This window comes from Diadema antillarum, unplaced genomic scaffold (assembly GCF_040938485.1).
Source record: "Diadema antillarum isolate AM-2024a unplaced genomic scaffold, OU_Dant_1.0 seq00000609_RagTag, whole genome shotgun sequence".
Lineage (NCBI taxonomy): Eukaryota > Metazoa > Echinodermata > Echinoidea > Diadematoida > Diadematidae > Diadema > Diadema antillarum.
This window is the reverse complement of record NW_027271534.1, coordinates 5,772-66,719: the sequence shown is the minus strand read 5'-3', so window position 1 is coordinate 66,719 and position 60,948 is coordinate 5,772. Positions and strand designations below refer to the sequence as shown.

The 60,948-nt window shown below is 37.5% G+C and overlaps 1 protein-coding gene across 1 annotated transcript; it reads right to left on the bottom strand.

The window, feature by feature from the left end:
• Positions 1 to 1,756: 1,756 nt before the first annotated feature.
• On the bottom strand, positions 1,757 to 54,483 carry LOC139735931 (putative sodium-coupled neutral amino acid transporter 11). The gene is made up of 12 exons (XM_071646684.1): positions 54,110 to 54,483; positions 26,246 to 26,414; positions 19,001 to 19,075; positions 17,955 to 18,089; positions 16,590 to 16,655; positions 14,295 to 14,395; positions 12,399 to 12,472; positions 8,115 to 8,185; positions 6,700 to 6,861; positions 5,651 to 5,763; positions 3,512 to 3,658; positions 1,757 to 2,656 (listed from the first exon to the last, which is right to left on the bottom strand). Exons 1-12 carry the CDS (start codon positions 54,167 to 54,169, stop codon positions 2,372 to 2,374), a joined length of 1,458 nt encoding a protein of 485 aa, XP_071502785.1. The 5' UTR covers positions 54,170 to 54,483; the 3' UTR covers positions 1,757 to 2,371.
• Between the last annotated feature and the right edge of the window lie 6,465 nt (positions 54,484 to 60,948).

Here is a 60,948-nt window from a genome sequence, read left to right as displayed (position 1 = left end):
GGGATGTTCGAGAATGCATGTTTACCAATGTGTTAAGATCTTACATTAGAGGCAAACACAATAGTCATTCTTGTATTGCATGCATGACTACAAAAATCAAACAAGTACATTGAATAACACTGCAGATGAAGGCCAAAACCTGCATTGTCTTTTGTCTACATAAGTACATGTGCCTTTAACATATGTGCAGTATTGTATTCCACACATGCTCTGTGTCCCTTTAGACTTCTTAATGAATTTACACATTCAGATATAAATCCATTTCGGGTTGTCACATCTCTATGAAAATAACAGAAATTTTGCAAATTATTATTGATGTTTAATAAGACAGCACAGAACTTTCAACTGAAAGCAGCACTCTTTCATTCTCAAGGGAATCACATTTGTCTCAAGCCTTTACCTTTGGTTTTCTTTGTGAACTCCCCGGCACATTTTACACTGGATATACTTCTATATATATGACTACCAATAAAGTGAATTGATTGGGGGAAAAAAAGTCCAATTGAAAGACACAAAAGAAAAGTTGTGGAAATAAAATTCCAGCTCTCTTGGACAATGTGTACTTAAAAAGTTTCTGCACTCACTAGCAAAATCCTCTCCTCTGATACTGTCAAGTCATTTCAAGATCATTACTACTGCAAAAAAACAACAAACAAACAAACAAACAAATAAAAATAAAAAACAGCAACAGCAGAGAAGCAGCAATTAAGAATGCTAGCTGGCACCATGGCAATTGCAGATACTATAAGTTACAATTGCAGTATGTATTATCTTAAAAGTGATAGGGGCTTGTAAGACAGTTAACACAATACTGTTTAGAAGTACTAAACTTCCTGTAGTATTTCTTGAAGTGATAGAGTGAACCTTTCATATACTGTATAACATTTATTTCAAACAATGATAAATGAATGAGGTAAATTGGTCATTACTTACAATCACACATGAAGAAAAAAAAATCTGCAATATTGTGTAGATTGATGTGGAATGATTGAAATATGATGCTTTCTTGACTTGTTCTCTACAGCATGGCAGAGAGAGGAAACATGTATTTGTAGAATACTCTGATACTGGCAATGGATTTATGAGGATTAATCAAACAGGAGAGCTTTTTTTTCATGCATTATTCTCTCTCAATGCAATAGATTGAATGAATTTCTGATTGCTTTTCTCCTGATGGCATGCCATGATTTCAAACTGTAAAATCTGTACTGATATCATCCTATCAAAATTAAAATGAAATAAAATAATCAGGACATGGGGCTACAAAAAAAGAAAGAAAAGAAGACAAGAATAAAAACTAGGACCACCACATCTAGTGAACACAAACATATAAGAGACATACCAGTTACAATCTCACATGCACTTGATTTTGTCACCAACAAACTGACATGTGAATTGGATGGATTTGGATTTGGATAATTAATGTCCATGCTTTACGTGGACTTTCGATCTATACGATACTTCAGCTTTTTCACATGATAACTGAGAAACATCATGACTTTTAAAAGCATCAATTTATCATTCATCATGTTCCTTGGCAAAAAAAAACAAACAAACAAACAAACACCCCAAAAAGCATGTAATTCATACCCTGGCTACATGCTGAATATTGAGAGTAATGCTACTTCAATAGTGCTGGTCGTGACTGCAAGCATAAAGTCATCATGTTCGAGATAATCTACCTCAAAAGGAAAGTGCATACAGGGTTTCACAAAAACACATGCACAACTTTGAATACAAAATTCTCAAATGCCATTCTATAAAACTAACTGGTGTATACTGCTCTACTGGTAAATCAAACACAGAGATCACTCACAGCCGACGGCTGCAGCTACAATCTTGAAAGACATTCACAACAGCTAGCCAGGTTCACACTCATAACTTTAGCACTCTGCCTAAAGATTAGGACAGTCATGCTGGTAATGAATATTTTGGTTGATGTAAACATGCTAAATGCAAGGGGACACAAGAAACAATAAACACACCAAATCACATGCATACAAAAAAACAATTTCCTGCTCATCCAAATATGCACATCAAATCACATCTACGTGTGAAAACTTCGATGATTATCAAAAACACCACTTCCCTCGGAGGGGATAAATGCTTGAATTATTAACTACGACATTCGTTCATCAAATTCATTGAAATCGACAATTAATGTATTTACGAACTGTTTCAGAGCATAATCATCGTTGGACAATGGGTTTTACCTATAATCTATAGGAAGTCTACAACTTGCATAACACATTCTCCATATGAGGACAGCTATCTCATACAAAGCACACTGGAAACAGAAACTGATGAGAATTATATAATAACAACATGAATTGATTGTATAAATAGATATATATACCCGGAAGTGGTATAATTATAAGTGCCCTGTTAGGAGAGCCTGCGTCAGCATGGACTGGGTCGTCGTTTGATTGACGACCGGGGCCGGCGCGGGTTGGCAGTATGCGAAGACCTCGCTCTGCGTGCACTTGGTGAAGTCGGGGTCGACGATCATGGTCACGACGCCGGAGATGATGACGATGATGCCCAAGAGGGTGATGAGGAGGGAGGGTAGCTTCTCCCGGCCGTAGATGGAGCCGTCTGCCAGGCGCAGGTAACAGGTGGTAGGCATGATGATGAGGGGCACAGCACAGACCACACCCTAGTCAGAGAAGGAAGACATATGGTGATGTGTATGTAAAAGTGTAAGACATACAACAAACATATAACATTTACACATACATAAACAAAACTTCTCCCCTAGGATTTTGCTAATTTAATTCAGTACATTTTTGTCTAAAAAATAGATAGATATTCTAATAGATACACAGATAGGAAAAGATGGATAGATACATACTTAGATAGATAGACAGATAGATAGATAAATGGATAGATAGATAGATAGATAGAAGAGAGAGAGAGAGAGGGAGAGAAAGAGATAGACACAGACAGGGACAGATACAGGTACCATACCGTCGCTGGGGTGACAAGACCTTGTATCTGCAATTTTGGTGAAAATGACTTTTTTTTAATTAATGATCAGATAATCAATTAAGTGATGTCCTATCCAAATCCATGATGTTTTACCCCAAAAATGAAGCCACCACAGCATGTCAAAGGAATGTCTATCCCATTGGATACAGTGCTTTGGCTGCCATGTTTTTTTGCTCTCCTGAACATTTGACATTTTGTAGATACGAGGTCTTGTTGCTCCAGCGACGCTATGTATTCATAAATGGGCTCTATTTTGAATATGAGTTGGCGTATCAATCAACACTTGCTGTAGAACCTCTTTGGACAATTACAGAATAACCCTCTCCAGGACCACATCTCAGAATGCTGTTAACATTGCACACAAGTAAGTTGCCTCTGATAATGCAAGGGTTAAAAAAGAAAAAACAGGGACAACCTGCCATGACCAGCCATATTTGGCCCCTATGGATTTGAGGTATGGGTGGGAGAGCTAGGGGAGTGGGTATGCCACACCCATATGCATAGCCTTGTGTTCAATACTCACATTGACGGAGAGAACGAGTCCCAGGCAGGATGTGCTCATGGAGACGCCGAGAGTGAGACCAACAATGATGAGTGTGAGAATGAGGTGCCTGGTGAGGGGCTGGGGGGACTCCACCCACCCCTGTCTCACCATGATGTTCTCAAGCACCTATGGAGGCAGAGACAAGATTATGTTGGTGCAGGGGAAGAGTTGATGTTAGTGAAATGATTCTATTCATTCCACACAGTCTTTTTCATTGTGTGAATGAATGAATGAATGAATGAATGAATGAATGAATGAATGAATGAATGAATGAATGAATGAATGAATGAATGAATAAATGAATGAATGAATGAGTGAATGAATGAATAAATGAATGAATGAATGAATGAATGAATGAATAAATGAATGAATGAATGAGTGAATGAATGAATGAACGAACGAATGAACGAATGAATGAATGAATGAATGAATGAATGAATGAATGAATGAATGAATGAATGAATGAATGAACGAATGAACGAATGAATGAATGAATGAATGAATGAATGAATGAGTGAGTGAATGAATGAGTGAATGAATGAATGAATGAATGAATGAATGAATAAATGAATGAATGAATGAATGAGTGAATGAATGAATAAATGAATGAATGAATGAATGAGTGAATGAATGAATGGATGGATGATGGATGAATGAATGAATGAAAGAATAAATGATTATGAATTGATTGACTGAGTAATCAATGGATGAATTAATGGATGAATGATTGAATGAATACATTTATGAATGAATGGATATATGAATGTATGATTCAATAAATGAATGAGAGAATGAATGGGTGAATAAATGGATGGATGAATGAATTTACAAACAAATGAATAAATGGACGAATGAATTGGTGAATGAATGAATAAATGGAAGAATGGATGGATAAATTAATGAATGAAAGACTGGATGAATGAATGTATTAAAGAACAAGTGAATGAATGAATGATTTCACTCATCACTGCCAGCAGGAACACACAAATGTACGTATGCACATCAAAAACATGAATTTCATTATTTGAAACATTCAAAGCACAGTATAAACACATGTTGAACTTACATACATTGAACTGGCAAATGGGAAACTAAAATATACCACAACTGCCAATCAAGGTTATTACTCTTTTCAACTATTTGTCACAAAAGAAAACAATTCATCATTCAACTATTTACATCGCAAACAAAGCTTCAACAGGTGCACCCAGTTGCCACTAATTATTACACCACCACCCCCAGCATGTACATACAGCTGTGCAATGTATGTACCCATAAGTACACCTACTGTAGTCAAGGGGACCAGGGGGCAGTCCCACGACATTAGCAAGAGGCAGGCTTAGCAACAGCTATAAGGATCTTGTTTTTATGAGTCTGAAAGTCTCATCCACTAGACTATCATAGTACTACCACTCCAACAAAGGTTTCAATTCAAATACCGATTTTTGTTTTTGCATAAAGTCTGCGGTGTCACATTCATAGTATAATGTGCCTAGTAATATTTGATGAGTTTGAATTCATTTTTTAAAGATACATAAATACAGAAAAAAAAAATTTCAATGATACTGCATATGTTATGTACATACAAAGTAACAAAAATATTCTTGAAGATATCATTAAAACTATCACATATATTTTGATAGTTTTCTTTGTTTTTCCAGCAACTTCAATCTTAAATATCTTAAGTTGATAAAATTTAATATATATTTTTTTTTTGCATCTAAACTCTTCATTCAGGTTTCAATATACCTAAAACAATTAATTTAAGTGGGGAAGTTGAGTGCTGATTGCTTACGGCTGATAATTGACAATCAATTTGCTTCTTGCACTTACCATATGCCAAATAGTAATTTTCAATCAAATTTGCCTCATAATCTTTACTCTTTCCAGCATTTTGACAATCAAATTATTCATTTTCTTGCTAAATATTCTAAAGCAGTACATGTAATGATTACATTTGCACAGTTTTATCTTATTTTTGGTTCACTGATATCATGCGCACACATACACATTCATAAACACTCTGTTCATCGATCTTAGAAAGAAAGAAAAAAAAATCTTTACATATCAGTCCCACATGCTTATTCTTCTGTAAGTGATAGTCTGCTCCACACTCACCTCTCTACACACAAAGCATTCCAGTGGGTAGGTGCACATGATTGTAATTGCAAAGAGCACACGCGCCACATTCACCAGTGCATCGTTGTAGCAATAGTTCTCCAGCAGATCACCTAGATTTGATGAAAAAAACAAATAGAGACAAATTAATATGGAATATATGTATATGCAGGCAAAGGATTAAGCAATGGGGAGAGGGAGTTGTCCTATCTGTTTGTAGGCCCTACAGGTGCATATGCCAGTGTGTGCTTATATATGCTTAACCCGTTGAGGACGAGTCCCGAGTATACTCGGGCAGGTGTCTATGGGAAATGCATGTTGTAGCAAAATCAAACCGTCCTCAACGGGTTAAATAGCCGGGACATCTACCTATTCTGGAAATTAAATCCAATTAATGTCAAAATCTATCTTATTTTGCAAACGAACACAAATTAGTAAGGTTTGTAAAAGAGATAACTGTACATCACTGAAATCATTCACCAAATATCAAGTACGTCTTACAATAAATATGCTAACCATGAATATTGAAAGATGAAGGCAAGTTGCAATAAAGGCACATTGTATGCTTGCCTGAACAGTAAAGGTTATTTTAGGTCATCTGATTTACAAACACAGTGTGATATTGAATACTTCCATTAATAGTGGGTTACCATTGCCAGGAATTTCCAGTAGCAGAAGGGTTAAATGGGGGGAGAAGGGGCATTGGTTGCATGCCCCCTTTAATTTTTCTGAAAATAAAAGAAATATGAAAAAAAATGAAAGCGGGTGCATGTGCAAAGTGGCACGAGAAATGGACAAAATTGCACAGGAGGCTTTTTTTTTCTTTTTCTTTTTTTGCTTGTCAGCTGATTAAACCTAGAAGTGGCACCAGAAATTTTTTTTTTGCCCCCCATCTCCCCCCCCCCACTTTACAGAATTCCTGGATCCACCCCTGTCACTCATGGTCTGTTTAAAAGGTGTTTGGATGCGAGTGGATGTCATATTTGTCTGACAGCGATCGAGACGTGATGGCATGGCTTTGTCAAAAGTGTGAACAAACGTGTCCTCACCCTGCGTGTAGCCAGTGAAAGTGACATAGCCACAGATCCCGATGACCAGGCACATGAGGGAAGAGACGAAGACGGAGACCTGAGTGACCGTGGTCCAGCGACCTTCTGACCTCCGCTCCAGCGACTCGTACAGCAGGAAGGAGTTATGCTGGCACAGGAAAGCTTGTGGGTAGGGTGGTTGGTAGAGAGAGAGATATGTTTTATCATCCCTGGGGTGCAAAAACCTCTTATCTCCAGAGTCATGAAATTTCAGACGAGCAAAAAAAAAAAAAAAAAAAAAAAAAACACTCTTCAATTTTTGCAACATATTTTCCAAATAACATCAATACTGACATCAAGTAGTGTCGAAACATTGTTTTGGTTTACACTGATGATTGTAAAGTTTCAACTCAAATCAGTATTTTTGATAGTTTAAAAATTGAGTCAAGAGGTTTTTGAATATATGCCAACTGAGATACCATGTCTTATCACTTTGAGGACAACAGACTGCACAGAAGCCAAAGTATGAGACATTATGTGATCATTGTGATTACATTGTGTTGAGACAACATAGGGATTTCATACATTTACAGAGCTAAAGTTTAACTGTAGGCCCTACAATAATTTGTGATGATGATGATAATGATGATGATGATGATTCACAGCATTTGTATAATGCCATTATCTGCTCTGAATTTGTCGAGGAAAAGAAAATTCTCAACTTAGAATTGTGTATGTGAGCAAGATAACATGAAATCATAACTGTCCTTAGGAACTGCCACAGAGTTTCATTCACTATTCTGATTTCCAGTCAATATATTACTCCTTTACTTTATAACAAAATGGATTTATTTCCCTCTCCCCAGCTGACCCTTCCCTCCCTCTCTCTCCTCATTACCTCCACTGATTGTGTCTGTCATAGTTTGAGTGATGGATCTATTCCAAGTGACAACTTGGGAGTGTAATGCTTACAAAAAAGCCCTTCCAAAGGACTAGGCAATAAAGATAAAGTGCCTTGCCCAAGAGCACAACAGCTAATGCTAAGGGAATTGAACCAGGGACCTTAGGATTAAGAGACAGTAGTCTAAGCCACTGAACCACAAAAAATCCTAAACTACTACTGGCTACCCCTTCCCCCACCTGATGATCGAGGGCTGGTATATACGGCACTAACACCTTTGAGGTCAATATAACACATGCCAAACATGGTTACGATGGAGGTCAATATAACACTAAATATCAAACATTATGATTTTGATGGAGGTCAATACATGTACAACGCTTACCAAACATTATGATCCCCGATGGAGGTGTTATTTGATCCCAATGGAGGTCAATATAACAAATATTGCCAAACAACATGATCCTAATGGAGGTCAATATAACACTAATACCAAACATTATGATCCTATAATGCAGGTCAATATAACACTTACCAAACATTATGATCCCGATAGTCTCAAAGAAGTGAGGTTTGCCAAATGCCCATGCACCAGGAGTATGGGGACTGTAGACACAGACAAGGATAATGTCATCAGAAGAAGACAATAAAAATAATGATCGACTGTAATTGTGCATCACAAAACAAATAAAAGTCATAAGTCCTGATTTTGCATGAGGACTCAAATAGGTAAAATGGGGGAACCTAGTCAATCTTTACTTTTTTATATTTTCTGAAAGAACAATTTTTCTCCTATGTTATTCTGAGGTTTGGTTTATAAAATAAACGGGAAAGTGTATTTTTAGCAGTTTTTAAAGAACACCATTTTTTAATAGTGTGATTAGGTGTGTCTTAGAGGCTCCATTTCATTTCATAAAACCCTAAACAAACTGCTTACTTTCAACTTTATTCAACAAGAACTTTTGAAAGGATAGTGCTACTGTATTTAAAGTTGGTGTTAGTCATGAAGCTTAATGTGATAATCCCTTCATTGTGGTTATTGTTAGTTTTTGTCCCATTCATCATATGGAGCATATAGCTTGGTGAGATATAAGCACCTGAATAGACTGTTTACTTCAAAGTCTCTTTTCTCTGGTAGCACCTTCCAAGAGTATGTACATTCTTTCCATTATTACCCACGCCGATGAAAATCGGCAGGGGGTTATGTAAAGGGTTCCGTATGTTTGTTTGTTTGTTTGTTTGTTTGTTTGTTTGTTTGTTTGTTTGTTTGTTTGTTTGTTTGTTTGTTTGTGTACAAGATAACAAGAGAACGGGTAAACGGATTTGCACGAAATGTTCAGGGGATGTTTGGATAATGGCAGGAAAGAATCGATTAGATTTTGGTGATAATTGGTTGACCCTTGCAAATTCTGTGTGACCTTGAAGTTTTGACCCTATGGTATAGTGACCACTCCGAAAATTTCCCGTTTCTCACTTTGCGATTTTCCGCTACCATACGAAGACATAAACTCCCAAACGATCCGACTTCGCTGCTCAAATGTTCGTAAGAATTCCGAAATTTACGTTTAGGCCTGTTTGAGGGACTATGTCCTTTTAGATTTATGAAAGTTCGTTCTCCGTCTTCACAAACTGGCCCGTATTTTGATGATTTTTCAAATTAACATTGATTGTTTTTTTCGTTGGAGGAGCATTTGCTCGGTCGCAGTCACACTGCACGATATGCGCGCTCAATGTCAATGCGTGTGCAAGGCCGCTGAAAATGCATCGCGTTCTACACTGTTGGTGCAAAATTGCATCGGGGACGTTGCGGCGCTCGTTGGTGACCGAATACTGGTGCAGTAGACATTTGCATTCAACCCTTGCATTGAATAATTTCCGTAGACACTAATCATAGGGGTAATTGCCTTGGGGGTACGTAAATTTTGTTTTTCTTTTGCGCTTTTGTGGATACCATCAATGATCGTACACTCATACGACCTTTGATATCATCACACTCTCGGCGTGCTATAATCAAAATATCCCGCAAGAAAACGGCGCATTTCTCGATTTTTAGCGTTTTTCGGCGACCCGTCGCGTAGACAATACTCTTAAAACTCGACTTAATTCGCGCCCGCTTGGAAAAGTTCCGATTCTGCACTTGACGGTGGAATTTGGGATTTTCGATGGATTTTGGGAGGAGACTAAAGGACTTTCCTGTTGTGAATGAGTGTTACCGTATGTGAAATGATGTGATTTGCGTGTGATGTGACTGTAGAACCAAAGATCGTACACTGAAGTGTACGATCTTTGGTAGAACTCACTGGCTGGTGATAAAGCACACTAGCAATTAAGTGACCGAATTCTGGTAGATGACCGAATGCACATTATGTTTACCCCGACTTTGTACTTAAGGCGTGGGTCTGCCGCCTTTGACGGCCCCTCTCTAGTTTAGATTAAGTTAGGGAGGTCCAGTTGTATTGAGTAACGCATCACTTTACAGCTTAAAGTCTGCTCTTTCAGAATTTGTCCTTCACTAAGCATCCAAGTCTGGCGGCTTTTGAAGCTTTTGTGATGCATGGTCACAGTTAACAATATGACTTCTTCAAGGTATGCTCTTACTGTACCTCTACCAAGTTTTTTTTTTTTTGGTGCTGCCATTTGTTTGTTTGTTGGTTGGTTTTTGTTTGTTTTGTTTTTTTACTTAGAGGAAACCAAAACCCAAAGAGAAATTCCACAATAATTCATTTTTCATGAAAATTACTCATTCCATCACCTTGATACTGACATCCAACTGGACCCCATGGAAGACCAGCATAACGTAGCTGAATATGGGCTATCCAGCCATCTTCTCAGATGGAAAATGTACAAACATATGTTAAGGGTATCAATTATTCCCCCTGCTTTCTGAAAGCGGTTAGTCAAGTGCTCTTTCATTCTTTCATTCTTTCATGGTAGAAAAGTGAATTTTTGTGGTACGATTGCTCTTTGGGTTTCGGTTTCCTTAACCCTAAAAAGGCCCCCCTCGACATTTTCCACAACTATTCCGCCGCGCAATATTTTTTTGACCGCGCCATTCACTGACTTTTTACTTTCAAGTCTTACATATCTTTTGACACGATTTTTGGGAAAAATCGGGCATACCAGTACGACGCTGCATGACCTTTTAAATATGCCTGTCAGACCAAAAGTCTATGCAGAATTTTCTCACCTTATTCATAAAGATATGATTATTTCCACTTTTATTGGCTGAAATCAATTAATTTTAGCATAATTTGGCTTGAAATGGGTTCTGTCACAAATTTTGCGAAAAAAATTCTAAAACAAAAGATCGAAAAACAAAAAATACATAAGAAATTCATAAAACAATAGAATATATAAGAAATTAATTTTGATACCAGATTTTTTTTTCAAGTAATTTGCTAGCAATGCTACAAAGAATGTTATCACAAAAAAAATTAGGATTCTAGGAGCTTTATTTTCTGATTTAGAGCAAAATGTGTGATTTTATGCACATATTAGCATGATTATTTATTATAATGAAAACTTCAATTTCTTTTTGTATAGTTTAGTAGGTTATGCCACAGGTAATGTATGTGCCAATTTTCATGGCAATTGCACAACCATTGCCCGAGATCTCGGGGGGTTAATCAACCCTCCCCAGCCAAGAGAACAGCCCAAAAAGCCCAGCCTGGTTAGGGTCTCAAAAAAAGAATGAAAGAAAAAAAAGGGGGGATGACAGTGTTTGATGATAGTTTTCAGGATATAAGGTCCTTTGTGGTATGAACAACAGGTGCTCAATTGTCTGAAGTTGTCAGAAGGAGGCAAGTACAGTTCTGTGCTTGGAAAGGGATTATCCTATTACATTGCCTGAGGTTTTGCACCTTCTTTTTTTCAGTATTTTGGGGGGATAAAAAAATAGCTGTGAAGTTTCATTTCATTTGTTTGGTAATTAGCCTTTAAAGGGGCATAGTCCCGGTAGTGTAGAGGGCACTGCTGATGATACTGCCGATCACCGTTAGCATTGATACGAAGATTACCAAAGTTGAGCTATCATCAGAGTAAAGTGCGTAGGTGTACATTGCTAAGTAACGTTGCCTTCGTTGTCTGGAATTCTCTGCGCATCGCGCAGTCTGTAGTAATGCCAGGGTGCGTGCATATGTGCTTGTTATGATGACATCACAAAAGAAGTTTGCTAAAGCTGTCATCCCCCTTAGCCGAATCATGAGCCGAACTGTGATCGGACCACTGACTACAGTGGATTGGACTTCTTCGGACTCGGGGAAGTGGGCCAAAGCTTAAGCGCTAAAGAGGAGTCGATAGCGTAGGTCTCTATAGGAAACTTGCACCGTGCACTTGCGTACGCATTTGACTAAAACACCGGGACTGTGCACCTTTAAATGCCAATGCAGATAGCTGTAACTTGCAATTAAGCTTATTAGTGTTTAATAGGTTAATATCCCCCTCCTTACAGTGTACCTGGTACCTTGAATTTGACCTGACTGTTAGTTTAGCATCCAACTCAGGGCTTTCCCCTAGCGCTTTCTGTACCAGGGACTTTGGATGGTGTGTACCGCACTATGGGGTCTTCTGTGCCAATTGTTATACAAAGCTGGTATACAACGGGCTAATCAAGTGGAGTATAAATAAGGGAATCAGATGATCTTCATTCATCAACAGCTGGTTTGCAATCACATATGTGATAGCATGCCAGCAGATGTGCCAAATGGTGAATCGAGCACAGAAAGGGTTCACACTCCTGGATCAATAGACACATTTAATCTAACAGAAACAGGTAAAATGGACATAATACAGATGATATGGGACATACAAGTTTACTTACATATCCATTGTTGCTGCACGGATGATAACAATTATTACAATGAATACCAGGAGAGCCAGAGATAGAATGGATACCTGGTAGGCATAAAGAAAGGGGAAGGAATAAAAATGCAATAATGATAATATATCAAAAGCTGGGCAATCATTCCTTGTCCTTATCAATTTGAAATGAACCTACAAACGTATAACTACATCTTTAACCCATAGAATCTGAGAAGCAGGTGTTGCATGTATCCAAACCAGTGAAAAGAGAATTTCCTTTATGGACAATAAAGCAATTCATTCATTCATTCATTCATGTATCAAATAAAGGACATTACAATCCTTCTTGGAAGGAAAGGGTTCATGACTAAATGCACATGGCTACATTTAACCTCTGAGAGTATCAATTGAACATGCAGCAGGATATTTAGGGCAATGAAATTTTCCAATCTTCTATCAAACCTGTGATGCATTAAAAAAAAAAATCACTTCATAATTCCAGTCTAAACAATAAAGGGGTTCCTACGATGGGTGATGGGTGTGGGAGGAAATTCCATTGTCTGGCCTTGTCTGGGCTGAAATTATTATAAAAAATCATTTCATGCCTGCAGCCATGCACAAAGGGCATTTAACAGTTTACCACCCGACTTATTGTGTTTAAAGTGTACATAGATCTGAACTGCAGAGCAATGACAATAAAGGCACTACTAGTTTGTATGCACAATCCGGGAACAACACAAAAAAGAAAAAAAAATGTCTCAATAATGCATGATTAGTCAGAAAATTTCCATTTCCTAGCTTCTATATGGCTACAAAGAATCATCAGAAGCAGAAGATTGTAGCATCTATTTACTGATTTTAACAGGAAGGCCCTCCACACATACACTGTATACATGATACAGTAAAACCTCCTGTGAGTAGCTGATCAGCTACTTACTGTACCTGCCTATATGGACCAAATTTCTGTTGATATAACTAAATTTGCTTCCCTTCAAACTTCTGACCTCCAAAAAAGAAATGAAGTTGTCTATGAGGACCACATGTTCATGACATGCTGCTATTTCTACGTGACTTTAGAAATGTGCAGAGCTGGAACAAACACAAATCTGCAGCTGAACAATATTACAATACATGCAATCATAACAATGATACAGCTAGCTGTCGCTGTATAGTTACTTTGTGAAACCAATTTTCTTCCTCATGATTCTTTCTCAGAGGGCCAAATACTACTACAAAATTAGAAACACTTGCAGCATGAAACTTTTGCAAATTGGAGCAGAAGGCCTTTTTCGCGACATGAAACTTTCGTGACTTGCTGCAATGATCATGAAAATATTATGAGTACTTATACCTCTAGATCTACATGTCTAGTACTAAGTATTTGGAGGCTTTCATAAAAATGAAATATCATGACACCAGAGAGTACCAGTACTGTATAAGATGTTATTTTCGCAAGGGTTTAATTTTTGTGAATTTTGCGAATCTCAGTTGGATCGCTAATTTAACAACACGCGAAAATGTCTCCATGACCCTAGCACATTTACGTTGGCATCGGCGTCAGTTCGCGAAAACAACATCTCGCGAAAATGTCTATAACCTCCTCATTCACGAAAATATCTGTACGCAAAAATAACAGCGTATACAGTATTCGTTTTCATGCCTACTGAACATAGTTGCGTTAAATTTGGATGTAAAATGGCAGTCGTATTTGAGTAACTGTTATGGCAGTGGTAGAAGTCAACTATACAATTGTACTTGCACGGTGTGCAGCATTGTACTGGCATTTAATGCACTGTGTAGACACAAACTTATGGGTGCATCCCTTCACTTTCGCGGATCTTGGCTACTCGCAAGATTCGCAAAAGTTTCATGCGCAAGAAAATTTCTGGTTCTGTCTGCAGAATCCCAGGCTCACCTTTACCAACTTGGACACATTTTTGTACAGCGACACCGGCAGCATAAAGAGCACTGTCACGAGACTAATGACGAAGTAGCGATTGGCAAGGACGTTTGTTTCTGAAAATAAACCACATAGAAATATTGGTTAATTATTAAAGGACAAGTTCACCTTCATAAACATAAGGATTGAGAGAATGTGGCAATATTAGTAAAACACATCATTGAAAGTTTGAGGAAAATCAGACAATCCGTTCAAAAGTTATGAATTTTTGAAGTTTTTGTGCAGTACCCGCTGGATGAGAAGACTACTGCAGTGTATGAATAACTTAGATGTCACATGCGTACAACAATATAAGGAAAATATAAAGAGAATTTCACAAAATTCCGTCTTTTGAAAAAAGTACACATTCCCCTGACTCGTTACCGATAAATGTTATGGGTAATATTATTCCCCCTGCCTTTAGAAAGAGGCAAGTCAATTGCTCTTTTATTATGTGAAGAAAGTGAAAATATGTTGAATTTTCTTTTATATTTTCTTTATACTGTTGTACGCATATGACTCACAAGCTGTAGTAGTCTCCTCATCCAGCGGTTCCAACACAAAAATTAAAAAAATTCATAACTTTTGCATCGATTGTCCAATTTTCCTCAAACTTGCACTGATGTGTTCTACTAATATTGTTGCATTTTCTCAATCCTTATGTTTATGAAGGTGAACTTGTCCTTTAAAGGACAAGTCCACCTTCATATACATAAGGATTGAGAGAATGCAGCAATATTAGTAAAACATATCAGTGAAAGTTTGAGGAAAATTAGACAATCCGTTCAAAAGTTACGAATATTTTAAGTATCTGCGCGTCACTTCTGGAAGAGAAGACTACTACAGTGTATGATGTCACATGCGTACAACTATATAAGGAAAATAAAAAGAGAATTTCACAAAACTTTACCTTTTGAATAAAGTGCACATTTTTTCGACTTGCTACTGACGTATGTTAAGGGTAATATTATTCCCCCTGCCTTCTGAAAGAGAAGTCGAGTGTTCTTTTGTTACGCGAGAAAAATGGAAATATGTTGAATTTTCTTTATTCTTTCTTTTTATATGGTTGTACTCATGTGACATCACAAGCTATAGTAGTCTTTTCATCCAGCCGTGACTGAGTAGAAACTTCAAAAATTCATAACTTTTTAACGGATGGTCCGATTTTGCTCAAACTCTCACTAATGTGTTCTACTAATATTGCTGCATTCACTCAACCCACATGTATATGAAGGTGAACTTGTCCTTTAAGAACTGTATGCCAGAGAAGCCCACTGTTTGCATACAGATGATACGATCCATTACATTAATTTAGTATACAAGACATTGTCCTCTTGTAGAAATGTTGCATTTGTGCGTTTCTTTGTTTGGGTGTGTGTGTGTGTGTGTGTATGTGTGTGTTGGTGTGAGTGTATAGAGAAGTAGGGATAGGAAGGAGGACTTACAGGGTACAGAGAGAAATTCATGATATATTATCTATTTAAAGGGAATGGAGAGATTTCTGTTTGCATTGTAATATCAATTCTTTAATATTGAACATTCAATTTAATTTAATGTTCCCAATAATCATTTGAAAAAGGAATTATGTATTCATCTGTTTATTACTATCAACTGAATTATGAAATAACGATCTTTGTGATAGCTAAACAATCAAAAAGATTGTTGAGTAATATACCAGGTATGTATATTTGGGAGAGGAAGGGGAGTCGTGGTTTTCATAAAATGCCTAAATCATTTTACATTTATTTATTGTATTCTTTGATATTAGATGTCATATTTTGCATATTTGTTGTGTACGTCATATAGAATGTATATCAATAAGTGAAATAAAAATAGAAAAAAAAATACTGGGAAAAAAAAATGTGTATGTGTCTGCGTGTATGTAACAACAATGACTACAGTATGTTACTTGCTAGTAAAAACACACTCCTCAGGGGCGGCACAGGTGTGGGGGCCGTGGGGCTCGGGCCCCCACACTTTTTGTGCACCATACAAAGGAATACATAGGGTGTCATCACTTTGGGCCCCCACACTTTTTTCAACCCGGAAGTACGTAAGTGGCACTAAAATGGGAGGGGAGAGAATGAGCTGAGGACCCCCCCCCCCCCCCCTTTTTTTTTTTTTTGCTTGTTAGCTGAAGAAACCTGAAGTGGACGGGGAGAAATGAGCTGAGGACCTTTTCTTTTTTTTTTTTGAAAATGAAACCCGGAAGTGGGCCCCCACACTTTTGAAAACACTGCGCCGGCCCTGCTCCTTGCCATAGAAACTCACCAGCTATAACTGCTGCAAAGACTTTGGTTATCGTGTCTCCAATGATAACATTGTATCCAATCATGGCTGCAGAGAAAAAACAAAAACAAAAACAAAAAATCAAACTATTTCCAGAGAAGAAAAAATCAACAATAGTATGTTGCTTTTATGATCATAATGACATCATGCTGCAATTCACATGGATTATATAAATATGTATATAACAGAGCATAAATGTGTTAATACAAATACATCACTCTCCTCAACTTTTCTTGTATTAAACATAGTGTACATGATTGTGCAGGTCAATTGTGAATTGTGATTACGAAAGCTGCAGGCAAACTCTTCCCTTGTTGGTTTCATGTCTACCAACTTCACGGGTACCCTTTCATTCAAAGCTATGTAGTGACAATGGTAAGCATATATCAGAGGAAACTAATTCATTCATTCGTTCATGTGAAACAATGTTCCTAGTTGAAGTTTTGCTGCATGATAAGGTATATGGTTAAACTACTAATCTTCAATTTGCATGTCAATCCCATAGAGAAAAGTGGATCTGTAACATATTTCTCTACAGAATGGAAAAGTTGCCAAGCATGACAACTTAAGAAAACTATAAAAGACTAGGACATTATTTTTTTTTCCAGGGGGGGGGGGGGGGGGGGGTAGCAAAATTCATAGAATAGTAAGTCTGACTTCAGCTAAACTTTCTCTTGGTTTGTAACCCCTGGCATGCAAGCCTATACACAGGTCAGTTTAAAAGAGAGCAACATGTGATGCCTGAAATCCCTACCAGAGACGTTTTTCATCACAGCACTAACCTTGCTACACAATGTATGCTTTTCATCTCAGTATGAGACTATGCATCAAAGCTTTGTATATGACCAAACCATGCAAACAGTCTTATCACAATTGCAGAGAGTTCGCGTACAGGGCACTCTTTTTTCCTGTTTCATTCTGCTCTCTCTCTTTTTCTTTTTTTTTTAAATGTTCAAAGGTTCAGAGCACAAAACTTATTTAACCTCCGACAAAAAGAAGGATGAAACGGAGAATGCGTTTGCTGATATGCATGGAAGCCTCTTTACAGTACCCGGGCCCAAAGGCGAAAGGTTTGTGACTGATAACAATTTAGCAAAGAAACTGATCGAGGACCAAAAAAAAAGAATATGACAAGTGCAATAAAACTTATTCTTGGCTGTCTGACTATTGGAAACACAGACCCAGAGGTGCAGGCTTCTAGCTTACGGGCCTTTTTTTAGATGAGACAGACTTTACTAGCATCCAATCTATTTTCCCATACATCATTTAGGATGTCTGCTAGGAAGAATTCTGCGCCCACGATGATTGGGGGGGGGGGGGGGGGAGGGGGAGGGGGAATGTGTTTACCTATAAAGGGATAAACGAACTGAATGACGGACAACATGTAATAGCCGGGCATTCCCAGTGCTGCTTCCACCATCTCGGGGTAGGTGTGCGTTCCCGTCAACTCAGCAATCCTGATCATGAGCACCATGGAATAATCTAGTCAGAAAAGACAGAGAGAGAGAAAAAAAAAGAAGAAATTATCAGTCCATTAAATACGCTATAGCAGTGCACAGAGTAATACGATGTAGTCTTGATAATGACTTGCCAAAGATTAGAAACAGGCAGAGAAAACTTTGCAATTTAATGCATGCCATTATTCCCAGAATATCATTTACACCATACCAACACTCAATTTGACAGTAGAGTTCAAGAGATAACAATTTTACCTTGAACAAAAAACAAACAAAAAACATAAATCAGAAATAATATAATGCCGAGCTTGAAATTTGGTCTGACTATATGGCATCATTGTAGCACTCATACACATATATATCGGTGTCTTGCAATAGGCTGGTAGGTACCACAACATGACATTTTGAACTTTGTGGCAGACTTTTAGGCAGAATTTTAGGCAGAATTTGATGCAGACTTTGTTCAAAGCACCTGAAAGATGCTCTAAACATTCAAAGATTCAATCACTAAATTTGATCGATTGAAAACAATGAAATGAAATATTCAGGTCTAACTTTGTGATGCCATTTTAGATGAAATATGGAAAAAAAAATCTAAAATGAGTTTGCAAGAGCAGAGCTTTATCCTAGTGCCACGACTGTGTCACACACACACACACACACATACAGACACACACAAACACACACATGCACAAGATAAACCATAATGCATAATCTCTCAGAATTCCTTTGTCAGCTGCCTTTATAGCCTTTATATGTTGTAGGTTGATAGGCAGACATACTTAAAAACTTTTTTTCTTCCTTACATTTATTTAGCGGCTTGCTAAACACTCTGTGTGACACAAAATGCAAGATTTGTACACACTGGGGCCCTCTATGCCCACATATCTTTCATAAAATACTTGTTGTTTGTTTGTTTGTGTATTTGTATTATACCTGTTACACCACTGATGAGGATGAGGAACAATATACCAAGTGGGAGACCGGATTGCTTGAATGCATAGGGAATACCTGCAAAGAACACAGAGTAAATCATGTTAATCTATATAGTGCTCCACCATTGTGGTATTCCACTGTCTATTTTCAAGGCTGCCAATGCGCAGAGAAATCTACAGGGAGAAGCGCATTATGATATAATATTCCGCTTTTCAAATGCACACATATGCATAGAGACAGATCAATTGAGAACGTTTATTGACGTCTGCGACAATATTGCATGGATTACATTTTGCAGGTATTATATCAACGCTGAAAAATAAAATTGAAGCTTCGAGAAGTCAACAATTCACATTGTGCTGGCACAGTAAATAATATTTCATGACAAAATTTATGAATAACTGAAAATAATCACAGAAATGCAGGTTATTGTCCTGTCATACGACAACTGTGCCAGCCTTAACATAAGTCAAAGTACATTCATGAAAAAAAAAATATTTATCTAGATTGTGGTTTTTTTTTTAAACAAGGAGCTTGTTGAACACAACATCATTGACATAATGCAAACACTAAAATAAGATCTATAAGGGAACACTAGTACGTTTTCAAAAGGGAAGTTTTTGCAAAGGAAACAAGATCTTGAGGTGGGGCTAGGGGTGAGACATGGGGGTGGAACAAATCGATAATGGGGAAATACAATGTATTTTGTAATGTTTGCCAACACTGATAGGTATATCAATTCATTGTCACCAGCAACACACTTTTTCTACATAAACTTTCAAATACAAATACAAGGGAAAGAACAAGTTGCATCTCACAGAAACAATCATTACTTTAAGACAAATTGATATTGCACAGATTCCTGGGGGAAAGTGAACACACAAGTAATTGAAGAGTTTGTTCGCAAAAACCGACAAGTCCATATTTGCCAAATGGAGATATTTGCGATTAAAGGTCAAGAAAAATAAAGAGAATAATAAGAAAATTTTTGCTTCTTTTGACCGTAACTTCAAAAATGTACCTTTATATGTAGTGACCAATTTTTGTATATCATTTAAAAGGTATTATTTTGTACTTTATGACAGAGACTGTACTTCAAAATCTTCAAAAATGGACTTATCGGTTTTTGCGAACAAACTCTTCAATTCATGCACTATACCACTGTTAATCAGCACATTGCAGTAACTTTGGAATGCCAACGATCAAAGTATAGGCTTACAAAATATAATATCAGAGATGTACTTAACAGCATCCCATACCACAAGGCATGAGCAGCTAGAGCTTTGCATTTGTGTGTGTGTGTGTGTGTGTGTGTGTGTGTGTGTGTTGTTGTTGTTGTTGTTGTTGTTGTTGTTTCTTCTTTCTAGAACTTCTTTTAAGCACAAAACTTGGCCTTCTATACCTAGATTACATGACTTCTACTCATCTGAATACAATGTAAGTCTGAAATCAAAATAATCTATGGAGTTAAAATGTACAGTTCATTAGATTAGCACTGCCCTTTTAATACAAAAAATACAGATATGCAAAGATGATATATACACAATTGATACTGTAGTTATCTTGTTTTCCCTACTGTTTATGTTTCAGGGAATAATCGGGCTTCTTGCTAATCATTACAGGTGACATATACGAATAGGCCTTTGTCTGTACTCTACATTTTAAAGCATATGGATTTTATTATACATTTATGAATGATCCCTCATATACTATGTGATACATATGTTCACACTTCACACTGTGTACATAACATTTAGGATTAGACCAACAAACACAAAGTATTAAGTCTTTTCCTTGTTAGTCAAGACATTTTCATACTATATGTGATATTTGACATCAACTTCAAAATTCTATGTACACTATAGCAAATTCATGGGGTGAACAGTTAATCATAGTACACAATAGTACAGTTGTTTTTGGTTTGTTTTTTGTTACAAACAAGAAGAGCAGTAAGTTATGTAGCTTCACTGATAAATGCAGCAAAGACCATGGGGGTAACAAAGGCACACAATATTTCAAAGTGAGTGGCACGTTCATCTGCTCACAACATACAAGAAATTTAGAGTAAGGCAAATGAGCCTATGAAACTACCAATGGATGTTGGAAGGTAGGGAGGGGGGAGGGGAACAGTAAATTCCACTCAACATTTATTGCATTTACCCATAACTACCACAGAAAAGCCTTGGTATGGATGGGTGAAGGAAAGAAGCAAAAAAACAAACAACAACCGAAAAAAGGTATCAGAAAGTGAATATTAATCCTGTTATATTGCATGATTGGCTTTAATCTATATAAAAGCATCAAACAAGACTATATTCAACAACAGATGCCCTAGCTGCCTTCCATGTATGAAATTAAGTGAACCATGAATGAAAGGCAAAAGATAAGGGGTCTACCCACTGAAAGCACCCAGGGCAAACTCATACATTAGTTACATTCAGACGACAAGCCCTAACCTTGAGGTTAAGCTCTTGCCCCTAACTTCGATGTGTGTGGTACGCACGACGAATCTTCAACTCGAGGTTACGAAACCTCAAGGTTAAATTCCTGTCCCTTTGAGTGCGTTGATTTTTGTGTCCACACGGTCTGAACGTAACTATTATCAACCCTGACAATCACCTCCACTGAGAATGCCCAAAACTGCATGCAAAAAAAAAAGATGGTGGACTGCAAATAAATGCGCACACCTTTCTGAAAGACTGGCATGCACTGACTGCATGAATGGCTAGCTGATACAGTACGCTGAAGGTCATTTCTTTGTTGTTGTTGTTGTTGTTGTTGTTGTTGTTGTTGTTGTTGTTGTTGTTGTGATATCAACATCTCTATCCTACAATGCTGTAGAGGCAGGATGGAAGCTATTCAATATTTGTAACTGATAATTAACTACGTTCCAAAGTCTTCTTACTTCAGTCGATAGCCAATGGAGTATATGACTGGTTTATATCATTGATGATATTAAAAATAATTTCTTCAACTTCATACCTTACATCAGGCTGGGGTGAACAATTTAGTGGGAAACCCTCTGAGAGCCACAAAATATCATGGAAGCAAAAATTAATTTATGTTAAGTGCCCCCCTAGGAAGTACATCAAAATCATTCAAACCAATCTCGAACCCCCTTGAATGGAATTCTGAGGTCAAACATTCAAGGGTATTGCACTCTGTAAGATTTCCAACCCCCTCCCAGTCAACATGGTGACACAACCCTAGGCCTATATGACAGTATTGGAGTGTATGATACACATTCACACATCATGTATGTTGACTTCCAACTGATCATTAGGTCATTTTAAAAGGAGGAGCTATGTCCAGCAACAGCAAGAAAAAATACAGAAAAAGTAAATGTTGTAGGCATAAGCATTGGAGAAATAATGGAAAGGTATGAATAAGAGTTTTGCGCAAATACATTCTTGATATCTCATGCCTGCAAACTACCAAGGTTGAATAACATACTATGTCCACTGCCTTGGAAGATTTTTCGACTACTGAAACCTGATTATGCCAAGCAGGAAACTTGTTAATCAGGGGATAGAGCAATCATATTCCAATCAAACTGGTACATATTTCCCCATTACAGCACTCACAGTGTCCTTAGAGAAATTAGCTATCAAAAATACACCATAATGCATATATAAATCAAGACGTAACATGCACATACAATGTATATATCTATGAAACGAGACAGAACCTTCATCCTTTCAACAACAACAAAGATCTATTCAAAACAAAAACAAACTCTGTTAAAAACCCCTTGTCTTTTTTTTTACGCTGTTACTATACATCCAATACATGTAAATGAATTCATCTATGATATCATGCATTCAGGGCTGATTGTTTCCTTTAAGATTCAAACCTTACTTTCACCCACATGGTAATTTCTCACAGAACTATGGCCACAAAGATCATGGATTTAAAGAATATTACATCTATTGATTCATGGCTGGCAGAACGGGGGGCTCGCCCCCCCCCCCCCCCCCCCACTTTTTTTGCACCAAACAAAGGAATACATAAGGTGTCACCACTTTGGCGCCCCCCCCCCCCCCACCCCACACTTTTTTTTACCCCGGAAGTGCGTAAGCAGCACTAGAAAGAATAGAGACCTTGAAGTGTGAGCGCGGTAAGGTTATGTTTTTGCGCTGAAGACCCTTATTTTTGTTTGTTTTGTTTTGCTTGTCAGCTGAAGAAACCCGGAAATGGAGGGAGAAAGATGAGCTGAAGACCTTTTTTTTTTTTTTTTTTGCTTGTCAGCTGAAGAAACCTGGAAGTGGCACCAGAAGTTGCGCAGAAGGCCTTTTTTTTTTTGCTTGTTACAAACATAGCTCACGAAACCCGGAAGTGCCCCCCCCCACTTTTGAAAACACTCCGCCGGCCCTGTGATTAACTGTCAAAATTACAATGTGTGCAATCACAAGTTGAGCACAGGTGAGGGTGTAGCTCTGAAACATCATATGAAATATTTCAGGGTGCTACATAACTTTATTTTACCCACTTGCCCAGTCGGGTAAGCAGATTTTCAAATTTGCTACAAAACACTTGCCCGAATAGAAAGTCCAAAATATAAGGAATAATATAGAAAATCATGTGTAAGTCAAGGGAGTAATAAAATGCAATCATTGGAATAAACAGCACACACTGATTTGCACGCTTCAACAAAATGGAGTTATAAACTTGGTCCAATCAAGTGTTGCCATTGCATTGCATTGGGGCTTCTTAATGTAAGTGTTGAAAAGTTTCTGAAATTAGATATAAATTGTGTTGCATCACTAAACGGCCATTATCTTTGGGCTCTGTATTGTTGACTTTGTGGGTTTGCTGGGGAATAAGTGAAAAAAAAGGTGGCTTCAAAACTTTTAGTTGGGCAAGCATTTATTCTCATTGTTCAAAAACACCTCCCCAAATTTGATTTTCACTTGCCCCGGGCAATCACGCAAGTGCTTATGTAGCACCCTGAATTAATATGCCTGTTTTAGTATGTTTCACTCTCTCCATGTTCCTTGGATGTTATCAGGAACTTTTATGAATTTTAGTTTCACAACTGTTTCAGTATGTTTTATTCTCTCTATGCTCCTTTTATATTGTTAGTTACTTTTATCATTTGGTATTTTAATGTTTAAAGTTCATCTTTAAGTTCATTTAAGAAACAGTTCAGAAGAAATATAAGTTGGTACCTAAAGATTTTACAGAAGATTTTCTGTTCAGACTTACAACAGTCGAATGTTAGTGTGTTAGTTAAATACAGTATATTCCCATTTCACAAAATTTTCCTTACAACAAGTTCAAATTCAAGTCCCAAAATCATCTTCTTTATATCTTTATGTACTTTACTGTTCAGATATATAAAAAAAAATCAATATAATGAAATATGACTGCCAGTGTCGAGGTCTTTGTTATTATATGGGAGTTGCCTATCATGGCTATGAGCGTGTGCATCCACACAGGAGCTGAGAGTAAAGTAGAAAATAACTTGATGCTCTTCCAAGCATTTGAAATATAGAGATATTCTCTTAATACTCCAGCCAATTCCACCCAGAGTACTATCCAAAACTTTTGCACAATTAATCTCTACCAAAATATACGAATGGATGTTCTCCAGTAAAGGCATAAACCAAATACTGTTATTTTGGCACAACTGTATTAGCAGTATTCCCTGCATTTTTATGATCTTCCTGTGACAAATCAAAATTTATCCAGCTCCCCAAAAAATTAAATGTATGTAGGACGTGATGTAAGATTTGTATTGGTACTCACAGTACTTTTTTTTCTTTTTTTTAACACAAAGACTACACGTACACCATACAACCCACCAAATTCATACACTACCACTCTACCGAAGATTTATATACAATATAATTATATACTGTATATATTTTTTTTCTGAGCTGAATCATTCAGAAGTGTATCCATGGCAGCACCCCGATACTCCATGAAAACTCAGAAGGAGATCAAGAAAAGTGCAGTACCCCTATGAAACGGTCACAAACAGCATGCTCAATTTCACTTGCAGCTATACGTGCTACTTGCAGTCTAGACACTTGCGTAAGAACATAAACTCGTTATACCAATCATGCGGTTCTGAGTGCACAATTCGAACAAGGAGCATAGAAAGGGCCTCAGACGAAGTCTGTCATGCACTCATATGTTGGAGAGCAAGAGAATGAAAAATTAACACGTCATTAATGCCTTTAATGCATCCTGCTTCTGAAGTACTACACTGTACATCATATTCTAGTGGCATTGCCATGGTTACCACGAATGGAACGATACCAGCATGCATGCATCATTCACTCCTAGCAAAATTTTTGGAGCCATCAGCACAGACAGAATGATAAATTGATGACTATTCAAATCTAGATCAATTTTATAGATAAACCTGCGGAATTATTCAGGTTGCTACAATTCTCATCCCACCAGGGAAAAGTATGAGCATGACAGATAATGAACAATATTCAAAGACAAGACCCTGACATATTGGGTAGATAACAATGATATCCTGTATGCACAGTTAACCCTTTGTTTGCTTTTAGTGCTAATTGATGCAGTACAGCCCACAGCAGTAAGTACTGTAAACATGGTCCAAAGTCCCAAGTGGCGGTGAAGGGGTTAAGCTAGCTCCTTATGCCATTAGATGTAAGTGATCTTGTGCACGGCAATAAAAAGCCACCGGAGGCAGAAGCAAAGTGCTCTTACAATCAACTGCAAGTTGATTGTAAATGTTAAAGGTCGTGACCTATCAAAAGAGAAACAAATCCCTGTATATTCCACTCCTCATATGTACGATGTTCTTGCAGGACTGACACAAGAAATAGCAAGTTTGCATCTGCAGACCAGTGGGTGAAGAATAATACCTTAAATAGAATAGGAAAAAGATATAGAGAGAGATGGGGTGAATAACAAAATGTGATAGAAATATAGGAAAAGAAAGCAGAGAAAAGTAGAAAATATAGAGAAGGGCAGAAAGAGCAAGAGGGAGAGAGATAAAGAATGGTATAGAGTAAGTTATTTCCATAGAGAGAGAGATTAAAAGGATAAAATAGGATATTGAATAATAGATCTCATCAGAATATAAGATAATAGAGAAGGTGAGAGATGGAGAGAAACAGAGGGAGAGAGAGAATACTAGAAAGACAACTTTGCATGAGAGACTGTGATATATTACTGGAGCTGATTATGAGACAGGTGGTGGTATGACTGATTATGGTGGGGTCCTCCCAGACCGAGTGGTAGAAGAATTGATAAGATACCTACCGATGATGCCTGAGCCAAGGATGCTGTTGGTGGTGTTGAGGCTGGCTCCTGGTATCCCACTCGTGGGCTTCTCCGCATCCTGCTCTTTCTCTGGGGCCCCTTCGGGCGTGGCCTCCGCCTGTACCAGCCCCGCCTTGTCATGGGTTGGAGGCTCGTATGGAGGTACTGGCTGTGGAGGGGGATGAAAGGAATATAAATGATATATAGCGCGATTCATATCCAATTCCACAGCTCAACGTTAGAGGTGGCCCAGTGGCCCGGGCCACTAAAAATTATTTTGGGGCCACCAAACTTCAAAAAAGGTTAGATTTTGGTGGCCAAGTCAGGCACCTAAGTTTCAATTACTCTATATTTTGTTTCATTTCAGGGCACTATATTTCTTCTTTGGGCTAACAAATTTTTACAAATACAAAGATTTTAGTTTCCCAAACAGGCCACCAGAGAAAAAAAAAGTTGGTGTTGAGCCTTGCACACCATCCTACAAATTGTCAGATTCGTCCCAAACATACATAAACATGGTTCACAAGACTGTCTATTGTGTAAACGTAACATGCAAAAGTTTTTGCTATGATAAAATAGATGCAATACACCAGACTGCTGACATCCCGCAAAACATCGATTTCAGTTCAATTCAATTCATTTCAATGACACAGTTGTTTTTTCATACATCCAACAAAAGGTAATGCATTCTACAAAGATGAAATGATAAGATTAAGAAACTTGCAAGTAAGTCAAATGTGTTCTCACACTTTCAAAAAAAAAAAATCTGTTAAACAATCTTTTATTTTTTTCCTTTTTGGATTACAGTTCAGTCGATCAGTGTGGTTATACATTCCAAAACAAGGAAAGTATACCACCCATAGCTTCCTGGGATATCTGAAGAGTACTGCAACTCTATTATAACAGATTTTGTGACTACGACACAAAATCTGAAATTTCCATATATGCTGCATGATGGAATTAAAATCAGAGTTCATACTTATACCCCAGTTTGCAATCAGTTTACTGAAAAGACAGCTAGCACAGCTCTGGGATGTGTGTATACTTCCTTGCACTTTAGAAATCTACACTGAGAGAAAATGGAACATCATGTGGCATCAGTTAAAGAAAAATCCTCAAGATTTGGATCGCCATAGTTACCCAAACATTGTTTTGTTTGTGTGAATGCGACCAATAGAAACTACTACATCCGCTGATTCATCTAGACATTAAAGGGATGGTGTAGTATACATGTAGGTGGAGATGAGGATTGGGCTTTTAACTTTCAGCGAGATACCAAGAAACCACTAAAATGAAATAAAACAGAGCATTCCATTCTAAGAGGAATTCAATTTCAAAGTTTATCAGATCTATGAAAATCGGTTTTGGAATTGCTGAGACATAAAAAAATAAAATAAAACAAAGCAATCATAATAAAAGGCGGGTCCCACCTTTTATTAGGTTTGCTCTGTTTCAGATACCTGAGCCATTTCAAAACCAAGTTTCATCAAGTAAACATTGAATCCCTCCTAGAATTACATGCTCTTTCATATTTCATAGGAGGTTTCTCATTTATCTCACCTAGTGCCATCACATAAAGCAAATGGAATCGAAATCGGGTTAGAAATGGCGAAGGAGTAGCATTTTGTAGCCATGCAATGTACAATATAGGTCAAAAATCAAGGTCAAAGGTCAAAGAAGTCAAAGGTCAAAATTCTGCGTAGAAGTTTTGAAGCCCTCACCTAGTGCCATCACATAAAGCAAATGGAATCGAAATCGGGTTAGAAATGGCGAAGGAGTAGCATTTTGTAGCCATGCAATGTACAATATAGGTCAAAAATCAAGGTCAAAGGTCAAAGAAGTCAAAGGTCAAAATTCTGCGTAGAAGTTTTGAAGCCCTCACCTAGTGCCATCACATAAAGCAAACGGAATCGAAATCGGGTTAGAAATGGCGAAGGAGTAGCATTTTGTAGCAAAATGTACAATACAGGTCAAAAAATCAAGGTCAAAGGTCAAAGAAGTCAAAGGTCAAAATTCTGAGTAGAAGTTTTGAAGCCCTCAACTAGTGCCATCACATAAAGCAAACGGAATCGAAATCAGGTTAGAAATGGCGAAGCGGTAGCATTTTGTAGCAAAATGTACAATATCTAGGTCAAAGGTCAAGGTCAAAGGTAACAACTGAAATTCTATGTAGCAGTTTCAAAGCTCCCATGTAGTGCTCTCATATAAAGCAAACAGAATCAAAATCAGCTAATAAATGACAGAGAAGTAGCAAATTGAACATTTTAATCACACACAGACGCACACATGGACACACGGACACACTGACACACGGACGGACACACACACGGACACACACACGTACGGAGCCCGTTTCATAGTCCCCTGCTCGAACTCGTTCGGCGGGGACAAAAAAGTTATAAACCTGAAGTTAGGTCTCAACCAATACTATACCATCCCTTTAAATCACCTTTCCCCACCTACACTCTTCTGTCATCAAAACCTACTATCTGCTTGCGTAAATGGTGAGAGTTTGTCGGTCCATTAAATCTGCCGCCAAGGGCAATTCTCTATCTTGTTTTTTACACAGGCCCACTGACTGGGAGAAACTACTCCTCTCATCCCGTTGCCATGGCGACAAATCATCCCATTAGTGATGCACCAGCAAATTTTCTGCCATCCCTAGTACATTTATAGAGGTATCTGCCCTCACTCTGAAATATCACGCCGGAGCAGATGGTGGCTCTGCATATAGGCTCAGAGTCTCACAGAACCGCCAAAAGTGGAGACACGCAATCAGAATATGTCATCCGAGATCTTTGAGAAATTGGATTGCTCCCATCTCTCCTCCCATGTGTCTCTTCTTCTCTATCTCTTTCTAGCTCTCCCTGATCCCTCCCTCTCCCTCTCTTTCTTTCTTACTGTCTGGTTTGGTATCATGCATCTTCATCAGGTGCATCAATCGATTGCGACACAGTGCAGAACACAGAGCATGCACATGGTACCATAGTATGGTGGATGATAGGGATACAGTATTATATGAAAGGCTTTCGAATCATTTCTGTAGACGAGTGTTTGTAAGTTGGCTGCTTTCATTATGCATGCATCTTTCATATGAAGATATTATCTTATGAATATAAAGATATGTGCATCATATATTTATAGGTATATGTATAAAAAGTATGTACATCCACAAAGATATTTAGTTATAAGTACACCAGTATATCATGGATGGATATAACTTGCTTTTTATGAATTATATGTTATGAATATAATAGGTACATATCATATATTTTCATGTCTTTTTCTAAATACATTTAAATGTACCAGTATGTTATGGACAGATATACACTTGTAATTTTTTCTAGTTCCATTTGTTTTATCCTCATACGTGTACTCATGAAGGTATTGTATGTGTGTTGAAGTAAATACCAGTAGTTGATTCAAGCAAACTGTACATGTTAAAATGTAAAACGTAAAACTTGGATGCTGGACAAACACTTATAATTTATGATGGAAGATGTCAAGTATGAAACACAATCAGTGAAGATCAAACAGCAAAGTCAAGGACTGTATGATGAATGCAAGGAAATATGCCTGTAGCACTGTGCCATGTGCTAGAATACCATGCATGGTACATTGTACAAATTATGCACCTGACAGTCTAAACTTTTGAACAGACAGGATTGCACAATATCAAAGGCAAATGGGAGTATATTTTGGATTGTTCAGAAGTTATGGAGGGAGGATAATCTTAATATTACCTGACCACACAATGAACATTGTTTGTTTCATGAATAGGCGACATCTCACATTCCACGGCCTGTCAGTTTTGCAAAAATTCCTACTCTAGGTCAGCAGCAGCTCCAAGTCTACTGAGGTGCACACAAAATCAAATTTTGCAATACACTTGTAATACATCTAGGTAATGTAAATGTAGCTGAATGCAGATAGAAGCAGGACCAGCCAGTAATGCCTGATGAAAAGTAAGGTTGGGACTTTCAGGCCAAATCCAAGACTGGTGGTCACTTAAAGCTCTAACCCAATCATATGATTAGGATCCAAAATATTTCATAATATAAGACAGGGGCAAGGTCCTCCTTTGGGGAAAACTAAACCCTTCCTGTGCCAGTGAGGCCAATGAGTCAAATGTGCATTAATTTCACACTCATATCCTATGGACAGGAAATTACTGTGATAAACAGAGGGTCGATGATAAATGTGTCACTATAGCCCTTTCCACCATCAAGATAAAATTCTACTGACTGTGTGCATAAACCTGTGACCAATAGAACTCAAAGAGTTACCATCTTAGATGAAACTAAGCTCTGGCAAGCAACAGTGCGGGCTCTGCACATGGATTGACTCTTTGAAAATCTGGAGCAGTTGAACCCTAACTGTGTTTCATTGATCGCCAATTGCATAGCCCTGTACTTTCTTTGCCTATCAGCACAGATGTCTTAAACTACTTGTAATCTCCAATAAATTAGATTAAACCTTTAAATCCCCCCAATGAGATTAAACCTATAAATCTCCCAAATCCCCATTGTTGTCACCATGGCCTTTCTACTGGATTGAGACACATTGTTACACTTGAAGGTAAGGCCCGGCTTCTCTACAACTAAGTCTAGTTTTATACCCATTTACTGAAATATAGGCTCTCTTCAACAATGATACCACTCTGCAAAAGTCTGGGCTGCATGCTTGTACTATCAAGGAGGTACTAAGTGAGCTATTACCTCCTCGGTACCTCCTTGCTATACCAGTATCTCTGCCATTTGGGTAAATTATATGAAGAGCAATGAAAAAACAACAACAATCAAACAAAGGGTTAAAAATGACCACTAATGCTTCCAAGAAGCAAGAGACTGGATTTTAATCAGAGACTCCAATTCTCCCCCTTGGGACAAAAGATAGAGATCCCGTTTTGATCTGACTTAATTTCAATTTTGCAAATCTCCCACTCTTCCTATGTGTTTTCTGCTTGGGATGGATTTTCCCACTTCAAATTCAGCTTTCCCCTCCTAACTTTACTTTGTCATTACAGTATATATATATATATATATATATATATATATATATATATATATATATAATATGAATATAATATAATGGTCAGCCATTACTACAAATAGTAGTATATAGTAGAAGAGCAGTTCATATATGATTAACAGTCTAGCTTTAAATGTTAACTACAAGGTAAATATTGCACCCAGATGAGAGCTATATAAATACAAGTTGCGCACATACACCATGATATTTGAAGAGCTTATAAATATTGACTACACTGAGTGGGTCTGGTAAAGGAAGACTACATGTACATTATCAAACATTATTGTGTGTGTGTTTGTGTGTGTGTGTTTTTGGGGGTGGTTACAATTTAAGAATAATAATGATAAAATGATCTTCTTTCTTCACTATTATATTACCTGAGCATTGCAAAATACCCATTTATATGCCTGGATGGGGGGGGGGGGGGGGGGGGGGGGCATTTGTTAGGTAAAAATATTTTTTGTCCAGGGAAGTAAACACTGGAACTCTGGTCATGTGGTCATGTGTTTGACAGTCAGAGGAATCTAATTCCACTGTGCCACAAAGCCCCCAACACAAATTATTTGTCAAGATTTTAATGGTACTACATGTAAGAGCCCCTCTCAATTTCATGACATTTTATACCTTTCAGGACACATGACTCCAGTAAACATTGTAATAGCCTTGAATTAAAGCCTACATTGACATACGCAGATCACTTGATGAATAGACGAGGTAGTGGCATATATGAAAAATGGAATCGCCAACCTGCGCATGCCTACTCAAGAGCCCAATTCATTTCCTGTCATTCAAGGATAAGGAGATAACACATTTAAATGGAACAGTAATACATGATTGAGCTGGGCAATCACATCTCCAACATTTCTCGTGTTTGTGTAGATCTATCATGCATGCTGCAAATATAATACTTAGAAATCTGACAAATTCCTACAGAGTGGATGTAATTATTTTAACCCTGGTCCTGTTATGTTTGGAAAAAGGGTGGGAATGATAGAAGACAATTTCCCCATGACATCGTTACATCAAGCAGTCGTCCCAACAAATTAGCCCCTTCGAGACATCAGCCGGTAATGTAACGACTCGTCGCAGCATCCGTGGGGATGTGTGATCTCAAGGCATGCGGTCGTGGGGCAGGTGGTTGACGGAGGCACTTTATTAACAGCAGCTAGGGCCCTACGAAGTCAATCAATATTCAACCGCCAATTTATTGATTGTGCACAGAAATAATGCACGGGTGGGGGAGGACCAGGCAGGCATTGAGGTTCAGGTAGCTTTGTAGTGTGCCCAGAAGCTAGCACACTGACAGCGGAGGCCAACACATTCAGCAGCTCTGTGCAGAGGTACAGACAGATTGCTTGTGGATAGATGAAGAGGGGAGAAAAGGAGGCAAAAGGGGGAGGGGGAGGAGAGAGAGAGAGACAGTGCTAGGGAGAATGAATGAGGGTAAGAGGGAGAGGGAAATGGAGAGAGTGCAAGAAAGACAAAAATTGGGGAGAAGAGGGAGAAATGGGTCCTATTAGATGGAGGGCAACAACAAGGATCATGGGCACATGAGGAAAGAGAAGAAAACTTAATTTGGAAAGAAGGGAGAGAACAGGAGATTGACTGAGAGAGAAAAAAATGACATATTAAAGGGAGAGTACAGTATTGCTGGAGATGAGAATTGGGCTTTTAACTTTTTGCGAGATACCAAGATAACACGTATGATATAGTACAGAGCATACCATTTTAAGATGAATTCAAAGTTTATTTGATGAAAATTGGGTTTGAAATGACTGAAACATCCAAAAACAAAGTAAAACAAAGCGATCGTAATATAAAGTGTGGGTCCCACACTTTATTAGAATCGCTCTTTTTTGGATATACCTCAGCCATTTCAAAACCAATTTTCATCAAATAAACGTTGAATTCCTCATAGAATTACATGCTCTTTCATATTTCATTATAAGAAGTTTCTCATTATCTCACTAAACAATGCTAGAAACTTGAAATTAGGTCTCAACCAAAACTATACGATCCCTTTAAATGAAAAGGACAGATTACATAGAATGAGAGACGAAAGCTGAGATTGAGAGAGAGGGAGTGAGATCCAGAAAGAAGGGGAAAGATGAAGAGAAAAAAATTAAACATGAAAAAAGATTTAAAAAGAGATCATTAAATATTGGAAAAGAAACAGCTAGGAAGAAAAAAAGTACAAAGACAGACAGACAGCATGATGATCGAGAGAAGGATTTAATGATGTGGGAAGATGATATCTAAAAGGAAAAGAGATGGACAGAAGACAAACAGATCAAGGTGCTGCGAGACAAAGAGCTGACATGACAAGCTATATTACAGTGCTACCTTCTGAGATAGACTTTGTAAATGGGCACATGAATTTGAAAATACTCAACACAAGCCGTGATGAAAGCACCGCATCCATAATTCGCTTTTTTTTTTCATGTATGGGTTATGTGTGCATATGTGTGTATGTGTGAGTGTGTGTGTGTGTGTGTGTGTGTGTGTGTGTGCTTGTGTTTGCGTGCATGTATGCATGTATGCATGGACCTGCTGACCAGATAGAGTGCTGATGAGTAATGCTTGCTCACATGACCTTTGACACCAGTTTGCTACTGTGATGCCATCAAGGCTCGTTAGTCTGGACTAATTATCACTGTCAGGCAGTTGATAGAAATGTAGAATAATGGTTACTGCACATGTACAAACCTTACCATGGTCCTGTAATCCTAATTCTTGCCTCATTATGCCTGGTGTGTGGCAATATTACAGCCAGTTCACAGTTCCACTTTGCGCATGAGTGACAAAATGTGGACACTTGTACAATCAGGCATGTTGGTATTCAAATTCAGCGAGATAAGTACAGTATCTGTGACGTATTGATTATTCATGTAATCCTTGTAAATGGTCCTTGCTACTTATTGTAGCACCCTCCATCTGACAGCAAGCTTGATATTTGGTAATATTAGTAGAAACAGGCTGTTAATGTATTCAGTTAATGCATTAATTGTTACAAAACAATGAAATGGACGCCTGCCAAAGTGCTACTGACTGACCATTCTGGTCACATGGTCTATACTCCTTGTTTGAACATGGAATTCCATAAATTGTTACATCTGGCAAGTTTAAGCATTAATGCCCCTTTGCAAATTAGTGCAGTGCCTATCTAAATGAGAGAAAAAAACATGTCATTTGTATCAATACACACATTCCAATAATTGTGAAATGACTTTGATAACCATACTATATCATGAAACATTGCATTTCAATTCAATTTTTTCCAAAACTTTGGAATGGTGCAACCATGGTTTGACATCTGAAGGAACTGCACACCATGAACATATATATAATGTACAAAATATAACACTTTTCATTGTTCTGACCACTTTCAATGAACTGCAGATCCTACACTGTAATTAGCATATCACAATTGAGATAATTTCTGAACATACACTTGTATGTTGATATCCTCTCAAAAATCATTTGTTAACCAGCTTATTACACACAGATGTAATATGTTGAAAATCTGTACAAGATTGCTAGTTTGGAGAGAGTTTACACATATTATATCAAGGCATGAAGGATTGTTCTAATAAGTGTAAGGGCCAGGACATAATTATATTCAGATTAGATTCAGTAGAGAGATAAGATATTGGAAGCTTATCTCATAAAATCTGAATCTAGGCTATGTCAGAATATCTTGAGAATGTAACTGATAAAGGTATAAATCTGCAGAACCAATTTACATGTAATTCAATGCTCTCACTGCGTGATGGTTTCTTGAGATTTAGCAACTGAGTGCCTTACTACGTGGCAGTCCTATCTTTCACGAGAATGATATCATTTCTACATTTAATACATAAAATCAAGTCGGGAAAGGATTGAATATCTAATTATCGCTGAGAATTACATCGGAAGGAATACAATGTGCCAACAAAGGAGCAGCAGTTCAGATCATTTGGGAATGTGATCTAAAACTGCTCCTTCCAGAATAGATTAACTCAAAGATTTAGCTCTTTCACACTGAATTTCTATAATATAGCTCTGTTTTGTGTGAATTTAACAGTTTGTAGAGTGAATTATATCACTTTACAGAGTGAATTTTTCCTTTAAAGAGGATGAATTTTGTCCTAATTCCAACATAAGCAGGAAATTGGCTGCTTTACATTTATTAACAGAGTGTTATTTCATTGAATGAAAGTAAGCTCTGCTCAGATCCAAACAGGTATCTCTTTCCATGCATGCATTTAGAAGAACTTACCTTTCACACAAGTTTTAGAGTGAAAAGGGACAGAGGATTAAAATAACTCTAATGAACAAGAATGAAGTTATGGCATCACGTAGCTTTAAAGAAAACTTGAAGTACATCTCTGAATACAAATAGTGCCTTTAGAAATAATAAAAAGCCTTTACAACAAGTCTCATCCTCAAAATGAGATGTTCATCTCACAACGACAGCATAATGGCCAGCAAATTTGCCGCCAAGTTAGCCTTTAACCAAGATGCAAGCTGACACAAAGGATGGTGCAGGCCTTTCTAAAGGTCACCCTATTCTCATGGAAGTGCTATTCCTTTATTTGTATCGCTCATGTAATCAAGTGGAAGGGACATAAAAACAGAGCACGGTGGATGGCTTTCACAACTTGTTTAGATAGTCAGCTGATAGGGATATATCCTCTTTAGACATCTATAGCAAGATTTATCAGAGCACTGAAAAAGCTGTATTCAAGTATACTGTACAGAAAAAAAAAATAAGTATAAAAAAGGTCTACATGTATATGTGTACAGGGTTTTTTCACCACTTAGTGCATAAGAATCATGAAATTATAATCATCTCCATGGAACATTTTACCCTTATCTTACTAATTTTTGGCACTGAAAAGAAAACTTCCACAATCAGCTTTCACAACAGAATATGATACCAGTCCTTAAAATGCCTTTATAGCCACATTGAGATCATGCAAGACAACTCTTGGCTCATATTCACATTTTACAACAATTACAAAGTAATGCATTGCACATGATAAAGAGATGCTGGTATGAAATTAGACTTCCATTAATGTCAAAGAAATACTGAATTACAGCATTATGGCTGTATCATATTTCCACTTTTGATATTCAAAGTATAACATTCAACACTATATGTTTGTCATACAATAACTTTTTTATGCTTCCAACTGACAACATTATGCAGTTTTGTGATATTAAGATTGAACAATTAAATGTGGTCAATCTACAACACTATTTCAGGAGTGGAATTTTGTTGATAAAACACTTTGTTTCATGAGTTAATGATACACAATGATGATATAACCAGGTCCCTGCAGGCGTCGTATTATCAGATATCTACAGACATTTTTAAAATCTGGTAGCTGATGGGTTAAAGTACATTATAAACCAGCATGGTACACTGGATATGGAGAACCCCCTTTGTTTTATACAATAACAGTAATGGTAACTTTTCTCAGATTAGTATCTGTTCATTTTCAACCTAGAATTCATCCTTCCCTGTAATATTCTGTTTTTTCTCGAGTGCCTTTTAAAGAAACATCCTTAAAGGGAACACATAGTTTTGGTTGAGACTTATCTTTAGGTTTATAACATTTTTGGTGAGAATGAGAAACCTCTTATGAAATAAGAAATACTGGTAGTGCATGTAATTTCAATTAGGATTCAACGTTTATTTGATGAAAATTGGTCTTGAAATGGCTGAGATATCCACAAAAGTGGTAATGAAATTGACAGGCCATGACTTTTATTAGGAGCTTTAACTTTTTTTTTAATATATATCTCAGTCATTTAAAAACCGATTTTCATCAAATAAACTTTTTTTGATTCCCCTTAGAATTGTATGCTCTTTAACATTTCATAATGTACTTTTTAAACATCTCGCAAAATGTTACAAGCTCAATCCTCCCCTCAACCATTAACGTACAGTCCCTTTAAAGGGATGGTCTTTGGTTGAGATGCGGAATTCACATTTTAACTTTCTGCGTGACAATTAGAAACCACTTATGAAATATTAAAGAACAGACAATTCCAAGAGGAATTCAAAGTTAATCTGATAAAGATTGGGTTTGAAATGGCTATATCCAAAAACAAAGTAAACAAAGTGGCTCTAAAAGGTGGGTCCCACCTTTATTACAATTTCTTTGTTTTTTGATATCTCAGCCATTTCAGAACCAATTTTCATGAAATAAATTTTGAATCACTCTTAGAATTGTATGCTCTTTCATATTTCATAAGAGATTTCTCATCATCTCACAAAAAGCCCCATCTTACTAAAAATATACCATCCCTTTATATTTTGATGCAACTCTTTTTCTTTTCTAGTGGATCTCAGCCCACATATACTCACAAACACATACAGTACACGCAATTGTGATTCATGGTAGGATAATTGCCTCAGTGTTGGCAAGCAGGTGCAATTTACGTGTTGTGGTACAAAGAGTCAAAATGCAGAATTCTGCAAACGGAAGAGCATGGGGCTATCTTGCCTTTTAAACGGGTAAGCTATCAGATGGTATAAAAATTTTCCTCTGCAGAAAGATTTTTTGTGTAAAGGATCAGTGTTTTGTATAACATTTGTGAGAGTGTGAGTCATACACTGAGCACTGTATGTGTGTGTATGCACTGTGCGTGTGTGTGTGTGTGTGTATGAGTGTGTGCACTGTGCTTGTTTTATGTGTGAGTGGGTTTTGAGTGTACTTTATGTCAGGGTGTGTGTGTGTGCGTGTGTGTGTATAGGTTGGTAGGAGTGCGTGGGCGGATGAAGCAGCATAAATCAGCAAACACTGCAAGCATAAAGATGCATATTATATTATTGAAGCAATAAATATGAAGCCTGGGCCAATCTGGAGGAATACCTGGGGGAAATCATAGGATACTGCGGGCAAAATGAGATTATTCCAGCAGGATATGCAGCCCTCCAAGAATCATTCATTTCCAGAGAAAACTGTACTGCTGGAGGAATGGTATGCACCCATAGGCAAATTCACTCATGCACTGTACACAAATACACACACACACACACACACACCCTAAGAAATCAGCTTTAATGTCTGCGCTTTTATTATTGCAGAAAGGTATAATTATGTAATGCCACTTTTGAGGAAATTAACCCTACTGGTGGCTGAGTTGCAAACAAAGCACTCCACTTGTTTGTGAAACATGGAGCATCCATAATCTAAGGCCTCTGGTATATTCAGAGGTTTAATCTGCGATAAAACACAATTACTGTAAAACACAATATTTTCGCGGCATGAAAATTTTGCAAACTGGAGCCAATGGCCTTTTTCGCGGCATGAAATTTTCGCAAGTTGCCTCTAACATTCAATGCATATACAGTAGTGTTAACAAGAACTTTCGTGTGCATTTTAATTTCACGAATCTTGGCTCTCGCGAAATTTGCAAAATTAAAATGGACACGAACATTCCTCGTTTTACAGTACTTCTCTTTACTTTACAAAGTGATATCACCCTAATGTGTTCCACTCCTGACGCATGCGGCAAATAGGAGAATCATAATCATTATCAGAAAACAATCAGGTCTTAAATGAGCCCTAGAGGAGCCCTGTTGATGAACAGCACGATTTTGTTTTTCAAAATTCATATAAAACACTAATATGATAGATGGATATTTGTGAATCTTGAAAGGAGCTAGTCAAAAGTCATAGATCTCGTAATTGCATGAATCAATTAAGATCAATAAACTGCCGCATGGTTCAGAATTATTATTAAAAAAACACCAGAAAACCACATCATATTTTTTATTTAGTTTATCTCATGTTGAACCTCTTCTGACTGTACAGATTAATGCATACACCTACATGTTGTATAATTGTTCTTGTCTGCACTACCACAAATAACCCTTGCTGTGCTTTAAAGGGTGTGTACAGTTCTGGTCGAGGCGAGGATTTAGCTTTTAACATTTTGCGAGATATTCAGAAAACACTCTATGAGATGTCACAGAGCATGCAATTCTAAGGGGTATCAAAAGTTTATTTGATGAAAATTGGTTTTGAAGTGGCCGAGATATCCAAAAACAAGGTGAAACAAAGAGATCCTAATAAAGTTGAGGCATGTAGTCTTATATTATTATCACTTTTTGGGATATCTCAGCCATTTGAAAACCAATTTTCATCAAATAAACGTTGAATCCTTCTTAGAATTACATGCTCTTTCATATTTCATAAGAGGTTTCTCATTATCTCACTGAGGAATGTTAAAACCATGAATCCCCACCTCAACCTGTACTGTACAGCCCCTTTAACACGTACCAATTGGCACATTGGAGTGCTTTCTTTGCTGTTGTATTGGTAGAGATGAACTAACCTGTTATAAGTAGAGTGATTCCCATGCCCCCGTCCCCAATCCCTGTAGTGTCCCTGAGGCCCTCCATGTAGACCAAGGCATTGTAACACCTTTAATGAGCTGTCTAGACTCAATAATGATTATTTTCTTGGTTTTTTTTAATCAGTTGAGTTAATGAAAAAGCTTTACATGTTACAGCAAAGTGCCTTGGACACTGTATAAAGGGATTTAAGGTATATCGCACACTTCTATAAAGGGCAATTTTATACAATTATAACAGCAATGTCCTCCTTGAAACAAACATCACGGAGCTTTAGATTTTCGCAACGCAGACGTTCAGAGGAGCATAACCTGTTCTGCGCATCATGTGCAAATTTGCTGATATAAATAGACCTCGCATCATCTGAATTTGCACGGTCGGTTCTGAGCTATTTTTGCGTCCACTCAAATTCACACCCACATAGAGCTACTTAATGCAATGACCCTATGGGAACGCCTTTTTACTTTGTATAGGCTGCATCCTTGCGTAATCTAAAGCTACTTTAGAACACGATGCAGGGAGAGAGAATGGCCAATGCAATCATCATCTTAAACGTCCTCACAAATCTTCAGCTTCCAATTTCACACTACAACCATGCAGCTGAGCAAGCTGTATAAATCTATTACATACATAACAAAATTGAGCAAATTCCTAAAACAAACTAATCATAACAAAATAAATATATTTCTTTGTCAGCTGTTCAAGAGGTTAAATTACTAATATTAGGCCTACTATTAAAAAGGGTGTTGTACTTTCTCTGGTGTTTCAACAGGTGTTCATACAATTTATACACTGGTCTACAGGACTATACTGTACGTACCCTGAGTGAAAAAAATCAACAAACTATCAAGACTTGGCTTACTCAAATTTTCAGAAAACCTGCAGAATGCTTGAACATAAAGACAGGGTGGTCCACGAGGGGTTTTAGCATGTCGCTGCAACATGCTAAAATTCTTGTGCAACATCCTCAAAAGCCAGCAACATGCTATGCAACATCCTTAAGAATTTGCAACAAGCTCAAAGTAAAAGTATTCAAAGATGTGCAAAACATGTGCATAACATAAGAAACGTCAAACTACCTGGTACTTAGATATTTGTGTGCAAAACATGAGAGAGAACATTGAATGTAAGCAGCACAAAGAGAGATAAGCAGCAAAATATTGCGTACTGCGTACTCATTGTGTGCGCTCTGCGCATATTCAATCTCTGCAATATTCTCAGATTCTGAGCTTGCAACATGCTCAAATTTCAAGTTGTGGACCACCCTGAAAGAGTTCTTAAAAACTAAAAATCTTTGTGATACGAGCTGTATGTACATTGAACAGATCCTTACATGGCCGGCGCAGCCGTGGGGGCCGTGGGGGCTCGGGCCCCCACACTTTTTGTGCACCCATAGGAATACATAAGGTGTCATCACTTTGGGCCCCCACACTTTTTTTTAAACCCGGAAGTACATAAGTGGCACTAAAATAGAAATAGATAGAGATGAAGAGTTTGTTTGCAAAAACCGATAAGTCCATTTTTGAAGATTTTGAAGTACGGTCTCTGTCATAAAGTACAAGACACTACATATAAAGGTAAAAAAGGTAAAGTTATCATCAAAAGAAACAAAAATGTTCTTATTATTCTCTTTAATTTTCTTGACCTTTAATCGCAAATATCTCCATTTGGCAAATATGGACTTATCGGTTTTTGCGAACAAACTCTTCAGATCTTGAAGTATGGCTATGTAAGGTTATGTTTTTTCTCTGAAGACCTCTTTTTTTTTTGTCAGGTGAAAACAACCGGAAATGGAAGGGGAGAGAATGAGCTGAGGACCTTTTCTTTTTCTTTTTCTTTTTTTTGCTTGTCAGCTGAAGAAACCCGGAAGTGGACGGGGAGAAGAGATGAGCCGACGTTTTTTGTTTTTTGTTTTTTGTTTTTTGGTTTTTTTTTTTGCTTGTTAGCTCATGAAACCCGGAAGTGGGCCCCCACACTTTTGAAAACGCTGCGCTGGCCCTGCCTTACACATATTACACATACACATAAAACACACTAAAACTCATTCATTCATTCATTCACATTTTGAAAAGGCTGGTTATGGATGACGAATTCTCTGTCAGCATTTAAAAGACACAACATTTAAAGAGTTACTAATGAAAAATACTGTGATAGATGCACACACACACACACACATACAGACAAAAATTATATGTACCCCATTCTAAAAATGCTGGCCATGCAAGCAAGATAAAAGTCCACTCTTCGGCTAAATGTAAATTATGGGGGTGAGGTTTCCTTATTACACATCACCCTCCATTTTAGCAAGGAGGTGGGAAGCTTCCCACCTCCCTGATTTTAGGCTTGTCCCTGGCTGCATGCTCTCATGCCACGCCATTTTCTGCCAATGATAATGAAAGTCCCCGCCACACTTCTGCAGCTTGCATCAGCGCTTTCAGCATACAATTACTAATGCATTTTAAGCACCTTTTTTTTAATGAGGAAGATTTATGGATGTCATATTGTAACTGAAGCTTACAAGTGTAATCCACTGATTATAAAAACTAGTGCTGTGTTCTGGCGTTCCAAAAAGTTGATTAAAACTATAGGGCACATAGTTTGAAACAGCACGCCTGCTTGGAATGACTCTAGACCAGATAAATCAGAATACTCATCATATTCAGTGATATATCACAGGTACCATGTAGGCAAATGTTACAGATCAAAGAAAATAATTAGCTGTAGGGCCTACGGATATATGTTGTATAGTGCTGTGTACACAAAACAAGCAGCAGGTAACTTTGCTGTTGAATATTTTTTCTGAATGGCAGCTTCCTGCTACCCTAAATTTTACTCTATTCCCCAAGGCAGCTAACTGGGAAGGGATTCTACTTTCTTCAAAGGTTATACAGCTGAAATGCATCGGAGGAAGGCACCTTTTTTTTTGGGGGGGGGGAGGGGGGGGGGCAGTAAGATTTCAGTTTTACAAATGTGCCAGCCTGCATTGAATGACATAATCACGACTGCCCATGTATAATCACACCGACGGATTAAAAATCCAGCCGACATGAGATAGCGCTACAGCTCTTGGGCTTAATCATGATCACGTCTGTGGGAATTTTTGCCGGGAGCATTAGCAGAAATGGAATCTCACTGAGACATCCGCATCACAACCTAGACTCAAACACAGACCCCATGCCACAGTTTCTCAGTACACAGTCATAACAACTGGTTATATAGCACTTGACTGTTTTGAATGCACCACCTCTATGTGCTACAAAGAGGAGCTTCTGAAAAAAAAAAGTGTTTTCAGCATAAATCTTGAGCTGCGCGGACATGACATACTGTAGATATAGTGTGGCAATGCACTGGTGGATAAGGTCCTTCATGTACAAGTGATCTTGTATTCCCCAATGACTGCCCCCTTTTTTGGACTCCAAGTCCTGGTAAGACAGTACTATTGCTGGCACTGAGGACTTTTATGCTGTTTTGTTAAAGATGACATTGTATTCTGGGTCAGCACCTTGAGCGCTATGGAAGATATGCAGCAAAGATAAGGAGCAGATCTACATTGTAGACGTCTACGCTGATCAGAAAGCCAGCATGTCAGCATAATGAGAAGGCTAGGCTACAGTGGCTCCCTCTTCTCGAATATCAGTGGGCGAGAGCATCAGCAAGGCCGACTCTCCTAGATGGTGTTGCCGTCAACACCGAAATTAAATGCCATCTCTTGGCAGGCCGGTGTGATGCATGCTCGAGAGGATGTGTGGGAACACCCAATCACCGGGCCGTGGATGCGCAAACCCTCTCGCTCGGCTCATTTTTCAATGAAGCTGGCTGCTTGTATCAGCCAACCTGCCAGTCTGGCCAATTTCCATGGCATTTCCTTTTTGTATTTAAAATGAGAGCAACTGACAAATAAAATGGCATTACTTTTTTTTTTCTCAGAGTGAAGATGTCTGCTTTCATAACCAGCTTGGATTTCATTCACAAACTAACATGGCAGTTTGCTTCATACTCACCCTTTTGCCTGTGTGACACAAACAAAGTGAATTATTGTTGAGCAACTTAAATAAATGAGAACTTGCCTGTTTTGGATATGGGGCCTTTGCCCAAATGCCTCTTTGGGCTTCTGGGAGAAACATATTTTTATATTGCAAAGCAAATAGTAATTGAAATACAATTGTATGAAGCAGTTCTCAAATGATGCACCATAAACAAGTCTCTAATTTAAGAAAGTACACTTTATGTTAATGTCATGGTAGCACTTTAATTCAGACAACATTCAACCTTTATCAAATTGTCACTGAATTGTTATCTGTTTAAAAAAATCTGAAATATTGTCAGAGTAATGTAAAAGTGGATATTTTCATGCAACTAATTTTTTCGCGCTAGGACGGGTAAGACGAGTTTCGCATGTTTTTAATTCCACGGAATCAAGACATCAACTATTGGAACATATGGCAAGCAAGAGTATTTGTGTGCTTTTATTTTCATGCTAGTTTCTGGTTGCGCAAAATGAGGGAAAATTTCAACACCGTGAAAATTTATATTTTTACAGTAATTCACACCCTTAGATATCACCATGCCATCTACAATGTACAGCTCACTGGCATTATGGGCTGTCAAAACTTGAAGGGGATGTAGTACATGTGGATTCAGTGAATGTGGGGATAGCAATATTAGTAGGGTGTATCAGTAATGCTTGAGGGATTCAAACAATCCATTTTTTGAATAGTTTGGTTGTGCTATTTTGTAGTGCTGGATGAGAGGACTATAACAGTTTGTGATGTCACAATGACAGAACATTATAAACAATCAATATATTAAAAGAGAATTCCACATATTTCATTTTTCTAACATAAGGAAAGAACACTCCATGTATCTCCTTTTGGCAAGGATGAGGAGTAATTTTACATTACCCTCTACAATTTGTATGTTAGAAGTCAAAGGAATGAATATTTTTCATATAAAATGAAACTGTGTGGAGTACGCTTTATATTTTTTTATCAGTCACTACTGTGACCTCATGACATGTACCAGTAGCCTTTTTAATTTTAACATTTTCACTTGTCCTTTGACCTTTGAACTTTGACCTCTAGCCATAGCAGCATGTAATAAATTAAACAAAACCTTTGAAAATTCATGAATTTGGAACAGATTTTCAGATTTCCCTTAGTGTTCTATTTCTGCATTCAGTGAAACCACATCTGATGGGGGTATGTGCCCCTTTAAAGCGATTTTTAAAAAGATGTATTTCATACTTACAAAGTCTATAAAACATTTACTGAAAGATTCATTAAGGATTACATTTACACGCCAGCAATTTTTCACTGAGTCGGAATAACCTGACTCCATACAATCTTCATATCTAAGCAAGATAGCACTACACGGGAAGCAGACATTAGCCCGCTTATACATCGTATGCAAATTTATATCTTGTTGCACTCATGTAAGACTACTGAACCAAGCAAAAGTATATTCTGCCTGCAGGAATGCGTCACTGCAGACAGCTCATAATCCCCTTACTCGAGCACAGGCACCACGACACAAAATGTATGAATTCAGAGAAGAGAGCTTTCCGTATTATATTCCTGCCTCCTCAATATCCTCTCATTATATTTGGCACCCAGCATGCTAACAGTGCAGGAGGTATGCTACTTAATTGTCCTTTCTGTTGTTCAGAGCAAACTCTGCAATGATCTGACAAATAAATGTTCCTGTCTTTAATAGTGCATACATCTTTTATAGACATACAATATGTATACTTCTCCCTTTTCCCCTCTCTCTTGCTGTGTTTAGATACAAACTATTTCAGGTCTGGCATATCTAGACAACCTACATGTACACAACTTGCAATTAAAAAAAAATGTGCCTGGAAAAAAAGCTATACCTACAAATACAATCCAATTATAAGTTTCAAAGGTCAAAATGACAAGGAAAATTCTATTTGTTTCAAATTCTATTACAATGTATATCATATCTTATATGCTTTACATTATATACATATACACAACTGTAGCTTCAGGAGTTAATATTTTATTTATAGGTCATCCATGATTGTATCATTTGCACTGAATAAACAAATTCAAAATTTACTAATGCTAGAGTCACACATGGCCGGATTTTGTACCCGGTCCAAGAGGAATTAAAACCGTCCCGACCCGGTTCGAGCCGTAGAGACCTGCACTGACCTGCATCGTAACCCATGTCAATTCCTGATGGATTCCAGGGGCTATGATAGGTGGTGAAAAATTTTTGGCCATGTTCAAAATTTTCTCAAGGATTTCGATTCCGTATTGATATCCGAATTGACCAGGTTCGAACTGCATTGACTCTCGTCGACCCACTGCAACCTGCAGCGTAAAACTGTATGGACCCTTGCCGTATGCCACATTGCTTTCAATGCAACGGATGACGACAAGGTTTACATCCGGGTCGGTACGGGTCGAGGCGGGTTGACACGGGTCGACAGGGGTCGAAAAGGATTCAGTTAAGGATTTAAAAAGCGGATTTTTATACAGTTCGATACCGGTCAATACGGGTCTCTATGGTTCGCACCGGGTCGATACGGTTATAATTCCTTTATGGACCCGGTTTGAAATCCGGCCGTGTGTGACTGTAGCATAAATTACCCTCCATTCCGGGACTACTTAGTATTCCTACTCATTTTCACCCGGATCAAATCCGTTTTGTGACCCAGCCGTGTGTGACTCTTGCATTAGAAAAGCATGTTTGTGGCCATTTGATGAAACAGTGCAAAGTCTGTGATGACAGAGAAATGAATTATAGCATGATGAATATGACTTGTATTCAGAGTATGTTTGTGTTTATGTCTGTAATATCTGTCTGCATGGGTGAAATTTAAGTCCCTGTGCAAAGTAGAATGAAATGTGTGATATTATACTGTAACGCTGGTCTGTTTACACTAGGCGCGGCTACAATTGGGCATGCTATGTACATGTACATGTATGAGTAAAATAACTTATCATAAATGCAAACACGCAGCTAAAACTATTGCTACATGCAGAAAAAAGACAAAAATTATAATTATGCTGGCAGATTAATCAATCTGAATAATAAAATGAAAGTGTCACAGCAAAAAAAAGAAAATAATGATAATAATGACGACATGACAGGACAAACATCATATAAGAAAACGACTACCAGCAAACCTACAAGTGGTGGTTGCAAATAGACCACAATGTGCATAATATTAATCAATTAAAGTGGATGAATAAAGTTAACTAAGCACTGTGGCACTCGAAAACTACATATCGGGTGACTTTCAGGCCTGATGCAAGCCAGCATATGTCAAATTGTTGAGAATGTCTGTGCCACCCCATTTATTTCTCAGTCACTACCTCCACTCGTTCACCCCCTTATCCCATGCCCCCCCCCCCCCCAAACCATCCCCTTGTAATTAGCTGGTATTACAAACACCAGGATACTGGAGTAGCGTGTTCCATTACTGTATACTTTTTGCACTACGATGTCAATTAAACATGTAATATTGTCCATCAGTTAGATTGGCAAACCTGGTACAGTACTGGTATATTTCGGTCTCACCGGTCTTTGAGTATATCTGTGCTAATTGGAACCACAGCACACATTAATTACCCCTGCAATGCACAGGTAGTGTAGGTTGAAACCATGTCAGTAGGTATAGTTTTCCTTGCCAGCACAACGATTCCAGATATGACGGGATACAATTACAGATGTTTTGCAATGTTAAAGTGGTTGATAACCTAAATCATTTCGGCTCCATTGTGATTTTAAGTAATTCAAAATGAAAGGGGAAGAAATGTGAATTTTCACATTCATTTTGTGGATGACTCAATGAAAATAATCAGTTAGAAGAGAATAAGCTGTAAATGCTTTGAATTTGTTTGCAGTACATCATTACCACAAGAAATAAAAAATGCTGGTAAAAACTACTCTTTCAGGACAACACTGAGGAAAGCATGATTTTGTTAAAACACCAGCATGGTATTTTAACAAAAGGATAGAACAGAGTTAAAACATAGATCTTCTTGTTGAGATAATGATCTATAGATGTTTTATCCTACAGAAATAGTCATTAACTAACTTTAAATATGAAATACTGACAGATCTTTTAATCATATAAAGCTCAATATATAAATAGAGAAATTTTGCCTCTCAATAATATGTCAATAAGTAATGGATTCTACCAGGGAGGTGAGAAGTCCCTGATACTACCAGGGAGGTGAGACAAAAACACAGGTCTCCCTGATTCTAATACAGAAAGTATTTGGTACAAATGTACTCTACAAACCAGCACTCAGATAAGATCATACCTAATGAGGAAATGAGATTTAAAACGAATGGGGAATTTAATGGCACTTAAGCGGCAGATAGTGCATACAAAGATGCCATATTATTAGGATATATCCTTTCAGCAAATTTTCCTTATTAATACTTAAATGGAGACTTACATTTCAAGGTACTGTTTACCATTGGGAGCAGTGATTGAAGAACTGTTTGAGAACATTGTATCACATTTGATCTAGGTAAGATTTATCACAAAACATCAGGTACCATATAAAGATTTCTTAATAACTACTGTAATTATTTTTCTCAATAAACCATAACTGCATCAACAGTTTATTCTATAAACAATTTTATTGTAACTAATTGTTCACAATTAATACTTTGAATAACATTGATTATATACTGATCAACATTTTTATAATGGTTGTTTCTATCCTTTATTCACATTTTAGAACTATTCTGAAGCACTAAAGCTGGGCTTTTGTTTAATCTGCAAATGGTAAAATATACTTTTATGAACAATAATATCAAAGTGCAAATGCCCTGCATACTTGCAAGTAGTTCAAGTAGTCTCCTCATCCAGCGGTTCCAACTCCAAAACTTTAAAACTTCTCAATTTTTGCATCGATTGTCCAATTTTCCTCAAACTTTCACTGATGTGTTCTACTAATATTACTGCTTTCACTCAATCCACATTGCTCTTTGGGTTTGCCTTCCCTTTGAGAAAATGTTTTACATACAAAAAATGGATGCTTGATCTTTTTTTTTTTAAAAAGGTTGTGAGTTATCAAATTTGACAGAGATATGGAGCTGAATTTACCTTGAACACAGGATGTTTTTGTCAGTTCTGTCAATGAAATATTTGAAGTGCTCCTGGAAAAGGATGGTGAATCTCTTTCTGATGACAAGCATGAAATATAAGCCCTGTTACTTAAAGGGATCATATAGTTTTGGTTGAGACCTAATTTCAGGTTTCTAACATTTTTTTGGTGAGATAATGAGAAATCTCTTAAATGAAATATGAAAGAGCATGTAATTCCATGAGGAATTCAATGTTTATTTGATGAAAATTGGTTTTGAAATGGCTGAGATATCCAAAACAGAGCGATTCTAATATAGTGTGGGACCCAACTTTTATTACGATCGCTTTGTTTTACTTTGTTTTTGGATGTTTCAGTCATTCCAAACCCGATTTTCATCAAATAAACTTTGAATTCCTCTTAAAATAATAGTATGTTCTGTACTATTTCATAAGTGTTTTCTTGATATCTCGCAAAAAGTTAAAAGCCCAATTTTCATCTCCACCAACACTGTACCATCCCTTTAAGTTCTGATTATATATCCCCCGTTAAAGGACAAGTTCACCTTCATAGACATGTGGGTTGAGTGAATGCAGCAATATTATTAAAACACATCAGTGAGAGTTTGAACAAAATCGGACAATCCGTTAATAAGTTATGAATTTTTTTAAGTTTCTGCTCAGTCACGGCTGGATGGAAAGACTACTATAGCTTGTGATGTCACATGAGTACAACGATATAAGGAAAGAATAAAGAAAATTCAACATATTTCCATATTTCTCGCATAACAAAAGAACACTCGACTTCTCTCTATCAGAAAGCAGGGGGGAATAATATTACCCTTAACATACGTCAGTAGCAAGTCGAAGAAATGTGCAATTTATTCAAAAAGTAAAGTTTTGTGAAATTTTCGTTTTATTTTCCTTATATAGTTGTACGCATTTGACATCATACACTGTAGTAGTCTTCTCTTCCAGCAGTGACTGTACAGATACTTAAAATATTCGTAACTTTCGAACGGATTGTCCAATTTTCCTCAAACTTTCACTGATGTGTTGTACTAATGTTGCTGCATTCTCTCAATCCTCATGTATATGAAGGTGGACTTGTCCTTTAAGTTAGTTCTAAATGATCATTATTTGATACATGTGCTATCCAGACACTTTAGGAGTAACTTGCAATGATTTTGCATATAACTGCACTCAGATAATTCCTTAAATCTAAACCTAACTGTAATTTAGCCAATCCACTCAGGTGCAACAATGTATTATGGCAACAGAAATGGCTTAAAGAGATTAGCTAGGTAATCTCTATTCATCGGCAGCTAGTCTCCAGACATGTAGATCTCACAATGGGAAAAGAAGAGGGCTCGAGTGGAAGTACCAGTCACTAAATTTTAACTGTATGGGTTAATCCTTCTGGAAGCAAATTTTATACAAATTCTCTTGTCTAAATGCCTCATGGCTCATTGTATCTTCACATGAGCATCAGACAAGTTTGAGTTGGCAATCTTATACATAGTGCAAATGTGTTCAGCTGTTCGCGGTGGCCAACTGGTTTAACAATAGAAACCGATACATCTGTCCATCCTACACAGCAAATCCAGTCAAGTGCTTTTGTAATGGAGCATTTTTCTCTTCTTTTTTTTTGCCTTGAATCTGTGCTTGTAGTTGATATTCAGTTGTTTGTTTTATTTTTTGTGGATCAGAGAACATGACTGAATATCCCATATTCAGCTGCGTTAGTATAGCTCAGGGCTGGCACTGCATAATTCTAAAAGGGGGGGGGCCAATTTATATTTCTGGGTTTTATCAGCTGATAAGCAAAAAAAAAAAGTAAAAATAAGGGGGGGGGGTGTGCACAATTTTCTGGTGCCATTTCTGGGGTTACTCAGCTGACAAGCAAAAACAAAACAAACAAACTTGTTAACAAAGGGCTTCCCTGTACAATTAGTTGATCGTGCCATTTCTGGGCTTAAAAAAAAAAGGTGGCCCCCATCAGGTGATTCAGGGAGGTCGGAAAACATATTTCTCTTTGTCATGAAAAAAAAAAAGAAGAAGAAGTGGAGTTTGACGTTTTATATAGTTTGGTGAGACTGAGATTGTTTAACTGCTTCAAGCACAGTATTATCCATGAACTTAGTCTGTTGCAAAGTGATATCCCATTTTTCCGCTATGGACCCCCAAAAGAATGGTTAGTAACATTCCGTGGTCAGTAGCATTACAGTGTACATTTGTCAAGGGTAATTCCTCACATCATTTCAACAAATTTGCAATTAATAAAATATCACATGACCTCTGGAAAATTTAATGTATGAATCTACTGTATTTCCCTTTAGCAAAACTCAGATTGGGAAAAAAAAAAAAAAACATTTGAAGAAACCAACTGTATTAATGTGTGTTTAAGTGAATTTTACAGTGGTCTCCAGTCCATGTGCATGGTACTATAAAACTTTGAATGCTGGTTTTAGATCTTGCAAAAATCAATGAAAATGAAAAATTGCTGGTCTTTCCAGTGCAGATCAAGCCTCGTCTTAAAAGCAGTAATAGATGGAGCTATTATAATTCTACTATTTTCAGTTTTAATATCTGGTAGTGTTTGTTAACTGTTTTGTACTTTACCACAGTCAATTATGGACAAAAATGCATTAATGTTGCACCTAATTACGATGTATTTACATTTGGCCAAGTAAAAAAAGAAAGTAGTTTCTCGTTCGGGTTTTTTGAGCAAGGCGATGAGGGAGGTCCTTACTATTTGATATCTTACTATTTTTTCGAGGATTGTCAAAATGAAAGTAATATGTGTTTCTCGTCCGGTAATTCTGAGAAAGGTAACGAGAGAGGGCTTTACTATTTTCTATATCAAATTTATGAAATGAAATATCACTCTGGTAGCTGTGTTATGAGAGACCAGGTCCCAAGTGTATGTCTTGCCTGCACTCTGTGCATTTTCAAACAAATAGATATACACGTATGTACCAATCTTGAAACGAAACTTCATGCATGCAGAAATACATTTGCTTTTTCTTCCCACTACAGATGTCAAGGGAAAATGACCATCTTAATACTGGTGTTTAGTGTTGTAATGGCATTTCTGATACCAGCGTACTTGCAATTCTGATGTATTGTGCTATCAATTGAAACAGGTATAAAACATGTCTTTCATCAAATGTACGACTGAAATTAATTCCATGATATTCAAAACACTGCTTTATTTATCATTTGTGTTTGTGACTTTTTTAGTCCACACAGCTGGTATGTATCTGCATTTCTTCACAGTACAATTGTAGCACATTCAACTGGAAACTGGCTTGTACAATTGCAGATGGATGTCAAAATGATACTGATTATATGGCATTGTAGCATTAAACATTTAAATGATGTTTCTTCATGTTTTAAAAAGACATTTGATAATCACTCATCATTTGGATGATGAATGACTGTATACCAAAACTACATAAAACATGTACCTGTGCAGGTAAGTCACATTCTCCCTTCATTTCTTCCATGGCCATCATTGCAGTGCTACCAAGAAGCAGCAGTGATATAAACAGCAAAATACAACGTGTAATGACAATTTCAGTTCACACTCATCAAAACTGCTTATTTCTTTTCAAAGTTTTGGCTATCAACATCCGTTCGTGGGTGTATTTTGTTTGTTTGTTTGTTTTGTGTGTTTTTCCCTCGTGAAAAACGTAATGATTTCTTCGTATCGAACGTAAACTGCATGTTTACCGTAAACAAGCCATTCAGCTCAGCTCAGCTATGGCACATTCGATTCATTGAACTTGCAGTAACCTTTAATATAGGCAGGAGCACATGGCGCATTCCTTTAAACTTGAAAGTGAAACCACGTGTTTGCACGTCGGCGCTTCCACACACAGCGCGGCATTTTGCGATCATCGTTATAGCAGACTTTCCGATTCCAGTCAGGGGAAAAGGAATTGGAATACTTCGGAAAATACTGATGTTTAAAATCCATTGAAATGAAAAAAGCCTGAAAACAACGCATGATTATGTTTTCATAGTAAATGATAATTGGAAACACGGAACAGAGTATAGCATCTGCTCACAAAGAAGCTCTCTTGAGAAGATGAAAGCATTCCACGTCCCCTGCTAGATAGTGGAAGCTTCCATAATCAGCCCAGCAAGTTTTTGGAGGTACATACTTGCACTTGTACACATTCATTGCGAGAAAGCAATCAATCAATGCTGAACATTGCGTAGTTTGGCATCTTAATCGTGCTGGTGACCAGCTCTATGCTTCGGCATGTGCACGTTATGTTTAGAGCCTGTAGGCCTCATAAGTCGACGAGTTTAATTCAAAATACTGTAGCAAAAAGAGGGAGATTGAAAAAATATGAATTCTGGTGGAAAAATACGAATTTTGGAGCTGCTGAGTACTAATTTGTGCTTCCAAAGGTTGGCAGCTCTGGTATTTAAAGCCGTTCGCTGTGTACACGTGCACTTGAGATCGGTTCTCTCCATCACTGCACTCCACGATTTTTTTTTTTCCAGCTCCAGAACGCGCGCATGCTATGCTGGCTGGCTGGACTCCTCTATTATGTGGTTACATTGCGCAATCAATCTAGCAGCACATGAAGCGGGCAACAGCACGAGAAAAATGTACAGAAGGTGCTCAACGTCCTGTCTACATCACGACGTACCGAGTGCGCTTTACATCACAGCCCAGGCCGGCCCGTCCGCGCCCATCCAACTACCGTTCAACTGCTTTGTGGGTCATTCCAATTGCCGAGCTCACAGTGTGAAATGCATGCGTTATTACATACACACTACAGAAGCTACAGCTGTACTACAGCTAAGTAGAGGATGCAAGGCGTAATTAGAAATGAGAAATCACGATTGGTAGGTGAATTGTCAATTTTCTTTTTTTTCGGCGGCCGAAAAAATAGTAAAATATCAAAAAAGTCAATTTCAAAAGTCAAATCGATGCGGGCGGGGAGCGGGCTGGGACGAGAATTATGAATTTCTTGGTATTTTCAGCGCCATTTTGAAAATAGTAAATAGTAAAAAAATCGATGCGGCGGCCAAAATCGATGCGCGCGAGGACAAGAAACTGGTTTCTTTTTTTACTTGGCCTTTCGTTTTCACTGTCATATACTCGTAGATAAGTATACACAGCCCTGTCGCTGTACACAGGGCTGTGTATAATAGTTATTGATAACTCCAAATGAAATGTCTCTGTTTCTATTTCACCCAGAGCAATTAAGGACAGTTACATTCTGCAGCTTTGTAATAACTTAATGAGTAAAAAAAGAAGGAGCATGCATGTAAATCTCATTCAACATTTCAAAAGATGACTTTAGCAGCTAGCATTATCCATCATTGTAGGGTCTGCAACACTTATCTTTTACCTTTTGACTCCCTACATGCAAATGTTTACAAATCTTACCTCTTGCTTGTTGACTATGTGCGTCTTCTCGTTCGGTCCTTCACTTGTTGGCGAATCCATTTTCCCCTAATAAAAGCCCACTGTGTACTGTGTGGTGAATGTCGTTGCTTTTTAATCCCGTATCGTCTGCAGTTGAGGATGAGATGCTCATTTACCACGAGCAAAATACTTGGTCCTTGGACTATCAATTTGAGAGCACACCTTACACGTAGCACTAGCAGACGACAATTGCATTTGCCTCTCCTCTGCACATGAGAGTAGCAGCGTGCAAATACCACTGCGAACTACACCTCCTGCTTATCTAGGGCGACCGGGAAAATGTTGCTCGTTCAACATCTGCCTGCAGTCGCAGCAATTGTGCCCTCTCGCATTCGTTGTCTTGATGCTGCGTAGCGTGATGGTGAATTATGATGCATACCACTACCTAATTTCAGTGAAGATGACAGAGTGGGGACATTATGTTGATGACCAGAATGCTTGAAAAGACAGCACAATTATTCCAACGAGTGGAGATCCATTTACGCGTTCACACACACGCCCCGGCACCACCACTGCCTAAATGTTTCTCAGACCTCTCTCACATCTCTCTACCACCTGTTCTCTCGAATGACACCGCGTCGCGTATCCAATACACAGTCAACACACGGCTATGGAAAATGTGCATTGGGTGCGTTCCCAACTGAGCATTAGGTAACAATGGTCCCATCGCACTCCGGATGATACCTGCCAAACTGGGCGGGGGAAAAAAAGTGAGATGAAAAGGTGAGATGGCGCTATACCACAACGAAGATCATTCTGCTGAAAAAGCATTGTTCTTGTTCTTCTGTTTTTAGCTGTTATGTGTTTTGTTTTGGTGTTACAACTGTATTGTGGGGGGGGGGGGGGGGGGGTGTACTGTAGGTTTTCAGCAGTTTTTCTGCAACCCCTTTTTTGGCAGAGTATGGTGTGATCAGGTTTTTCTTAGAGGCCCCTTTTCATTTCTTTAAAATCCTCTGTGCATGTGTGTGTTTATAGGAGCGGGGAAGATGCGTCTGAGGGAAAATCTGCATCACAATTATAGAATCATAATCATTATTGTGTGCTTTTTAGTAATTTGTAAAGCCTTGATCTTGCCGAAATCATGCACCATTAATTGGGGTGAGATAATGGGTCACTCATCATGTCATTCAACGGTGAACAGATTTTATTTAATTAGAAAAGGGCTTTCAGCACTTGTGGAAGTGCTGATTATCTTTGACTTGCTCCTCGAAGCATTGTTGCAGAGCCCTAGGATGGGGTATGGGCAATGTATTTTCAAATATAAGGCTGGATTATAATTAACATGAATTTATATACACTTTAACTACAATGTGATATAAGTAACACTATGACACCCATATTGGTTGATATCTCTATCTCCATCGTAGTCTCTGATCTTGGTATGTTCAACCACACTGTTTTGGGGTGTTTTTTTTTTTTTTTTCATGAACACATTTTAGGGGGGGGGGGGATGGAAATACATGTATTCTAATATCCTTTGTTTGCTTTATACCTGGAGAATTTCCTTTGTGTAAAGCCTATCATTAAATGTCATAAAGTTACATGAATTTGAAGGTCATAATTAAAAGAGGATGTACAGATGAACATTCTGATAATTTTAAAACCATTGTGTGTATTATACATAAATGTATGATTATGATGTATAACCATACATAAATATACAGTATGTATTTGTGCATGGTTATATATGTACATATAAATCCATTGGGTATATTTGTGGAGTATAGTTTGTTGTGAATTGATGAAAAGTGCTCTATGCTGTGAAGCAGAGCATTTTAGGCATACGCTGGGGCGATGAAATCACTGGTAGCGGAGAAGACTCCAAAGTACAGAACGCATATAATATATGCGTTCATGTATACGCGTATATACCCAGTATGCGTTCCTGTACATGGGAGTCTTGTCCGCTTCCAGCAGGCTTCATGCTGGCAATGATATGAAGAGTTTGTTCGCAAAAACCAATAAGTCCATTTTTGAAGATTTTGAAGTACGGTCTCTGTCATAAAGGACAAAATAATACCTTTTAAATGATATATTAGTCACTACATATAAAGGTACATTTTTTAAGTTATGGTCAAAAGAAGCAAAAATTTTCTTGTTATTCTCTTTATTTTTCTTGACCTTTAAAAGCAAATATCTCCATTTGGCAAATATGGACTTATCGGTTTTTGCGAACAAACTCTTCATATTTATATATATATACATACATATACTAGCATTCACACGCACCCACACACACACACACACACACATTCTCAAACAACCCAACACACATTTTGCCTTGAACACACCAAATTTGATACACAATCACACATAATTGGTGAAAAGTGCTTTTAAGTTCCTTTTACTGCACTTGTTTCAAATCTTAAATGAAACATGAACGTTGAACTACAGCTGTACATCATTTGCAGAAATATGAAACAAATTGAGCATCAATGACTAAGTGCAAATATACAGGGTGAGTCCAAAAAAAGAAGAAGAGAAGTTTACGCTCAGAAAATGGGCATCTATTCTAAAAAGCAGACATAAACAAATAGTTATCATGCATCTTTTGACAATGTTTCATTCCAGATCATTTGGCATCATTTTTGTGTGGTATGTGTTCACGCTTGGATGATCAGGAGGGATTGTTTGCGAAAGTGAAAAAAATCGACTTGCACTAACGTATTAAAGTGAGAGAACGAACTGAATGTAGGACCCTTTTTAATGAAAAACATTGCATATCATATATATATATATATATATATATATATATATATATACACACACACACACACAAATACATATATATATATGTATATATATATACATATATATATATATATACACACACATACATATATATATATATATATATATATATATATATATATATATATATATATATATATATATATATATATATACATTATTTTTCTTCTTCAGATGTTAAATAACATGCCTGAGGGACCGTTCTACATCAAGGGTCAGAACACTGGAATGAAGGATGTCGCAAGGCGAGCAGAGTAGTGACTGAAAACCTTTGTAATTGAGCCAGGAAATTAACAAGTTGTCCTTTTTTAATTTTGTTGTTTTTTTCTTCTTCTTTTTTTCCTTTTTTAAAGCTTTAAATGGTTTGAAGTTTACAACCGCAGTTTGCTTGTGTATGATCAAGTCTGCTTTAATGCTGCGTGTACATCCATACTTTTGCGTAGTGCTGATTTGATAAAGAGCAATTTGCATTTTAGTGTTTGGGTTTGCTTTTGCATTTGTTTTATTTTTCATATTTTAATCCTATCTTATTTCATTTTATTTTGTTAATTATTATTATCATTATTATTATTTTCTAGGGGAGTTTGGGGGTGCTGCTTTCTTGATATTAGTCTTTTAGTCCAAAGGATACTACTCTCATAGTGGCTATTTTGTCTATTTTGTCTATAGGAACAGCCACACCTCCCTGACAATGAGATTTTCTCTAATTTCTCCAAGGATTTAAGGTTAGGGTTATGGTTAGGGTTGAAATACCTGTAGGGTTTTATTGTAGGTTTAGTTTGACGTGGGGGTTAGGATCAGGGTTAGGGTTATGTTTGTGGATAGAATTAATATTTGGCGTAGCGCGCTGATATTTCATGGGAGCATTCCTCACAGGAGCAAATGTCGTAGAACAGTCACTGAGAACAGGCACCCATCCTTGCCATTATTATAATTTTGTACACAAAGAGAGTTTACATGCATACATCATGATATACATACAAAATAGCTCAACTCCACTTCCGAGTATGTACAAGTAGTTCTCATACCCACCACGTACATAGAGGACATCCAAATGTAATCCAATATGACACGCGCATTTTGTAGTAGCTTAACCTTCCAAGGTGCAAACGGAACTTACAGTAAAATTTGCATACAAATTCTACTCTACAAGCACATTACATCCATCGTAAGAAGTGGTTCTGACAAAATGAACAAAAGTAGAAAAACAGCAGTAGCTGATCAACTCCAGATAAGAAAAATGATTTCAAGAAAGCTTCTAAAATATAAACATAAACATATAAATGCTGCTACAAAACAAATACTACAAATCAAGTTAAAATGACAAAAATTCATACTAAAACACTGGAGAGAAATTACTAGATAAGATTTGTGACGGTTCCTGTGATTTCTTTCATTCCAGAATATGAGATTCATATTCAGAACATCCAGATTAAACTATTACTACATAAAAAACAACAACTAAACCCAAATCTGTTCCAGGATAAAAAGATAATATGACCACACCCAGATATACTTCTCATATGTTAGCTTAGCATCATTCCAGCAAGTAGGGGTCTCATTTTGACAAGAAGTTGTAAACCCAATTAAGATTCAATATTCTAGACTACTCATAGATGCAATCCAGCATGTGCTCTTTTTCTTTCCATTTCTACAATAAGACGTGAATGGCGGTGACAGACAAAGTCACCATTGATAACACAATGCCTGCCTGCCACTACAAATAGAGAGGGTACATGCAGAGTGTATCTCATTTTTCCCATCAGTTTGCACAGAAAGTGAAGTCAGGGCTACCCTTTATTGTCTTTCTATGCAAATTTCCTCCACTTGTTATCATTTCAAAGACTTTTTTTTGGAATGAGCTTGTGAAGATTATTGTTGAGAAAGTTCCACAATTAACTGGATATGGTAATTTTCACTGATTTCCCTAGAAAAATTGCATCCAGTGGGAATAGAGAACTTTGCATCGCACCATATATACATGTGACTTCTTTAAAAAAAAAAATGTTAAAAGAGAATTCCTAATCTTTGACCTCAACCCTACCCTCTCCAGCCCTTAACCTCACAAGCAAAAAACTGATCAGCTTTAATTTCAAGTCCTATTTACACATATCATCTCAACATTTAGATGATATAAATCATTCACTGGAAAATGCGGCAAATTTGAGTGCTTGAGCATGTAGTAGGCGACACACAAATCATCTAGCTCTACAGTACGCAAAATGTGTCCAGCAACATTCATGGTGATGGAAATAAAGAAACACTGAACTTGAGATATGCTATTTACATTTTTTCCCTAACTTGTAAAAAACATAGCATTGTACAAAGGAATTTAGACCTTCATTGACCATCTACCACTTAAATCTTATGTGTTTGTGTGGCCCCAGTTGTGGAGGGGTGGAGGTTGGGGACAGAAGAAAAGTGAGGGGGTGAGGAGTGTAGGTGCTCCTTGGGGAGGCTGTTGGAAGAGGATATGAGTGCTGGAGGGAACCAGCTTCAGCTGGAGTGTTTCCTGATTCCACCAAAGAGGCAACTGGTAACTAGTCCCCTGAGGCGTGCTTTGTTGGGTCAGTGGTATTGTCAGGTTTCTGTCAAATGTCCTGTTGGGAGCTAGAACAGCCTCCTAACAAAGCAAAGGATAAATTTAAAAAAAAAATGATTGAATTATGAATGACTCATTGATTACATGAACATTCTCTAAAATTCATAAATAAATATATTACTACACACACATATACAAGCATAAGAGAATAATACCCTAAATCTCATATGACAAGCAAAACTACTGATACTGAAATGGAGCATCATAATCGTACACACTGGACAATGCCTCAGTCTCGAACATGCAAGGGATAAATTTCAAAGTCACAGTGCTCAGATATGTTTATAATGAACTTCAGGATAGGTATGTCTTCTTGGAGTATCTTTGGCTGACATATATTGCATTAAATGATGGCTGTTTGTGTGAGGAATATACAAAATGTTCTTATCTTCAGGGTTTGAAATGCTATACTTGCCAAGTTATGCATCCTGGAATATTCTAAAGTCAAGCAACGATTACCTCCTCCAATAGCACTTTCAAACCCTGTGGATGGAATATTCTGTATGTTCCCTTCCTGTAAAAATATTATCTGGCGTCTTGTTAAAGGCATGCAATATACTATAATCACCTGTGAAAAGTTTTATTCCATCTCAGATCGATTCCGACGCATAACAGGCCCTTCCATCTTGGACCTGTCAATGAAAGCAAGAGATTTCAATCTCAGTGGTACAGTCAACTTGCTGCATAACTTCACTGCTGGGGTGACAAGACCTTGTATTTCAAATTTTGGTGAAAATATTTTTCATGGATTTATGATAGTCAGATAATCAGTTAAGTGATGTCCTGTCCAGATAATAGCTGTCTTACCCCCAAAATGAGGCCACTACAGCATGTCTATGGAATATCTATCCCATTTCAAACAGCGCTTTGGCTGCTATGTTTTTTGGCTGTCCTAAATGTAGATATGAGGTTGTGTCACCCCGGCGACGATAAGTTAAATCCATTGAGACTAGAAAACAAGCTTTACCTCAAGCATGTGATTTACATACATTATTCACATTCTGTTCTGGGGATTTATGTCGACATATGCAGAAAAGATGAGGACAGCAATACATATTTTCATATCTGTTAGGTCATGTTGCAAGGAAGCTTGGACTGAAATCTGCAAGTGCTCTCCATTGAGATGGGACAAGGTACACTGTATGAGTGTGAACTGGTGAAGGTAAACAAACAACTTGGTCTGCTTGACGGTGACTTCTGGATGATTTTCAGACCTTTGTAATTGAACACCTATAAATTGGGTATACTGGAGTACAAAGCTTAATTCATAGTCATTGGGATGACGAATCTGACATTTTTTTTTTTTTGGGGGGGGAAACTGGTAACAGAGCATGGTGTACGACAGTGATGACATAACAGCTTCACATGAAAATACATGATTGGGAGCTAAAGGAAACAGAACGCAAGAAGAAAGCATGCATAAATTCTACACAGGTAGACTTACTCA

Excerpts from the sequence above, each read along its gene's own strand:
- LOC139735931 (XM_071646684.1), bottom strand. The coding sequence starts at position 54,169 with ATGGATTCGCCAACAAGTGAAGGACCGAACGAGAAGACGCACATAGTC. Across the intron at positions 16,656-17,954 it reads GTTCGTTTATCCCTTTATAG|CCATGATTGGATACAATGTT; the intron begins GTAAACACATTC and ends TTTTCTCTGCAG. Across the intron at positions 3,659-5,650 it reads AATGCTTTGTGTGTAGAGAG|GTGCTTGAGAACATCATGGT; the intron begins GTGAGTGTGGAG and ends CTGCCTCCATAG.